The following is a 63042-nucleotide window of genomic DNA, read 5'->3' as shown; positions in this document are numbered from 1 at the left end:
ATTTGAGGAAAAATTGCAGAATTTTGGAAAAATTTAGAGTTCTGTCAACAACAATTTGCAACTGAAGTAGTTTTTTTTATAAAAAAATGAATTTTCACTTTGTCCTGTGGACCTAATTGGATGCTTTGAAGGGCCAGATTTGGCCCCCGGGCCTTGAGTTTGACACGTGATGTAAAATCTACTGTAATAAGGGTGAAATATTCATCAGGGTCAAGTTATGGATGTTGTAAATGGTGAATAATGTAAAGGTATCAGTAGCTAGCTTAATGTTCCACGTTAGCTGTGCTGTATGATTAGCATTAGCAGCTAATGCTGTCATTAACATGAGGTTGAATGATGAAGGTGTTGTCGTGGTAACGGAGTGGAGTGGACACACCATCACACACTGAGCTACTACTCAATGCTTCCTGTTCTAATACCTCATGTCCTTCATTGGCTTTTTAAACATTCACATCAAAGTGTTGTTCTGGGGTTTCCATGGATACGGTTGATGCTAACGGAGCGGAAAGGAAAAGTGATGAAAATCATTAATAGAACCTGTGTTACAGTAAAACTAGAAAGCTATGATGTTTCTGCTTCATTAATAAACACACTTAATATTTCTGTGTGATGATGATTAAATAATGACTAATGTTTATTGACACACGTCACTTTGACATGTGATCTATAATCTGATACGTAGCTGATATTCTTCTTTGCATGAATTATATATTAATTTCATCACCTAAAGGGTTACAGCACCTCTTTAAAATGTTCAAAAACAAGGAAAATGTGACAGTGCTCGAATATAGATCAGATATCAATAGATCAGATATCAATAGATCAGATATCAATAGATCAGATATCAATAGATCAGATATCAATAGATCAGATATCAATAGATCAGATATCAATAGATCAGATACTTTTCAGCAGCATCGTGATGAACAGGCACTGACTTGTCCACTTTACATAATCTCTAAACCTTTAGCTTCACACTTGGAGACCAATTTACATTTAACATTTAGATTTTATATATATTTACATTTAACATTTAGATTTAATATATATATACATTTAACATTTATATTTAATATATATTTACATTTAACATTTAGATTTAAATTGAACATGTAGATTTAAGTAAGTAAGTAAGTAGTTTATTTATAAAGTACTTTTTGCAGATTAAATCACAAAGTGCTGTACAGAGTTGTGGTGAAAATAAAAGTGCAACATCATAATAGAATAATAAAACATGGGTGCATAAACATCATAATAGCAGCAACATAAAAGGATAATAAATATTTAAAATCCAGTAACTAAAAGCTTTTCTGAAAAGTTAAGTCTTTTTAAAAGTGACCACACAGTTGAGCTCCCTGAGAGACTGGTGCAGGTTATTCCAGAGTCTGGAACACCAGGTCTCCTCTGGTCTTACATTTAGTTTATGGGGTCTTTAGGAGACCCTGGTCTGAAGACCGAAGGCATCGCCCTGATGAGTAGGGGTACAACAAGTCTGAGATATATTGAGGGGTCTGACCATGTAACGCTCAGAACGTCAGAACTAATATTTATAGTTTATTCTAAACTTCACTAGAACCAGTGCAGAGTAGAAAGAATTAAAACAAATTAAAAAAATCATTTGATGACAGTTTTTGATACAGGATATACAATCTAAGAACTCAGATAAAGATTGAAACGCTGAGTCATTAAAGGAACAGTACAACTGGATATCATCAGCATAAAAATGATGAGACACATTTTTAAAACCATGGATCAACCGACCAAGAGGCATCAGATACAATAAAAACTAAACAGGAACCATAACAGAGCCCTGGGCTACTCCACATGACAGGTTGGACATATTAGACATTACATCATTAATAGTAACATTAAAAGTTTTTCCATTTATATAACAAGTAATAGAATATTAATATTCAGATTTACATTTAACATTTAGATTTAAATTGAACATGTAGATTTAATATTTAGATTTACATTTGACATTTAGATCTACATTTAACATTTAGATTTACATTTCATATTGAACATTTAGATTTACATTTAATATTTAGATTTCCCATTTGCATTTATTTTTCATGCGTACACATTTTTAACCGTGATATAGAACATGCTGTTTTACATGAATTTGTCTCAAATGAAAGAAGTTTTTACATTTTTCTCCCCGTAATTTTCTACGTAGCATTTTCTCCACCAACACCTCAATGACCCGTACTGAGGCTTTAATACCATGCTTTTTCAACCTTTTTCAACCTATTACAAACATTTCAACCTTTTTCAAAATTTTCAAACTTTTTCAAACTTTTTCAACCTCTTCAACCTTTTCAACCTTTTTCAACCTTTTGAACCTTTTTCAAACTTTTCAACCTTTTTCAACCTATTTCAAAATGTTCAAACTTTTTCAAAATGTTCAAACTTTTTCAAAATGTTCAAACTTTTTCAACTTTTTCAACCTTTTCAAACTTTTGAACCTTTTTCAACCTTTTCAAACTTTTTGAATGCTAAAACAAGGCTATTGCTAACGCTATGCTAATGCCAACACTATGCCATTGCTAACACGATGCTAATGCTAATGCAATTTTAATGCTAGCGCAATGCTAATGCTAGCACAATGCTAATGCTAACGCAATGCTAATGCCAACACAATGCTAATGCTAGTGCAATGCTAAAGCTAGCTCAAAGCTAATGCTAGCACAATTCAAATGTTAGGGCAATACTAGCGCAATACTAATGGTTGTGCAATACTAATGCTAGCGCAATGCTAATGCTAGCACAATGCTAATGCTAGCACAATGCTAATCTTAGTGCAATACTAACGCAATGTTAATGCTAGCACAATGCTAATGCTAGTGCAATGCTATTGCTAGCACAATGCTAATGCTAGCAAAATGCTAATGTTAGCGCAATGCTAATACAATATATTAATGCTAACACAATGCTAATGCTAGTGCAATGTTAATGCTAGCGCAATGCTAGCACGATGCTAATGCTAGCACAATGCTAATGTGAACGCAATGCTAATATTACCGCAATGCTAATGTGAACGCAATGCTAATATTACCGCAATGCTAATGTTAGCACAATGCAATCGCAATGCTAATGGTAGTGCAATGTTAATATTAGCGCAATGCTAATATTAGCGCAATGCCAATGCAATGCTAGCACATTGCTAATGCTAGCACAATGCTAATCTTAGTGCAATACTAACGCAATGTTAATGCTAGCACAATGTTAATGCTAGTGCAATGCTATTGCTAGCACAATGCTAATGCTAGCAAAATGCTAATGTTAGCGCAATGCTAATACAATATATTAATGCTAACACAATGCTAATGCTAGTGCAATGTTAATGCTAGCGCAATGCTAGCACGATACTAATGCTAGCACAATGCTAATGTGAACGCAATGTTAATATTAACGCAATGCTAATGTTAGCACAATGCAATCGCAATGCTAATGGTAGTGCAATGCTAATATTAGCGCAATGCTAATATTAACGCAATGCCAATGCAATGCTAGCACATTGCTAATGCTAGCGCAATGCTAATGCTAGTGAAATGCTAATGCCAGTGAAATGCTAATTCTAGTGCAATGCCAATGCTAGCGCAATGTTAATGTTAGCACAATGCTAACACAATGCGAATGCTAGCACAATGCTAATGCTAACGTAATGCTAATGCTAGCGCAATGCTAATGTTAGAGCAATGCTAATGCTAGCACAATGCTAATGTTAGCACAATGCAATCGCAATGCTAGCGCAATGCTAATGCTAGCGCAATGTTAATGCTAGCTCAATGCTAATGCTAGTGCAATACCAACACAATGCTAATGCTAGCGCATTAAGGCTAAATGTAAATGACAATGCTATGGTCATCAAACTTTTCAACCTTTTCAAAATATTCCAAATTTTTCAACCTTTTCAACCATTTTCAACTTTTTCAACATTTTTCAAACTTTTTTTAAACTTTTCAACTAATGCTTCAGCTGTTTGTTCACTTTCAGCTCATACTGGGAATTTACTTATACTAGTATATAAACTGGTTTGAGCGATTGTTATTACAACGTTAAGGCTATTGCTAGGTTAATGCTATGCTAATATAGTGCGACGGGGGCCAGCACATGCATCCTCACTTGCATTTTCTTCAGGAAATGCAAAAATTCAAGTAATAAAAATATTATTTGCCCCTGGTCATTTTAGTTGGAGGGGCTGGGGGTAGTTTATAAAGTTGAAATATAAAAATATACAAAAAAATATATAAATACATAATAGTAATAAATAAAATTTTAAAAAATACAAAAATGAAACAAATATAAATAATAAAATGGTCTTTAAAGACAGACACTGTAGTAGAATACATATAATCTTTATTAAAATGGACCAATGTGAGCACAGAAATGAACAGTTTTAACATCTTAATCAACAATTAGCAGCAGCTTATTAATAAATTAGTTAATTTAATCTAAACAAACACATTAAGCCTTAAAAAGGTCACGATGGAGTGTGAAAACCAACACAGACACCTAATGCTAATAGTGCTAATGCTAACACAACACAGCTGCATGCTGTAACAAAAACTAATTATTCCAAATCAAATAAAAATATTTTTATTTTGTTGTTTTTTCTTCATCAGCAGGAGTCAATCAGTGAGATTTAACGCACACGCACACACATCAGCTTCAGTCACATGACACATGAAGATCGTTCCAAGTCTCCTCTGAGAACTTTTCTTCAGGACTTTCTCGTTAAAAAGTCGCCTCACGGTGCAGGGGGGGTGTGGGTGTTGTGGAGTTAGCCCCGCCCACTCCTCAAACAGCGGTGCTGTTCCCTCCACAGTCCACGTACTGGTACATCTCCTGGGACACCTGCTCAGCGTGACCAAAGTATGTAGTGGTGACGGTGACTCTGCAGGAGGGAGGAGCCACACGTTAACACACACACACACATATGCCAACACACACCCCCCCACCCCCACCCACCCACACACACACACCCACCCACACCCACACCCCCACACACCCACACACACACACACACACACACACACACACACACACACACACACACACACACACACGCGTATTAACACGCACACACACGTAATAACGCACGCACACACGCGTATTAACGCACGCACACGCGTATTAACGCACGCACACGCGTATTAACACACACGCGTATTGACACACACGTTAACACGCGTATCGACGCACACATGCGTATTAGCGCACGCACACACGCGTATTAGCGCACGCACACACGCGTATTAGCGCACGCACACACGCGTATTAGCGCACGCACACGCGTATTAACACGCACGCGTATTAACACGCACATGTATTAACACGTACACGTATTAACACGCAAGCGCATTGATGCGCATTGACGCACGCACGCGCATTGACGCACGCGCACGTATTAGCACACACGCGTACGTATTAGCACACACGCGCGTACGTATTAGCACACACGCGCGTACGTATTAGCACACACGCGCGTATTAACACACACACACACGTATTAACACACACACACGTATTAGCACACACACACACACACGTATTAGCACACACACACACACACACACACACACACACGTATTAGCACACACACACACACACACACACGTACTAGCACACACACACACACGTACTAGCACACACACACACACGTACTAGCACACACACACACGGATTAGCACACACACACACACACACACACGTACTAGCACACACACACACACGTACTAGCACACACACACACGGATTAGCACACACACACACGGATTAGCACACACACACACGGATTAGCACACACACACACGTATTAGCACACACACGTATTAACACACACACACACACACGTATTAACACACACACAAGTATTAGCGCACACACACGCGTATTAACACAAACACACACGTATTAACACAAACACACGTATTAGCACACACACACACACACACGTATTAGCGCACACACACGTTTTAGCGCACACACACGTTTTAGCGCACACACACGTTTTAGCACACACACACGTATTAGCACACACACACACGTATTAACACACACGCACACACACGTATTAACACACACACACACACACACACGTTAACACACACACACACGTATTAACACACACACACGTATTAACACACACACACGTATTAACACACACACACGTATTAACACACACACGTATTAACACACACACACACACACACACATATTAACACACACACACATATTAACACACACACTAGAGACGTTCCACTCACTGCATCATCACCACAATGTTGTGAACTTTGATGGTCTGCAGAGTGCAGTAGTCACTGAGGAAGAGGAGGAGAAACAACATTAGAGAGATATCAGGATATACTGATCCAGGATATACTGATCCAGGATAGACTGATCCAGGATATACTGATCAATAAGAGAACAATAAGGGTGCAATTAAAAGTGAAAATAAAATTTCAGTGCAAGGAAAAGTCTACTTTCCCATTTGTAACAAAAATCTTAAAACCAAAGAACACAATGTGTAAACAACACAATGGAATGATATAAAATAGAACAATAATTAATATAAAATAAATAAATATGGGTAGAAGATCAGCAGGTATAGTTACAGATTTTTTATATTAATATCTAATTAAGAGGAAACATGTACAGTGATTGTAAAGGGTTTATGATACCTTTTTAAATCATTATTAATTTATTTTAATTTAGGGGGGGGGGGGGGTGCAGATTGGCCAAAATATAGGATGTAAAAAATATATATATAATTTAGAAAACATCAAATAAGACAAAAATAAATGTTGGTAGTTAAAATAATGAAAAGATAATACAAGCAATAACAATAATCATAAAATAATTAAATATTAGTAAAAAAAATAATGTGATTATAGTAATAGTACAGTAACAGTAATATGATAATAAAAAAACTGAATAAAATATCTAATGATTATCAACAGTAAAATGTTGATAAAACACCTGAATAAATACATGGGTTTTAAGTTAAAAATATGGATTCTTTTTTTCAGCTCCTCTATTACACTTTCCACTGTGATGACCCGCCCTACTGTACCTCTGATTGGTTCTGACCGGTTATTAAGTGATGTTTAAAGTGACCAATCAGAAAGGAGGGGCCGTCTATGTAATGCCCGCCCCCAAAGTGCCAAAACTCAACATCACCGTGCACGGAGAGATCACAGAAGTAACAGTGAGCACACAGACTGAGACAGTGAGCGTACAGTAAATATTCTAACTGTACATGATGACAGTTTTTATGTTTGAGTTTTTGGAACTAAACTGACGTCATACGACCAGCACCGCATAGCAGCCTGTACTTAAAGCCAAAAGCTTTATAAATACATACATACATATATAAATCAATTATCTACATCATATGACTTTTTAGCGATATCAATAAGCTATAAAAAAGGCATAAATGGTGTTTTTGAAATGTATACATTTCAAAAACTAGAGCTTCCAAGTGTACATCCTTGTTTACTCCATGACTGGGGAAGGAAAGGGAAAAGTTTGGGGAATGATGTTTGTGGGAGCCATAATGTAGGATATTTGTGTATGTGTGACACCATGTTTGGTTGCTGTGGTAACACACAGGAGGCAGTGTCACATGACAGGTGGTAGAGGGCGGTTATTTCAAAAGGTGTGTATTTCCAGCTGCCAGAAGGAGAAAGGAGAGCTGGGTAACTGTATTTCAACGCTTGGCCTTCACCTTGGTTGGTATGGATCACATGTTGTTACATGTAAAGTGTACACGAACCCATCCAGTGTGTGTGAAAACTGACGTTAAATTAAGCACAAAAGTGTGCTTCATCACCACAGCAGCAGCAGCGCGTCTGACAGGTACAGAATTCATTCCTTTCGCAACAACGTTTCTGCTTCAGAGAGTGAGTGTGTGTGTGTGTGTGTGTGTGTGTGTGTGTGTGTACTCACTACATGTAGCTCATCTCCTCTGCGATGATGGTGGGAACCATATAATCGATCTGAGAGCAGAGAGCAGAGCATGAGCGGCTAATGCTAACACTTTAGCGGCTAATGCTAACATGCTAGCGACTGATGCTAGCGTACCTGCTTCATGTCCAGCGGGCTGATGGCCGTCATGTTGCTGATGCGACTTTTCCCAATGAGCGTCTTAGCGAACTGGACCTGAGCCGTGATGTTGGCCACCTCTACAGAGTAGTAGTTGTTGTTGGTGATGTTCAGAGAGTTCTACAGACACACAGGACACACACAAAGGTCCTTTAAAGAGTAACTAAACCAAACACACTTTTTTTCTGCTGAATACATATGTATTTGGGTAAAATCAGAACCAGAGAGGATTTTATTAGCCAAGTAAGAAAAACACACACACCAACACATCCGAGGCGCCACCTGCGGCGGCATCTTATTTAGATGAAAGTGGGAAAACAACAGGAGGGGAAAAGGCAGGTTTTAAACTGGGATCCCTATTGAGGAGGACAGTATAACACTAAGAAAAAAACTGTGAATAGAGAGGAAAAAAAGAAAGGATCGCCAGCCACTGAGGGGCGTGTGCGTGCAGCCTCTTGTGGGCTTCACCCGCCTCCTTATGGCTTGTGGGGAGGGAGGGAGGGCGGAAGGAGTGCCAATGGAAATATAATCCCACAAGACAAGACAAAATAAGCAGCAAGGGCAGATAAGAGAGGGAGCAGAGGAAAATGAGACCGCCTTCACCGAGAGCAGAACATTTTTAAAAATGTAGTGCTGTTTATCAATCCTTGTCCAACTTTTAACATTTTAGTTAAAGTATTTTCATTTTCCTTATTCAGTTGTAAAATGTCAGAGTTACTGGCCTCTAAAGGTGCGTTCACACCGACCTGTGATGAGTCGGCTGAACACATAGTGGTGCTTTTTGGTCACTTCATCTTCTATCTTTATTAATAATCTCTCTCAAGTATGTAAACCTTGTGAAGTTCATTTACGTATATGCAGATGATAGTGCTCTCTGTTTCTCAGACTCCAACTTGTCTCAACTTCAAATCAAATTACAGACACATTTCAACTCAATCCTAAACTGACGTAGGATTTATTTCCTAAAGCTCAATGAGAAAAAAACATTTTCTTTGCTTTTTGACACTCACTGTTTACTCCAAGCAGGAGACTTACTGTATATATTGATTTTGACAATGGCTCCTCAATGACTAAGGAGACCTCTGGCAAGTATCTGGGAATGTGGCTGGACCCTGAACTAAACTTCAAACCACATATTGATTATATATTACAACACATATTCTTGTTTAATGCCTCTCTATCGGTCCTCAAATAGTTTCACACTACAAGAAAGAAAATTATTTCTTAGCTTATTCTACCTATAATTGACAATGCAGAGGTAATTTATCAAAAAACATATGACACCCATCTAAATTCATGTAACGTTTTGTTTAACTCTTTGTGTAGATTTATTTTAAAAGTCTATACAGAACTCATCACTGTGAACTCATCACTGTGATCAACTTAACTGGTTACAGCCCAATAAAAAGGGCAATATCACTGGTTTCTATTTATTTTTAATCACCATATTTCAAATGTTATTTGGTTCAATTTTCCTCAACTTAGCAATAGAGACGTTCTCAGTATTTAACCTTCACTGTTCCTCACATCTGTAAAGAGGTTGGTGGGAGGTCCTTCAGCTTTAAAGCGACCTCAGACTGGAACCATCTGCCTCCATCACTGAGGTCACTGACCACCTGAGGTTCCTTTAGAACAGACTTAAAAACAGATGTTTTCAGGTCCTATGCTACGTAGCTAGATCATTATATCCTGGATTAATCTCCGTTAGCGAGATTCAACTAACCAAACATTCCCTGTCAGAGAGAAGATGTCCTACGACAGTCGATAACAACACGCTAATTATAGCCAAGTGTTTTCAGCCTCGGTACGTGCGCATTCATATGAGGAACAGTTTATGATCTTAAATAAATATAATAAATGTAAATCCACGATGACAGTGAAGAGCAACAGTGTTAGTGCAGCGCACAGCAGGAGGCGGAGCTTTTATACTCACTCAGATCTGATCCACACAGTGACGTGTTCACACATCACATTTTATTGGACAGCTCACTTTCTAAGAAATATGATTGGTCAGGAGGCGGGACTTTAGCACTTGCTAAGATTCTAGCCAGAGAAAAACCTGCTCTTGACCAGGCTAGCCGTTCAGCCTAAGTTACCATGGTGATTTAGCTCCGTAAGATGTTAGCAAGCTTTGTAGTCCAGCACACACTGATTGAATCCTGAAGTCAGCACGATAAGAGGAAATCTAGATTAGTAACATAGGCCCAAAATTATTACTTTTTTGTCATTTTGTTTTCTCAACACAGTCAATAGAATGAAGTAGAAAGAAACAACCATCGATGTGTTTATTTAGCTATGTATATGTAAATAAGTTACATACTGTATGTGTGTAAAGCTATGCTGATGTATGTGTATGTCTGCTGTATTTGATTGTATGATGTATGTTGATCTATATACTGTAACATTTACATGTAGATCTGTGTATATATTTACCCTGAGATGTGGGTGGTGGGAGATTGTGGGTTGTGAGCAAAACTGTATTTTTGTCAGTATTAGTTGCTGTATGTTTCGTTATTTGCTGTTTGTGAAATGTTATAAGTTCTTAGTCTCCCTCAAAAATGAGATGTCACATCTTAAGGGGCTTCCCACAAATACATTTCAAATTAAATACATTTCCAAACCAAATACATCTCTAAACTAAATATATGGCCCAGGTCCTCTAAAGGCAACTAGATTTCATTCTAAATCAATGTGAATGACGCAACGTTAACGATTCAGAGTTTGTTTGTTTATCCTGTTGTATTTGTTTGTTTATCCTGTTGTATTTGTTTGTTTATCCTGTTGTATTTGTTTGTTTATCCTGTTGTATTTGTTCCAATGATAACACAGCTGTCCTTTCCTTTCCTCTGCAGTCTCACTCCTCTGCATTGCTGGACGACTGTGGTAATATCACACTGGTGTGTGTGTGCGTGCGTGCGTGCGTGCGTGCGTGCGTGCTCACTGTGATGTTCAGGTACACACTCCTCTTCTCCTGGTCAAAGCTGACAAACACAGACTTCACCCCCACCAGGGACACGTCTATGGAGCGTGGGAACAAGAAGAAGACGGCCAGGCTGGACAGGAACAGACACAGCACCACTGATGCACTAACGTACAGCTTCCTGTTAAAAAACAACACAGTCATTCACTTCTCACATTATTTATCAAATTTGAAGTTTAACTATTGAAAAGGGACAGTGCAAAAATAATATCTATATATATATATATATATTTTTTAAGTAATGCATACAAAGATTGTAGCCTGATCTCATGTTCTTCTTCAGTCTCTTTACCAGCCACATAAAGAAATAAAATATATACACATTTTTAAAGCCCAGGGGCCTCATGTATAACAGGTACGTACGTTCAAAATCCTGATATTCAGAAACTGGAGTGAGGTGGAAATGTGCGGTGTTTCACGTCTAGTCCTGAAGTGGCGTACGTACAGTACGTTTCTACATCGTTGATAAATTCTTAAGATTTATTTGACACACAACCAGATTAATACAATGCATTCACACATGAACCTGTGAGCTGCTGTTGACCTGTAGGATTTACACATTTATTGTGAGTTACAGTATATTTTAATATTTAAGTCGTCCATATGTTGTTCACTACCTGTTGAAGCTCTGTGCGCTGGGATCTACTACAGCTGGTCAGCTGACCTCTGAGTCACACACACACACACACACACACACACACACACACACACACACACACACACACACACACACCACACACACACACACACACACACACACACACACACACACACACACACACACACACACACACAACACACACACACACACACACACACACACACACTGCGATGGACCAGTGTGTGTGTGTGTGAGGGGGTCGGGAGGCGGTGGGGTTGGTGATTGACGTATCGGTGAAAGGACCTCAATAATAAAGCGTTTTCTGCTGAGTCACATTTAGCTGTTCCACATAAACAGCGTGTTTGATGATCAGATGGAGACAGAGACACACATTAATCCTGATGGATGTGATCAGAACGTTATTATTACCGTTGCTCAGCGGTAGAGTGGGGTGTACAGTTACCGAAGGTTTGGGGTTGTATCCCGCTCTATTCAAGTCATTGTCATTGTGTCATTGGGCAAGGCACCTTACCCACATTGACTAGTATGAATGGGTATGAATTAAGCCTGTGAATCTCCATCACTGACAACGATTCCATACGCACCTTCATACACTTCCAGCAATACCATACATTAATACATTGAATCCCCTGGCCATACGATGCCATACAATTCGATATTGATTTGATAGCGATTCAATTCTACACAATGCGATTCAACATGATTTTAAATATAAATAAGTAGCTGTGATTCAGTGAAACTAGAGGCAGAGGGTTTATTGAATTGATTTTGAATGATTGAAGAGGGCTGTACACAGACGTCCTCACTATCTGTCACATTTAGAGCAGTTTAGTAAAGAAGAGTGGGTAAATATGACCTCATCAAGATGTTCCACACTGATAGACTCTGATCCAAAAACACTGAGTGCTGGAATAAAAACCAAAGATGCTGCAACAAAGTATTAGTTTAAGGGTGTGTTTATGTAACCAGTAGGGATGTAACGATTCACTCAACTCCCGATACGATTCGATTCACGATACTGGGTTCACGATACGATTCTCTCACGATTTATTTTACAAAATGGGACTGTAGACAAATTTTTTTTTTGGGAAAAAAACGAGAAAATATTGTACTATTTTCCTTTTATTTTTCATTGTCAAAAGAATTCCTTGATAAACTATTCAAAACAATGCAATTTAACTAAAAATAAATCTTGAATGAAATAAATAAAGGAATAATACAAATGAAAATGAAGCCTATTAATTTAAATTCTGGTTCTATAATAAACAATGCAAAACTGCATAATAGTTATTTTTCTTTTTAAAAGTGCAACTGAAAATGTATTTTGTGCCTTAACAATTGGACTTTAAAAAAAAAAAAAACCGTCATTGCACTGATTTACGTCATATTTGTTTGGACCAGCAGAGGGCGCTGGTAACAATGGTCGGTTGGCATGCAGATATCTTGCAGTGAAGAAGAGAAGCTATGCTAGCAGACAGAGCTAATAGAAAAACGTGACTTTTACAGATATTCACGTAATATTACAGATATTCTTTCGGTGCTAAAGGGATAATGAATCATTTATTAACATATTTAAGAGTAGAAGGCAGCCAGAAAGAAAGTATCCGCCCGCCGCCTACACTTGTGGATAGCGCCCTCTGCTGGTTAAAAAAAGTACTGCGATTCAATTTTCAGAAAATCGATATCAACCGTGATACCTATGAATCGATTTTTAACTGCCTTACGATTAATTGTTACATCCCTAGTAACCAGGTTATCTTAAGTTTTTATTTTTATTTTTGCCCTTTAAAGGTTTCAGTGTCATTGTCATTGTACAGGTGTCATTGTACAGGTTATAGGTCACATTAAAGGTGGAAAAAGTTGTGAAGTTATTTATCTTGGTGTAAGGATGTGTGATCTGATGATATGTTGATCATAAAATTACTGTTCAGATTAAACACTAGTATCAGCAGAAAAAACTATTTCACAGTGTGTACATCACTAACTCACTGATGAGTGCAGTGATAAACATGCTTTCAGACCTAAAACCTATTATTAATTAAGATCTGAAATAAAGGGTGGTAAACCAGGTGTGTCCCTAAATCCTTTGGTGGAGCTGTGTCTTTACCTGCTGTGGGTGAATTCACTAAGATTGTGCCACTAAGAGGTGTTAGTATAGACGTGGTTGAGACCGTCCTATTCAAATGAACATTTTGGTCGTTTCACGTAGAGAGGTGCACAGAAGCACTAAATTACATTTGAAGAAGGCTGGTGGACTTCTCTGTCTGCTGCACAAACATTTAATAATGTAGAAAAACTAAATAAACAGAGAAAAATGCTGTTTAATAAACTTTAAAACCTAATGTTATTTTCCCCCATAATCTAATGTGTCTGCTCAGAGGGGGAAGAGCAAAAGGAAGCGACAGTGATACTGCTTTCTCCTATCAACAGTGGTTACCCCTGGTGCAGGAAAACACCAAACTTCTACGGCCTCCAGCGGGCGCAATTCAGCCTCTAGCCAAAAATAAACCACTTATTCGGACTCGGGGGAATAAAATGCATCTGATGGTGCCACTTTTTTTTTTGCAAAATAAGCATTTTTTTTGCACAGCAATTGGGTGTTTTGCCTCTAGCAGGCGCAGTTCTAACTCTGCCCAGGAGGGGATGCACATATTTAGACTCAAGCGTACCAGACCTTTCCGCTGACACTTCGTTTGGCCCAATCCGAGTATTTTTTGGTTTTATAATAACCACTGAATAGCAAAGGCGCAGCCATCTTGAAAAATGGCCGCCATATTGAAATTTTGAGTGGTCAACTCTTTTTTCCAAAATAGTGGCCCTTAAAGAGTATCTGTGCCAAATGTCATGCTTTTATATCAAAGTGAACAATTCTTTTGAAACATGAAATGAATCTGCTGCACTAGTGCAACAACACGCACACAGTCCCAGATTTGATGAATCGTATTGCCCCCACGGCAGTCATTTATTTGCATTTCCTCTTCCAATTTTTTTGCACCCCTTATGAGATCAGCCTACTTTACATATTCATCAGAGAGAAACACGCTAAATGGATTGTGGGCGCATTAAGACGTGCAGAAGACACGCAGTCCTGATTCCCTGGGGTTTGTACCCCTTAAAAGCGCGTGGAGTGACGTTTGCACACGTTTTAATACCCCTAAACCTTTAGTGAATCCACCCCTCAGTGTTTTCCTCTCTCCTTCATTCTTCACTCTTCTCTGTTGACTTGAACAAAGTTGTTGGTGCAACACTGCCTCTAGCGGTCATTGTAAGGCACTGCAGCAGAAAGAAAAAAGCAGGGAGCGGCCGTGGGCTGGATTTTATCACTAGTTTAACACCAAATCTGCGTTAACAACTTCATGAAGTCGACATAATCAATTATGTCGATGAATCATTGCAGCTTTAGAGAGCAGTTTCTACTGTTCAGTAATGTTTAGGACGTGTAGCAGCTGTGGTGTATTGTGTTCTGCGCTATAAAAACTTCTCTTAAAAACAACTAATTAACCCACTAATCTACCTACGAAACAAGAAAGGTCTGCGTATGTGTGTGAATGTGTGTTTGTGGAGTGAATATCTCCCCGACGTGGTGTCTGTTCAATCTGAAACTTTGTCAACGGCTTCCAAATACCACAAGTGTGTGCATGTGTCATTTTGGAGTAATTTGGTGTTGCAAAACGTTCATTTTAATTGTAAGATTACGGCTCCCTCTCGGTATTGAGCGCGCTACTTCCGGTTAAAGGTCACCAGGTCATGACGTCACTGTGTCACAGTTTGTTTGGGTTTAAAAAAGTTATTATTTCATGGTTATTTAAAATGATTCCCGTGATCCCAAACTTCCTTTAAATCGCGGGTCACGGACTCCACTTCCTCCTCCGTCTCCATGACTGTGGGCGGCGGCTGTGCTGACGGCCAATAGCCGACCATATCACAAACTACCTGCTTCTTCAGACAGAGGAATGTAACTTTTTTGTGAGCGGATGGGTCAGTCATTTGACCTAATTTTTGGGAACGTGGTGTGTGCTATTCAGCGCAGAGATGTTCCGTGGGCTCGGCCGGAGTTCTTCCGAAATTGTTATAGAACTAATTAGATTTACACATTTCTAAGAGTAATGGAAACACAGCTAATGATAACAGCATGTGATTCCTCTGAGCAGGTACATTTAGTTTGTACTCACGTCCTTCTGGGGCGCAGCCGCTGGTCGCTGTATGGAATCAGAGCCACCAGCTGGTTTTCCTGTCCTACACAGGGAAACACAGGGATCAGTGTTGATGATGGTACACTCCTTGTTCTATCAATAACCGTTACCTCTGGGGATTCTCCCCGTGCCCTGACATGTGGGACACGTCACGCTGTCCCGTCCTGTGAACTCCACGTAAGGAAACTGGGACACGTCTCCAGTCTTGTCGTTGTCAGTGTTGGTGTCTTCCAGAGGAGATGTCAGACCATCATCACCTCCGTAATGACCAGTCTTCTTCACTAGGTTGGAGAAGGACTTTCCCATCGTGACTCACACCTGAACACACACACACACAACAAATACACACATATTCACTAAAAAAACCTTTATTAAAATAAACAGCTGCTGTTGTTCATTTCAATAAAGAGATGTTTGTTCTAATGTGTGGAATCAAGTGTGACTGACAACCAGGACTTTAAACACACCCTCCAACCTGCCAATTGCAGGTAAAGATTCACAAGTCATTGTTGCCAGATTGGGATGTTTTTCCACCAAGAAATTTGAGGGTCGTTGTGTGTGTTTAGACTTTAAAACATAATGTGTATCTGGCAACACTGCTGGTTGTACTAATCCTACATTTCCCATGAACACTATGTTGTGACGTGTCAAACAACAATTGGCTAGGTGCTAACGTTAGCGTGATTGTTATGGTTTGGTATCAGAGAAGATAAACAGAACGATGCAAAACAACCAATAGGAGCTGAAATTAAGTTGTAAAATGAAAATATTCATCAGGAGTTGAAAAACCTAAACTGCTAAAAATGGAGGCTGCTGCTGACTCAGGGAAAATGTAGATGAAAGAGGATCTGAAAAGAGTTTTATTACTAAATGGATGTTGGGTCGTGAGTGGCTGGTATTCTACCATTTGTTCACCTTTAAAATGCGCACTATACAGTTTGTTTACATTTGAAGAGCATGCATGTTAATAAAACATGTTTTCTCTACAGTACAGCTGATTACTTCTATTCTTTCTAACTTCAGTGTTCCAGGGATTCAATTTTCATCTGAGTTAAGTTTGTTTATTAGGTTATGAGAATATACTATATAAAATGTTCACTTGTCCAACACACTCACAGTTCTATATTACACCTTTAAGACATTGTTACAACAATGTTTTTAAATTAAATGTTTATATTTTTACCATTTTAATGTAAACATACATTCAAAACAAACATAACGACAACAAAAACACGTAAAAAAGAACAGAAATACACAAACACACAAAGCCTTTGTTATTTCCTGTATTGATGCTCTGATTGGTCATTATTCTAAATCACAAGTATCAAACTTAAGGCCCGGGGGCCAAATACAGCCCTTTAGTGCATCCAACATGGCCCTCAGGAGAAAGAAAGGAAGACAAAAAACATAAAAAACCCACAAGTGGTTGTGTTAAATTAAATACCAACTCCATACACACAAATTCTATGAAACTCCACAATATTTTCAGGGTCACAGTTTTCCCACGTATATGTTGCATTTTTATCACTTTTCCTCAAGTTATTCCCCAAAAAAGTTTTTTAAGTCCAATTGTTAAGGCACAAAATACATTTTCAGTTGCACTTTTAAAAAGAAAAATAACTATTATGCAGTTTTGCATTGTTTACTATAGAACCAGAATCTCCCTAGGGAGAGCTGGTGATGGTCACAATTATGCAATGAAATAAATACATTTATTTAATTGCAATAACAAAATATGCATTGCTGTTAAAAGATTGCACTTCTTGTAGTGTTAACCTTCAACAGCATGTGCAGACAAAGGAAAAAAAATTAATAAAAAAAATAAAAAAATAAAAGAAATTAATAGGCTTTTCTTCATTTGTATTATACCTTTATTTATTTAATTCAAGATTTATTTTTAGTTAAATTGCATTGTTTTGAATAGTTTATCAAGGGATTCTTTTGATTTTTCTACAGTCCCATTTAGTAAAATAAAACGTGAGAAAATCGTATCGTGAACCCAGAATCGTGAATCGAATCGTATCGGGAGTTGAGTGAATCGTTACATCCCTAGTCCCTGGGTGTTTACTGGTGAGTGAGGCCATAAACACCAGAGATGCATCTGTGTGGCATTTTTCATCAGCAAATTTAACCCAGAATTATGTTTCTGCTCAGACTTTATTGAGTTTAAAATATTGACATTAATATCCTAATTCGTCATTTGGAGAAAGAATATTGAGATAAGAGTTTTGGTCCATATCGTCCATCCCTACCTTACATACTTTATCATTTATAAGTGGAAGTGTAAACTATGGCACTATAATGTTGAAATGAATGGTTTTCCCACCTATGGTCCATGGCCCAATTGAAATCAAACTGGTCCGTATTTGGCCCCTAAACCAAAATAAGTTGATCACGTGATCCTCAAATACAGTCACATGTGTGTGGCCCCACCTCCTGTGATAACAGCTCTGCTTTAGTTTTGGACAAACAACTGTCATTATGTTTGAGGAAGCTCCTAATATTGTTTTAATATAGGTTCTAATATAGGTTGTAATATTGTTCTAAATATAGGTTCTAATAATGTTCTAAATATAGGTTCTAATAATGTTCTAATGATGTTCTAATGTCAGTGAGTCAGTCACATGCTGCCCTCAGGCTGAGTTTATAATAGAAAACACACTTCATTCAATAAATAAACAAATGTATGTTTTTCCAGATCTTTTCTACATAAGTGTGATGTGCCAGGATGGCAAAGTGGTCTAAGCGCCTGACTCAAGAATTCTTCCATCCACTGCCGTGGGTTCGGATCCCGCTTTTGTGAAACTCGTACAGTGCCCATCAGAGGTAAGTATTCATATAGAGGGAGCTTAAGTAGAGTTGTTCATTATGACCAAATCAGTATGTGTTTGAACTGATGACATCATCAGTGTCCTAAAACAATGTAGAAGTTCCACAGTGTGGATGGGAAAAGGAATGGGTTATATATATATGTATTTTATTTTGGTAGCCAGAACATCACCAAAATGTAATCAGCTGTTCTTTGTCCCATTTATCAATTCTCCAAAAAAATCATCCAAATCTGTTCATAACTTTTCAAGTTATCTTGCTAACTGACAGACTGCGTCACTCTGCATTAGCATTAGAATTAGCATAGCATACAATTCTGACATTAACACTGTTGATGACATCATCAGTGTTCTAAAACTATTTATTAGCCAATCACTGCACACTGTAGCCACATACGCACCAGAGCCAATCACTGGGGAGCCCACCGCCACGCCCCACCATTATGGAACATTGGTTTACCTCTACCGTGATGTCATCAGTCCTACCTCTACAGTGATGATGTCATCCCTATGATCCAATGCTGTAATCCAATCAATGGGGAGCCCACCCCCACGCCCGCCCATTTTGAAACATTAGAACATTGGTCCAAACAAATCCAACTGAACCAAGCAGCAGAATTAAGGGTTATACAGGGGAGATAGTCGCCACACACACACACACACACACACACACACACACACACCACATTGCATTTATAGATAGATATATTTTTTTAATTTTAACATATTTAACATAAAAAATCAAACCTTTTAGGGTATTTTCTGGGTTAAGGTTGAAATAAAGTGTTAGCGGGGTAGCTAAAAATAAATATGAGCTAAAACAAAACTGACGGTACTTTAAGTCACGTGGTGAACTATCACGTCACCTAAACTGACCAATGAGGGGCGATCCGTATGAATATTCCGTATGAACTATTCGTACGTTTCCGTATGAATAGCTACGGCCATAATAAACTTACTGACGGTCAGTGTTTAGTCTATAACCGATACTGACTGTTACTGGTATTAAATAGACAAACTGTAACATTATAGAGCGGAATAGACCACAGACACCTACTGACCGTCTGTTAAGCACAGTCTGAATGTGCGTCAACAAACATGGCGTCATAGAAAGCTAAGAACTAACAGGCTAAAAGCTAACAGCTAACTACACAGTATCACTCACCGCTCAGCATCCACAGGTTACAGACATGGAGTTTTTACAGACCACAGACAGACCACAGACCGCTGACCTTCTTCCTCTTCTTTATTTCCAGCAGTGTAGAGACCACAGGGTGTTAGTGTTACTGCCCCTGCTGGACATCACTACACTTATTCTACAGCAGTGTCTGAAAACTGTAGCTAGCAGTTAGAAAACACTTCTTAAAGACTAAATGTTCACGGTTTTCACTTTATTTAGAAAGAGAAATAATAATAAAGGCTAGAAGTGACTTAGAAAAATAGGAAATGTTGAGCTTTCAACATAATAAACTTTATTTCTCCTCATTTTATCATCTTCCTATTTTACTAGCTACTAACAAACAACTTTTAGCTAATCATATAACATTTGTAGAATGCAACAATTCTGTTATATTTTATAAAAATCCACCTTGTGTTTTTTATATAATATATATCATATTATATAAAATAGTGGTTCTCAAACTGTGTTGGTTCTCGTCCCTCTTTTTCTTATTTCTGAATCTAACTACTGTAACCCATTTTGCTCAGAATATTATGAAAAACTACTATAGAACATAATGATGGAATGAATGAGTGATAACACATTTTAAAGGATCTCAAAACATGAATCATTGTGAAAATTATTTAAATTTTTTTGCTGCTTAAATCACATGATTTCAGTCATTTTTTAATGTTAAACCGTTGAAATATTACTCAAAACTCTTACACAATCCTTCAGTTTCCCGTAAATTGTAACATAATATTTCCCTTAATTAAATAGAAATTTGCCACAAAATCTAGTAAATGTAAAGTGTGGCTCCTGTTGGGACTGATATCTGTCACTTATTGATTGGATGAAATCAGTTTCTTACATATTAAGTATTTTATGTAACGTACAAGTGTAAACTAGAGCACAATGATGTTAGAATGAGAAATAAACCATATTTTTACTGATTTAACTAATACGGGCGACCGTGGCTCAGGTGGTAGAGGGTCGTCTTCTGATCGAGAGGTTGGGGATTCGATTCCAGTACCTGACTATGTGTCGAAGTGTCCTTGGGCAAGACACTGAACCCTAAGTTGCTCCCAGTGGTCGACTAGTGCCTTGTATGTCAGTCCTGTCCCACTGGTGAATGAGCTGATATGTAAAGAGCTTTGAGACTGTTTCAGTGGTGATAAAGCTCTATATAAATCATAGTCCATTTACCATTTACCATTCATTTCCTCTTTTCAAGTCAAGTACCCCCTGTAGTGCCATTGAGTACACCTAGGGGTACACGTACCCTCATTTGAGAAACACCTGCTTTCAAGCCCAAATGACAGTAATCAACTGTACAATGTGATTTTCAGAAACTAAACTTGAATTCATGTTGTTCTGTGTGTAAACCTCAAACCTGGCTCTCGACTAACTCGTCTCTTCAGAATCAGAATCAGAAATGTTTTTAATGGCCATGTACAGTTTTAAGGACAGTACAAGGAACTTGTCTTGGTAGTTGGTGCACAAAACAAACAAAAATTTTTTTTAAAAAAAAACAAAGAACAACCCATCAATAATAATAATAATAATAATAATAATAAATAAAGGATAGAGAATAAAGGATAAATATAAATATATATACAGTGCAGCAGATAATGTCATCATGGAGGTAGTGATCGGGGGGTGGGGGGGGGGGTTCAGTGGGTGACTTGGGGTGTGTTCATGTGGATGGTGGCAGAGGGAAAGAGGCTGTTTTTGTGTCTGGAGGTTCTGGTCCTGATGGACCTAAACCTCCTTCCAGAAGGAAGAGACTGAAACAGTTTATGACTCCAGGTAATCAAAGACACTGGGTCTCAAACTATTTTGGCTCAAGTACCCCATTTCTATTAACCTTATAATCCAAGTCTCCCCTTTGTCCCACAACATTTTTGCTCATAATTCTGTGAATAAACAACTATATACAGTATGTACAGAATGATGCTCATTTTGTAAATAAGTGGAATGAAAGTAATTATTGGCTCCAGAATAGATTTATTTCTAATGTTTTATTCATTTCCTGTCACTGATGTGAACCAACACTAACTCTTGTTTTATCAGTTCTTGTTCTAATCAAAATATTTGTCATTTAGTGAATTTTGTTGTTTTTCTGTTTTCTATTATTAAGTATATTTTCTCTTATTTTGTATGTTTTTTTTTTAATTATTCTCTGTGTTATTTTGGTTGTTTATGTTTGGTTGTTATTTTTGCATATTTAGTATTGATCTCTCTGTATTTTTCTCTCATTTAGTGTATCTTTGTTATTGTTGTGTGTGTTGCTGATATTAGTGTTTTTCTCTCGTAGTGTGTGTGTGTGTGTGTGTGTTTGGTGTCATATAATATTTAGTATGAATATAATTTTAACTAAAAGAACAACATTATAAAACCCCATATTTTAATGCATTCATTTTATAATGTTCCTCTCTCCAGTACCCCCTGTAGTGCCATGGCGTATCCCTAGGGGTCCACATACCCCCATTTGTTCCTCCACAAACATTCTCTTCATTCTGAAGGAAACAAAGATAATCTCAGGTATTACCCATGAGGCACTGATTCACACATTATTCATCCGATAGAAGCTTACAAGCATTTCTTTTTAATATAATTTTATATTGTAAATAGAGCAGTTATTCATTGTACTTTTACTTTTTTTTTGGCAATTGCAAGAACATTTTTCCTGCATATAATTACCTCCACCAAGCGCAGAGCTGAAGGTTATGTTTTACCCTGCGTTTATCTGTCAGTCAGCAAAATAACTTCATCAGTTATGAAGACATTTTGGGAAAATTGATTAAATCGGAAAAGGAAACAGGTGATCAACTTTTGGTGATGCTCTGGCAACCAAAAAAAAACGTATATATAAACATTAAATATATACACATTTCCATCCACACTGTGGAACTTGTGATGATGTCATGGTTCTCTCAGCGTCAACACAGCTCAATGTTGACAGGTAGTCATGGTAAAACAGCTCAATGTTGACAGGTAGTCATGATAAAACAGCTCAATGTTGACAGGTAGTCATGGTAATCCTGAGTTTACCGTAACCGGAGCGTGTTAGCTAAGCTGGAGCTGCTTGGCAGAGGTCTGCGCTCTCAGTGCTTTTCTAGTTTTGTATGTTTTTGTTTTATTGTAATTTACAAAAAAACATTCTGATTCTGTTTATATTTCAATTTTGGCCGTGTTCCATGGACCACAGTTGAAAACCAGTGAAATATACGTGTGTATGGCATGGATAGTTTTTATTGTCATGGAAACATCTTTAATAACACACATCTCACATTAGCACTGAGCAGGATTTATATTTATACAGATTTTTACTGTCATTGTAGATCTTTAGTTTTCCCTACATCAGCCAAACTAAAGGTTTCATGTGGTAAACTGATGAGCTGCTCAAACACATCCTCCATGTTTCTAAGACGACTACGTACATGTGTAGAGGGGATCAGCCCTAATATGACAACAAGATAAGGTCAAAGTTCATAAACACACACACACGATGTGGAGCAGAGACAGGTGTGGTTTCTATCCTCTACTGTAACCTGACAGCGTCCCTCTGCTTCTCCCCAGGCGTTAATCATCATCATCTCCATCTTTCATGGATCTCTGCCCTGGAAACTGACGTATGTTCTTCTGCACCCGGAGCTACACACAAAAACACACACACGTAATGTTTAATGTAAAGTAGCAGCATGGAAACATGTTTCTGGATTAGTGCATATGTACAGTTTCCCTCTCACGTTCACGGGAATAAGACGCTAAGTGCACGGCTATTGTCTTAAAGCTGCAGTATGTAGAATCGTGAGGCGCTCCCCCCCTCCCCTCCTGAACTGAAGTCACCAGTCTTCTTGTGAATGCTTGCGTGCGCACTAAGCATGTGTAGATGAATGGATACAGATCGGCATCTAGATACAAACGTGTGCGATGCAAGTGTATCGATCCATTCAATGTGCATCGGTACAATTTAAGGGTGAAATCGTGATGCCATCGGTCACTGCGTGTCTGCATCGGTAAAATCCATGGTTGCATTTATTTCTGACCTTGTCGCGGGGCAGTTTATTCATTCTATCCTGTGTTTCTGAGGCACATTGAATGCACCATCACTGCTGCAGAGTTTTGTTTTTGAAACTCGGACTGAAGCCGGGAAAACACGTTGGTACCTCTACAAAGTTATAAAAATATGGAGGTCAGCTAGAGTATCAGCTATAGATGAGATTTATAACACACACAAAAACTTCAAATCACTTGTAGAAAGATGGTAAAGTTGACCAGACACAGGTGGTTTGTAAAGAATACAGTGCTGCTAAACTGACACAGCACTTTCTCTTAGTTTTACAGGCTATTTATCCCGTCTGTTATCACTCACTCTCTCTGACTCGGGGCAGACTGCACACGGACTGAAAGTGGATCATTCGCAATCCGCCGCACACACAGTCAGAGGAACCTCCATGACTCTATTCCTCCTGAACATGTTTGTGCCTTTATTCTCTTGCTTCTTCACCTCGCTCTTCCTGTTTCCTCTTGCTTTGCCGTGTAACCGCTGTGCCTAAAGCCACGTTACAGACTTCAGCTGGAATATAAAGCCAGGACTGTCTTAATCTCAGATCGTTGAACGCGTGTCACGCTCCTGTATTTCTAAAGCTCATTTACAGAGAGTCACAGTCCACTCACAAACACTTTGGAATATAATATGCTTAAAGATTATTATGGATTTTTGACCGAATGATGCCGAAAAAAAACTTACATACTGCAGCTTTAATCTATCAGTTTGCATTAACACTAAGAACCCACAGTGAGCTAAATATGAGGATATATCCATTCATCAACTGTATCATGTTTCACCAACAAATATTAATAATAAATAGTAGGAAAATATGCTGAAAAAACCAATGAAGCAGCTTTGATTGATTATTCTTAAGAGTTAAAAACAAACATTTCAAACACAGAGAAACCAGTGGATCCTTTCATCTGCTTATATTTACTATTGGCTACAGTTGTAGAAGCTTCCAGCACATGGACCTAAATATGCTGTGATAACAAACCTCTGACTGATTCTAATCTTACCCGTGATCCTTCCAGCATGTGAAGCTCCTTCTGCAGAGCGTTGTTCAGTCCTTCCTCTGAACTGAATCCCACCCAGCAGTAGCCTCTGTGGAAGCCTGTTTCTTTGTCCTGTTACACACACAGATGTACACAGTTTGTCAAGTGCACTTTTAGTAGCACAGTATAGTGTACTGTATATTGGTGAGACCTATATGCTAATACGACCTATAAATCTGAAAGAACGGGCAGTGGTGAGCCCGCCTGTCCGAGCGGTACGTTTGCGGCTGGATATGCGCTCGACCCTTGGAATAAGTGGCGAGTTGTGTGTCTGTCGATTCTTTCCGTAAAAGACGTGGACGACATTTACGTTATTGCAATTATGGTAGCAGGCAGGCTGCTGATTGGAGCGGGCAGCTCACTGACCTATAGCTAAGTCTGTGTTACGTTGGCAGCTTTTTTAGGAAGGTTGCCAATCATTTCTGAAGGATAGAGCAGTGCTCTCAACACTCAGACACATGTGATGAACAAACTCAAAAGCAAGGAGGAAGCTGCTTTGGAACGTTACGCGATATTGAATCCAACTTGGATTACTGCTGTAGACCAGGACACTATCAAAATTGAGCTAGCCTGGATCTAAAACAAATCGCTTATCATCATTGGTTCCCACAGGCAGCCCTTCAAGGCCGTCTCATCAATCACCAGGATGTTGTGCAGAAAAATGCTCCCCCCCCCTCCCCTCCTGTTTGTTTCCCACTTTTCATCTCATCATGATGGCGCCGCTAATGGCCGCCTCAGTGTGTTGATGTATGTTCTTCACTACAACTACCAAGTTACATTTTTTGTGCTGTTTTTTAAACTGTACCTGGCGAATAAAATCCTTTCTGATTCTGACTTTATTTGTAGTTTAATCAAACAAACATGAATCCATTAAATATGTTGAACGTACACTACAGGAAACCTTTAGCATTAGCACGCTGAACAAAGCTAACATTTGTACACATCTACAAAGATTGTTTATGAATGCTAATGCTGTGAATACTTACAAATGGTATAAGACAATTCTTCACATGACCAAACTGTCCAAAATACTCCCTCATCTCCTCTGGAAAGAAAGAAAAAAGAACAAAATGCTGCACACATGAGTTTTAAGATCGTTCTAAATATGACCACAGTGAGGATTATCATTTATCTATTTTTAATTAGTTTATTTTTTAACAGGTCTGTAGTTCCTAAAGGTAACACCAACACTTCCTGTATGTTTCATGTCAGTGATGTATTTGCTCTCTTTAAATAATTGACACAGTAAACACATCATAATTCACTCTTTTTTTTTAAAATAATAATTACATTTAATTAGCTCAATTTAAACCTGACATGAGCAAACTGGTGGTCCGGGGGCCTCATGTGGCTCTCAGTCTAATTTGGTGCAGCCTTCAAAGGTAATTGCAAAAAAATAAAAAAAATCACAAAATCACAAAATATCAAAAGCACAAAATGACACACACACACACACGTTATTATTTTATCCATCCACATAGATAAATTGATCTGTACATAGGTTTTATTGTTGGGGGCGGGGCCTCAAACATGATCAATATTCATGTCAGCATTAGAATAATGATCAATCAGATCGTTAACACAGGAAACAAACCGATTGTGTTTCATATGTATTTTAGATTTATTTTGAGTGTTTTTGTCGTTTTGGATATTGTTGTGTTAAGATAAATAAGACGAAGCTAATCGATGCTGAATGAACTCCCTCTATATTATTGTTGTGTTAATGTCATAGATCATTATAGACTGCTGATCACTGATTGAATTTTAATTTATTGATTATTAAAAAAAGGGAAAATGCACATTAATAAACAGATGCTGTAAATGAGCCAGATTTATTCAAAATACGCTAGATTTCATCTGATGAGAAAACAGACACAGTGAAACATCGTGATAACGGATTAAAGTGATTCAATCATTTAAACGATTAAAGTGACAGACTCACGCTTCGCTAAGTCCACGGGACCCTGGACACGAACAGCTCGAACACTTTCTTAGAAGACCCCGCCATGTTTGCTCCACGCGCAGCCTCTCACCCTCACGCTGACCTCTGACGTCATCAGACGGCGACGTACAGGAACGCTCTTCTTCTTCTTCTTCTTCTTCTTCTTCTTGTGTGGTTTATTGGCGGGTGGCACTCAACTGAAAAAGGTGCATTTTCCGCCGCCTACTGTATCGGAGTGTACCTTAAACTTAGCCCCCTCCACACATTCCTAACCTCCTCCTAATGACAACTCCCTCAAATACGATCAAAAAACTAATATTGGAGTCATCAGAGACTTAGGAAAAAGGTTGGGTATTGTATTGTATTGGGTTTTTTTTTTCGTTTTTTTGCTTTATTAACTTTTTTCTAACATTTACAGGATTAAAAATGTTGTAAAAATGAATTGTGGAAGGCAATAAAATGAAGTTTTGTTTTTTAATATTAATATAAGTATTATAAAATATAAGTATAATAAAATTGTGAACAAGGAAGTCATGGTGTGAATTATTCATTATAAGACCAAAGATAATATCCTTTTCTGAAATTAATTTAGCTGATGGACTAATTATATATTTAAATACTTTTATTATTAATTATTATATTTTATTGTATTCTATTTTTTATTTGCATATATTTACACATTATGTCGTGTACTGTCTATATTATTGAATTAAGGAGTTATTGTTCATGCCAAACATTGTAATGTGTGATATTATTTGACTGGTTTGTTGTTTTCAATAAAGAAAGAAAGAAAAAAAACCCGCAATCGTCTGATGACGTCATGGCCAAGATGGCGGCCTCCATGATGGCGAGTGGAGAAGATGTGTTTAGAAAAATGTTTAAGTTTTATAAAAGAAGAGTTCCTGCATCAGAGCAGCGGGATGTGACGGACTTTTCCTCTGTTTCTCCTGGAGAGAATGTGAGGAAACATTTATTATTATTATTACCTTATTAACTCCGTTTATATGATTTATACCAGTCAGAATAACCAGTTAGAGATAACACTACGACACGGTTCATAATCAGCTGTTATATATATATATAGTGTTGTGTGTGTGTGTGTGTGTGTGTGTGTGTGTGTGTGTGTGTTGTGTGTGTGTGTGTGTGGTGTGTGTCTAACAGGTCAGTCCTCTTGTCCTGGACTGTGCTGCAGTGCCTGATGTCCAGGCTGCTACAGTGGGACTAAAACCAGTGAGAGAGTGGAGGGCCTTCACTCTGCAGAGCTGTCCAGGTCAGTGTGTGTAGTAGGGCTGGGCCATATGGACCAAAAATCATATTTCAATTAGTTTTGTTTGTCTCCTCTAAGGGACAGCACATGTGAGTGAGTTCTGTGTTAGAACACACTCAGAAATCATCTAACTCTGCTTTTAATGCTGTTTCTGAGAAGTAGGGAACACAACAAAGACTAAAACAAGTATTTTAATGCAAAAAGAGCTATAATATATATATATATATATATATAATATGTTTATATTTATTTATTCATATATATCGATATAGGCAATATTGTAATTTTTCTATATCTCCAACATAGAAAACTTGATATACCGTATCTTGAATCTTGATATGTTGCCCAGCACTAGTATATAGCAACTTTTCCCCTCGCAAATTAACTGTAACAAACAGAGTGATTACTATTGCCAGGAATCGGTTTTCATATACAGTATATTTATGTATGTCCAACTCGTATGGGAGCCCTGAAGCTCTTTATCTGTTCATTAAAAAAAATAAAATTTCATTTTATTGTTGTTTTTCTTCTTTGCTTTTGAAGAAGTTGGAAGTTGAGTTTATTATCCTTATTATCGAGAGTTTGTATTTTTGAAAATGTTCAATAAAATGTTGAAAAACAAGTTCTGATGAATTACAGCAAAGCCCACAGAACGTCTCTGCGCTAAATAGAACGTACCATGTTCTTGAGAATTCAGTCAAATGACTCGGTTCTACAGAGTAGAAAAAGGTCTCAGAGATGCTCTAGACATCTACTCATAGAATATTCATGTCAAACTACAGCCTGATTCAATGAGCGGTAACAGAGCAGTAGGAATTTTAACTAGTGTACACGAGAAGAAGAAGAAGAAGACACAAGTGGGTGATGTTCTGAGTCCGGTAGCCCCGCCCTAAAAGAAAATCAATGGTAACAATAAAAAAGACAAACGTATTAAATATTTTCTAGGTTTCTGCTGTTTAATACTGAACAATATATAACAACAAGCTCAGAAACATCAGTGTGTACTTGAACACAACACAGGTATCGCACAACAAACACACAATGTGTTTCAGTGTTTGAATAATTTATTAAACATTATTAATAAACATTATTGATAAACATTATTACTAAACATTATTAATAAACATTATTACTAAACATTATTAATAAACTTTATTAATAAACATTATTAATAATCTTTATTAATAAACATTATTAATAATCTTTATTAATAAACATTATTAATAATCTTTATTAAAAAAAATTATTAATAATCTTTATTAATAAACATTATTAATAAACTTTATTAATAAACATTATTAATAAACATTATTAATAAACTTTATTAATAAACATTATTAATAAACACCAATTACTAAACATTATTATTAAAAATTATTACTAACATTATTAATAAATATTAATAATCTTTATTAATAAACATTATTAATAAACATTATTAATAAACATTATTAATAAACTTTATTAATAAAGATTATTAATAAACATTATTAATAATCTTTATTAATAAACATTATTAATAATCTTTATTAATAAACAGTATTAATAATCTTTATTAATAAACATTATTAATAAACTTTATTAATAAACATTATTAATAGTGAGGATCCAGGAGCCATCTTCACTATTAATATCCATTTTTTCTTCTGTTGTCAGTAACTCCTCCTACACCGTTTGTCTGATTTAACAAATAATCTATAAAAAAATTCAGAAAGTTCCTGAGATTTATGCTAACCCTAACCTTTATGCATTAATGCTAATGCTGGGTTAATGCTAGGTTAGTACTAATGCTAGGTTAATGCTAATGCTAGATTAATGCTTAATGCAAGGCTAATGCCAGTGTCAGGTTAATGCTAATGTCAGGTTAATGCTTATGTCAGGTTATTAGTATTATTAGTATTAGTATTATTAGTATTAGCATTATTAGTATTATTATTATTATTATTATTATTATTATTATTATTATTATTATTACTATTATAGTGTTATTAGTATTATTGTTATTATTAGTATTATTATTAGTATTATTAGTATTAGCATTATTAATATTATTATTATTACTATTATTAGTGTTATTAGTATTATTGTTATTATTATTATTAGTATTAGTATTATTAGTATTAGTATTAGCATTATTATTATTATTATTATTATTACTATTATTAGTGTTATTAGTATTATTGTTATTATTATTATTAGTATTAGTATTATTAGTATTAGTATTAGCATTATTATTATTATTATTATTATTATTACTATTATTAGTGTTATTAGTATTGTTGTTATTATTAGGGTCCTAAGGCCATACTGATCGTAGGAAGCTATTGTTCTTCCACACTTGTTTACCGTGAGGGTAAACTTTGCCCATAGTTTCACTAAAATGTGCACCTCAGGCTGCTGAATAACTAGATCATTTGTCAAAATGAAACAAATCTCTAAAACAATGCGCGCATGGCGAGCATTATAAACATCAAAAATGTAATGGAACAGTTTGACCTTCAGGTTTGCCCGATTCATATGAAATTTCCCACATGTATTATTGACCCTAAGATGAGCAAAAAGACAGACAGTGGAACTGATAGATGTGGTAATTGTTCTTTAAGCTGAGAGTGTTTTATTTTCATTCTAAACCTTGATAAACCAGGATGAGGATGATGATGAGGAGGATGATGATGATGAGGAGGAGGAGCTCCTTGCATCCAGTCCTTCATCTCGTCCTCTCATTCTTCTTCTCAGGTTTTATCTTCATCTCCAACCCGTTCCTTCCTGGTTGCCAGGCGTTCTGGCTCACACAGTGTCTGAAGACCTACCCTCAGAAACCAAACATCTGTAACCTGGACATGCACATGGCTCCATCAGACACTCAGGACATCTGGGGCCAGAGCGCTACCAGCCTGCGGTGAGGTCACATGGTCACATGATCCCATGGTCACACTCCAACCAATCACAACTCTCTCTGTGCAGACGAGCTTCCTCTGGGAGGAGAGAAGCTAAGACTTTACTGGAGAGGCTACGCTGGGTCACTTTAGGATACCATTACAACTGGGATACTAAGGTAGGGGATTACATCACTACACCGTACTCCACAGCACCTCTCACTACTGCCTCATCAGCAATAATCAATGAGAGGAGGAGTGACTTATTTCATGGTTTTACTTGATTGACCGAACCGTTCAATACGCCCCATTCGGTTCAACGCACAATGCCAAACAACGGCATTTTTGGTGTGTTTCCCATCACAAAAGTTTTCAAAACTTTGTGCAGCCGTGCATGCTGTGTGAACCCCTCAGGAGCAGAGACATTAGAGCAGACTCAGTGCTATGCACTGCCCATGCCGCCCTCAGAGCCAATCAGAACATCCCTGAGTTTCCTAAGAGCCAAAGGAACTGGCTCCTGGGAAAGTTCCTCTGCTGTCAGAACATTGTGTGTGCTGCGTGGAAGAACCTGTTAACCTACATTCTGCTGCGCGTTCGTACGACTCATCACCAACCGTCCACGTTTCCCCGACATTCCTCCGCCTTTTGACTGGAGAGGTGCCGACGACACTCCGCAGCCAGCCCGGGAGCTGGCGTGGATCCTGCTGCATGTGTGTCAGGCTGGAGCTGCAGGAGCCTGTAGTCTATAGAGCTGCATGTAGAGCTGTGTGACGCACACGCTCCACAGCCAATCAGCGCTGGCTCACAGCTGTGATGCATTCATAAGCACGTAACATAGCAGATACCTATACTTTAGACAGTTCAAAAAATGACCCGAACCAAGATTAATTGATCATTTCTTCACCTGCAACACGTGTTACCCACTTGGAGCCCATTAATCGACAAAAGTCGATAGATTTGATCACCGACAAATTTATTTGTCGACAATTGTCGGTTACGTCATCATCGTCTTCTTCAAGCTGTGAATAGAATAGAACATTGTTTTTTTATGAGGAGTAGCTCATCTACCTTCTATATATCTGTGCTCAGAGCTGTATTCACGTTACAGACGTGATTAGCAGGAGATATATCGTTAAAAACATTCCCATTGGTTAGAATATGTTGCTCTAGCTTAGCGCTGTCAACGCGCTCACACACGTAGCTCTGTTCATCACAGTCTATCTGACGTTGATACATCACACACCACTACTTAGTTCAGACACACCCCCACCCAACAAAGTCAACCAGTCTATGTTTCTCCATCACATTCCTAAGAAGATTCCACATGAACAAACGTTTAGCGACAGTGGGACGAAAAAACTCTTTTTATAGGAAGAAATCTCCTCTAGAACCAGGTTTAGAGGTGGCAGCCATCTGCGTAGACTGGTTGGGGTTAGTGAACAGAAGGAAAAACAGAATAGGATAGAAGGATAGACCATCAGAATGTTCTAGACTATCCAGACCATTACAGCCCATTAGAGCTCTGTGTGTAGATCATGTTTGAATATTAATGTTGGTGTTCTACTATATAATCTTAGTTTCTATTTTTAGGTTTAGATCTTTGTTCCTAGTGGTTAGATTAATGTTATTATACGTATACGCTTTAGTAAATAAGTAGGTTTAGAGTTTATTTTTAAAGGTAGAGAGAGTAGCAACCTCCTGTAGTAAGACTGGGAGCTGGTTCTAAAGGGAGGAGCCTGGTAGCTGAATGCTCCGCCTCCTGTTCTAATTCTAGACACTTTAGGAACTTCCAGAAGACCATCAGAGTGATCTACCTGGATGATAGGACACTAACAGGTCTATAGATATACAGGAGCTAGATCATGTAGAGCTTTGTATGCTAACAGGAGGATTTTAAACTCTATTCTAGATTTTACAGGAAGTCAATGAAGAGAAGCCAATACTGTAGAAATATGTTCTCTCCTGTTAGTACCTGTTAGTATTCTAGCTGCAGCATTCTGAATTAACTGGAGACTTTTTAGTGACTTACTAGGACATCCTGACAGTATAGAGTTATAATAATCTAATCTAGATGTAACACATGCATGGATTAGTTTTTCAGCATCACTCTGGGTCAAGATATTCCTGATTTTATAGATATTACAGAGGTAATTTATTTTGTGTTTGTAAGGAACCAGTTGGGAATTGTTTTATTTAATTATTTTTTATGTTTATTTGTCGTAATTTACCCCAAGACAATTTTAAAAGGTTGTAGCAACATAGAGCTAATAAATGTAGGATTTGTCATGCGATTAGTCAATTAATCGTTTCAATAATTGATGACTTGTCATCTATTAAAATAGTCGTTAGTTACAGCCCTAATGTATATGTGTGTATGTTTGTTTATGCTTGTCTGTGTGTATGAATGTATGTGTTGTGTGTATGTGTGTGTGTATACTGTATATATATATACACACACACATATTAGGGCTGAACGATTTTGGAAAATCTAATTGCGATTTTTTTTTTCCTCAATATTGCGATTGCCGTAACTGTACCTTTACTGTGGCCCAAAACAGTGATGCATACCGAACCGTGGGAAAACTGTACCATTGCATCCCTAATGCGCACACACACAGATACACAAACACATGCATACACACACATGCACAAACCCCCACATGCACACATGCACAAACACACACATGCACAAACACACACACATGCACAAGCACAAGCACACACACACACACATGCATACACACACACACACACACGCACAAACACACACACACATGCACAAACACCCACACACATACACACGCATACAGACACGCATACACACACATGCACAAACACCCACACACACACATGCACAAGCACACACACACACACATGCATACACACACACACACACATGCATACACACTCATACACAAACACCCCCACACACACACACACACACACGTGCATACACACATGCACAAACACCCACACACACACACACACGCCTACAGACACGCATACACACACATGCACAAACACCCCCACACACACACACACATGCATACACACACACAAACACCCACACACGCATACAGACACGCATACACACACATGCACAAACACCCCCACACACACACACACATGCATACACACATGCACAAACACCCACACACGCATACAGACACGCATACACACACATGCACAAACACCCCCACACACACACACACGTGCATACACACACATGCACAAACACCCCCACACACACACGCACAAACACCAACACACACACACATGCATACACACATGCACAAACACCCCCACACACTATGGGGGGGTGGATCACTTCTAAATTCATGCGCACCAGTCTATCTAATGTATAAACTAACGCGTACCCTGCGCCTGCACGTCTACATGTCTGATCTACATTTCCCATAGACTTAGAATGGGTAGACGGGCACAATGCACAAGTCATGTGTGCTTGTAGATGTGTTAACGTGTTAACACGTCTACAGACACTTCAATGTACACACACATTAAAGTGTATACACACCTACACCACACCTGGACGTACACCTAACAACATATATATATCAGTCACACGTAGACACAGGTGTGGTGTGTGTGAAGCTATAGTGATCATGTGACCTTCACTATGTAGCACCGTCTGTGTGACATGTAAACACTTAGAAATAAATATTAGGTGTGCAGGCGTGTGTAAGTTTGTGTGTGAGTGTATAAAGACCACCATTTAGTCTGGTTACAGTCTGTGTCATTACACCCGTCCATAGAGTGGTAGTGACTGTAGTGTTACGCTCTGAGTCAGATCATTGCTGTGATTGGACAGAATACAACACTCACACACACACACTCTTACTGACGTACACACATGTGCACACCTGGACACCTAATATTTATTTCTAAGTGTTTAAATGTTACGTAGATGGTGCTACATAGTGAAGGTCACATGATCACTATAGCTTCACTCACACCACACTTGTCACTACACATAACTACTGACATTAGGTAAGTTTAGTGAAAGTTAGACACGTACACGTGTGTTAGACTGGTGTGTGTGAATTTAGAAGTGATCCAACCCCCATACACGCACACACACGCGCACACACACACACACACACACACAATGAACGGGAAATGAAGCTGAATCGCTGCTTATTTTATTCATCCATGTGGTGGAATTGATCTGTACATAGGTTTTATCACATCAAACATCATCAATATTCATGTCAGCATTAGAATAATGACCAATCAGATCATTAGGAAATAACAAGGAGTTTGTGTTTCAAATGTTTTTTAGAATAATTTGTTGTTTTTGTGTATTTTTGCAGTTTGCGTCTTTTTTTCATGACTTTGTATAATGTTGTATTTTAGTGTATTTTTGCTGGGGTTTTGTGTATTTTGTTGTGTAATTGTGTTGTAATTGTATCTTTTTGTTATGATTTTGTATATTGTGTTGTGTATTTTTGCAGTTGTTTTGTGTCTTTTTATGGGCCTCTACTTGTCCATGTCTGCTTTAAATGATGCTTTTCTTCCTAATAATGAATAATTCCAATGTGTGAAGCTCTGCATTGATGGTTTTGTCGTGTTGTGTATCAAACTGTTTTTGTTCTCAGACCTACTCTTCAGGGAGCTTCACTCCGTTCCCAGCTGACCTCCACCTGTTGTCCATGAACATCTCTGCTGCCTGTGGATTCCCACAGTTCTCCTCTGAAGCTGGGATCCTGAACTACTACAGGATGGATCTTCTCTGGGGATCCACGTGGATGAATCAGAGCTGGATCACTCTCCACCACTGCTCTCCTTCAGGTCAATAACTACAATATCTACATTTACTGAAGAACATTCAAGTGAGGATACAGTGGCTGGCCCATGTCATTATACACTGCATTAGCATTAGCCTAGTAATGACATTAGCCTAATATTAAACTAACATTTGCATTAGCCTAGCATTGACATTAGCCTAATATTAAATTAATATTAGCATTAGCCTAATATAAATTAATATTAGCATTAGCCTAGCATGAATATTAGCCTTAATATTTACTAGCATTAGAAATTAATAGCATTAGCATTAGCCTATCATTACACTAGCTAACATTAGCTGAGCATTTAACATTAATATTTACTAGCATTAACATTAGCGTTTATTGATCTTAGCATTAGTCTAGCATTAATACTAGTTAGCATTAATCTAGCATTAGCATTTGCCAACATTAGCCTAGCATTTGCTAACATTAGCCTAGTATAACCTAGCATTAGCATTTGCTAGCATTAACATTTTCTTAGCATTAGCATTAGCATTAACACTAGGATTAGCTAATATTTGCATTGGCCTAGCATTAACATTTGCTAGCATTAGCACTACCTAGCATTAGCTAATATTAACATTGTCCTAGCCTTAGCATTTACTTGGATTAGCATTAACCTAGCATTAGCCTAGCATTAACCTAGCAATAGGATTAACCCAACATTAGCACTCGCTAACATTAGCATTAGCCTAGCATTAATATTAATATTTGATAGCATTAGCATTTACTAATATTAACATTAGCCGAGCATTTGCACTTACTAGCATTAGCTAACATTAGCATTAGCCTAGGATTAATATTTGCTAGTATTAGCATTTGCTAGCATTAATGTTAGCTTAGCATTAACGTTAACCTTGCATTATCATAGACCTAGCATTAGCACTGGTTATCATTTGCTAGCATTAACATTAGCCCTGCATTAGCTAACATTAGCATTAACCTAGCATTAGCATTAGCCTAGCATTAACCATCAGACAGCTGAATATATTAAAAGTTGATTGGTTTAAATCCAATGGTTGAACAGCTAATGTTCAAACATGAAACTGTTACATTTTAAAATGTTGAAATTTCCAATTGTAAAGAAAGGGGACATTTTTGAATGAAATATATATAAACATTTTTTAAAAAATTACAAATCACAAACTTACAGCAGCCCTGGGCTGGAATTTGGACACTTTTTGATCTTAATTGTCTAAGTTGTTCAAACTGAAGGAGTTGAGGTTGTAGTAGCGCTGCGTTGAATGATTAACGAGGCTTTAATGAATTGTTGTTGTTACAGTTTTGGACAGTCGGCCATCTTCCTCCTGGGGGGCGTGTGCCGACAGGCCCCGCCGACTGCCATGTTCATGCACAGCGGGGGACGTGATGGTGATGTCGGGTCAGAGCCGCCTGTGTTTCCACGCCGTGCCCCGTATCCTGGCCCCTCCCCAGGGACGCACGGCCCTAGAGGAGGAGGGCCCTGCTCCTGTGGGGGCGGCCCTGCCAGGGTCTGCTGTGGTGGGGTCGGTGTGTGAGGAGGGACTGGCCGTGTGCTCCAGGTACATCCAGAGCTCCAGAGTCAATGTGACTGTCAGACAGGTGCTGGGCCCCGGCCAGAGGCTGCCTGACCTAAGCCCGCCCACAGAGGACGGACAGGGACGGACGGAGATGCACAGAGCTCAGAGACAGAGTGTGTGTAGTGACATATATATACTTTTAATGTAGCAAGTGATGTTCCTTGTGACCCTCCAAAATAAAGGTCTCAGAGAGCGGGGACCCTCCAAAATAAAGGTTCCAGAGAGTGGGGACCCTCCAAAATAAAGGTTCCATAGAGCAGGGAACCCCACTGTAGCTGAAGGTGGTTGAACACAGACATGAACATTGAAGAACAGTCATGTGGAGACAGGACCATCTATAAAGGGGAGAGATTTTTGGGGTTCATTCAAGGTAGTGAAATGTGATTTTTAAAAGCCACAGAAACTGGTTAAAAGTAATAGATTAGATTGGACAAAAACAGACAGAAAAGGTGATTAAAAAGGGTTCAAAGTGTCAATATTGGCATAAAAGTGGCAGAAATTATAATAAATTAGAATAGAAAGAGCAATTTGTTTAAACTGGCAAATAATGGCAATGACACATGGCAGAAAAAGTGATGAAAATAGGTTAAAATAAGGTGAGTTTGATGTAGTTGCAGAAAATGGGTAAAATAAGCAAAAATTAGTTCAAATTGTTCAAAAAATACTTTTAGTTTGTTAAGGCATCTGGTGACCCCCTACCAGTGTCTTGCGACTCCAAATAGGGTCCTGACCCCAAGGTTGAGAACACCTGGATTAAGGTACCAAAACATGGGGAAAATTGAGCAGATTAATCATGATTATTTGATTATTCTGTTGTGTTGTTTTATGGCCTACACATTAACACCTTCCACTGGTAGTTGATAATGTCAAATAATGATAATATTTAACTGTCTTTCTCTTGTCAGTGATAATAATCAAAAGCTATTCTGTAAATTAAGAGCTTTTTTGTGTTATGTCTGACCTTTGTTACCAATACCTGCAGGAATATTTGGTGACAATTGATTTATGATACCTTTATTATTGTCCTATGCTGTTGGGGTGTGGCCTTGTTACTGTACCAAGATGGCCGCCACGTAGGCATGTCACTCAGCCCATGTGGTTTCCTGTGGTGAAAGGGATTATGGGATATGTTGTTTTACCACACCATTATTTAATGTATAATATTGTGTAACAATCACAAGCTGAAATCTATAGTGTTTATTTTAATATACATTAAATAATATTATTCCTCTGTAACAAGTGTATTTTATTATTTTCCTGTATATTGGTCTGATTTTGTTCAATAAGAACATCCTGTGCTTGTCTGTATACAGATCAGTTTTTTCTCAAATGGGGGTTCGTGTACCTCTAGGTACGCGATGACCACTACAGGGGGAACTTGAAAGAGGAATAAATTGAATTTTATAATGAAATTTATAAAAAAATATGGAATTTTATAATGTTTATTTTTAATCTTAAATGATTATCACACGGAATATTACCAGCAACTCACAAAAACACACAAATGAGAATGAAATAATCTGGAGAATAACAAGAACAGACGACAAAATGAGACCAAAAACACACGCTATTACCAGCAACCCACAAAACAGCAACAAAGACGCACTAAATGAGAGAAAAAAATAACAAAAGAAACAACCCACACAACATTAATAACACACACACACACACACACTGAGAGATACTTTAAAAATTACCAACAACACACAAAAATGACAACAAAATAAGAGAAAAATATACTGAATAATAAAAAGAACATTCAAAATGATGATAAAATGGTCTTGATTAAAACATGTAGTTAAAAGACAAAAGTCAGGGTTAGTTCAACATCAGGAGGGAGATGAACAGGAAATGATTCAAAACTATTATTCAGGAGGCACTAAATACTGTTTCATTCACTTACTTAGAAAATTGGGTTTTTTAAATCGTGTTTTATCACTCAATCATTCATCATTATGATCTATAGATGTTGTTTTACACAGAATTGTGAGTAAAATGTTGTAGTCGGACCAAAGGAGGACTAGAGAACCACTGTAGTAGAATAGGCTCATTCCCCCTCCTTCCGGTAGGTGGCAGCACCTAGCCAATCATATGATCTAACGGACACAGATCAACAGTGACGTCAGGGCTTACGTCACAATCCCGGAAACACAGGACTCTCCTGACAGCGGTGTGAAAAGCTTCTAAAGCGTTACTTTTAACCTCCAAATAAGTTAGGCTGACTCAGCATTTCTGAGTAAAAGAAGATAAAGTTTAGGTAGAAATAAGAGAAGGTTATCAACAAGCGGAACGAACAGGTTAGTTAGTAAACACACACACAATAACAGTGTTACTGTTTGTGTGTGTTACAGTAACACACGCATACACAGTGTGTGTGTGTTACAGTAACACACGCATACACAGTGTGTGTGTGCGTGTGAGTGGAGTGAGTGAGTGAGAGAGAGAGAGAGAGAGAGAGTGTGGTGTGTTACAGTAACACACGCATACACAGTGTGTGTGTGTGTTACAGTAAACACGCATACACAGTGTGTGTGTGTTACAGTAACACACGCATACACAGTGTGTGTCTGTGTGTGTTACAGTAACACACGCATACACAGTATGTGTATGTAATGTCTGTGCTGTCTCTCACACACACATGTGACACCCCCCCCCCCCCCCCCCCCCCCCCCCCCCCCCCCCCCCCCTCCCCCCCCCCCCCCCCTGTGTCCACAGGCTCTCTGAGGTCTGTCCACCATGTCCTCCAGCGGGGCCTTGGGCTCCTTCAGCTCCCTCATTCAGACATGCAGCAGCAACATTCAGACCATCACAAGAACAGTAAGTCAATCTGTACCTATAAGAGGAACGTACAGGGTTCTCACCAGGAACTTTTCACAGGGATCACGTGGTTCCTGAGCAAGCTGAACTAGTGTGGAACATTTTGAGATTTATAAAAAATAATGCATCTTTGTTCTAGCCTTACTTTAAGGCTAAACATTATTAGATGAAGGTGATGATGAATGTAGTTATAGAGTTACTCATGTTTGATATATATGTGTGTGTGTGTAGGCTCCTCCACTAATAAATACTCCACAGACACTGTATAGACAAGAAATATATTTTATTCCAAGATGTGGTTTTCAAATATAAATGAAAACAGTGTTTATGTTAGACAGTGATTGTGTTACAAAGCTGAGGATGAACACAGTAGAACTTTAAATGGGTTAAAACAGAAGAACCACCCTAAAGCAAATGAAGCCAATGTCTCTCTAAGCTGAACACGTTTCAACCAGACGGTGTTCACATCAGTGCGTGGCGTACACATGTAGAATGATCTGTGAGTTATAAACATGTCGAGCAGCTTCATGTGTTGCTGTATGCTACGTTATATTGGATGATGCACACAGGCAGCATCAGGGGCAGCTAAAGGGCTGCAGGGGTCCTCAGGTAAAGACGGGAAACATTTCAGCAAATCTCCTGTATTAAATATACGGTTTAGCTGATGTATGTGTTTGTGAGTTATTCAGATTAAAAAGAGACTTTAAACTAGAGCTGGGTATCGCCAGGTATCTCATGATACAATACATCACGATAACATTGTCAATCAATTTCACATGAATGACAGGAGAGTAAAACAGTGTATACTACACACACACACACACACACACTCAAACCACAACTAGTCACATGTCCTTGTGTTATGTTTGAGCTCTTAAGGGAAAACTGAGACAAAATAATGCTTCACCAAAATTTTGTTCATGATGTTTGTGCAAATTAACTTTAAATCATTAAAAACAAAATGAATGCAGAAAATATTCATTTCAGTGCTAATATATCAACTTCTCTGTAAACATGCACACATATCACTGCTGCTTAACAAGGACAATGAATTTGTTTTATGAAAACTGGAAAATTTCACTGCATATGAAAATGAATATATTTCAGTCAGTGCGTTATAATATAAAAAAACTGGGTGATCTATGAATACATAACTTCTACTTACCATCATGTGTAAACTTAAAGCTGCACTGCAGACTGCACATACTTTCACTGCTAATACTAATATACATTTGTTCTTTGGAAACTTGAAAAACCTGAGAACATTTAACTTGTGTAAAAACTATAAAATAAATAAAATAATTGATATTTGGTGCCAGTGTATCGACAACGTACCGCAAGACAAAGTTTTGCAATATATCGTTGTATCGATATTTTGGCACACCCCTAGTTTAAACAACCTGTGTACGCCTGGAAGTCCCTTTTGTGTCCAAGTGTGACACAATTATTACAACGGTACCGATTAAAAAAAAAAGGGAAAACAACAGAAAATCCCTCCTACGTTGATGAAAACTGAGCGTAGGGGGCCGCCATCGCTCCGTAGGGTGCTACGCTCAACAGTGCTGGAGAGAACCCTAGTGTGTGTGTGTGTGTGTGTGTGTGTGTGTGTGTGTAAAGGACTAAATGGTAAATGGACATGATTTATATAGAGCTTTATCACCACTGAAACAGTCTCAAAGCTTTACATATCAGCTCATTCACCCAATCACTCTCACATTCACACACCAGTGGGACAGGACTGACATGCAATGCACTAGTCGACCACTGGGAGCAACTTAGGGTTCAGTGTCTTGCCCAAGGACACTTCGACACATAGTCAGGTACTGGGATCGAACCCCCAACCTCTCGATCAGAGACGACCCACTACCCCTGAGCCACAACGCCCACACGATGTGTGTGTGCGTGCGTGCGTGCGTGCGTGCGTGACATATTTTGTTGGGCAGAGCTTAGCCTGGAGGCAAACCACCATGGATATACAGTGGATATATAAGTCTACACACCTCTGTTCAAATGCCAGGTTTTGTGACATATAAAAAACACACCAAGATAATAATTTCACAACCTTTTCCACCTTTAATGTGACCCTACTAACCTGTACAATGATATTAAAAAACAAACTGAAACCTTTCAGGGAGGTGAATTCAAAATAAAAAACATAAAACTCATGTTAAATGAGTCAGCACACACCTGTCACCATTTAAAGTGTTTTGTGATTAACCACAAATAAAGTTCAGATGTTCTAGTAGCTTTTTTTAGCCACATCTTCTAGAACAATCCATGGTCCTCAGAGAACTTCCAAAGCATCAGAGGATCTCATGTTCACAGATATAAGTCAGGTGAAGGCCACCAAACTATTTCTAATGAATTAAATATAACGTGGAACACAGTGAAGACAGTCATCATCAAGTGGAGAAAATATGGCACAACAGTGACTTTACAAAGAACAGGACGTTTGTCATGAATTGATGACAAGACGAGAAGAAAAGTGGTCATGGAGGCTGCCAAGAGGCCGACAGCAACATTGAAGGAGCTGCAGGAGTACTGTCTGTGTAGAACCTGTGACAACAATCTCCCGTCTTTCTTCATATGTCTGGTCTATGGGGTAAGGTGGCAAAACGGAACCTTATCTTACAAGAAAACATCCAAGCCAAGCTTCATTTTGTAAAACACATTTGAAGTCTCCCAAACCACGTGTGAAAATGTGTTATGTCTGATGAAACCAAGGTTGAACTTTTTGACCCTAATTCCAAAAGATATTTTTTGGTGCAAAAGCAACACTGCACATCACCAAAAGAACACCATACCTACAGTGAAGCATGGTTGGTGGCAGCATCATGCTTTGGGGCTGTTTTTCTTCAGCTGGAACTGGGGCCTTAGTCAGGGTGGAAGGAATTATGAACAGTTCTAAATACCAGGTAGTGTTGGTACAAAACCTTCAGACTTCTGTTAGAAAGCTGAAGATGAAGAGGAACTTTATCTTTTAACACCACAATGACCCTAAGCACAGCATCAGCATCAGATGGAGGTTTAGGAAGTGCATTAAAGGGGAGGTATGATGAAAAAAATCACTTTCTAATGGTGTTGCTACAGTGATGAACATCTTTAGCCTCATTCAGAGGGACAAAGTGTAAAAGTTCAGTTTCCTCCCTCCCTTGTTATTACACATTTTATAAAATATGTGAGCTCCTTATTTTTTTATTTGTTCCCTTTAAAGTTTCAGTTTGTTTTTCAATATCATTGTACAGGTTATAGGTCACATTAAAGGTGGAAAAAGTTGTGAAATGATTTATCTTGGTGTCATTTTTTTACATCACAAAAACCTGGCATTTGAACAGAGGTGTGTAGACTTGTTATATCCACTGTATATAAACACTAGATGACTATCTGCGCTGTTAGACAATGGGGAGCGACCATAGCAACGTGGCGGCCATCTTACCTCAGACAGCTGATCCCGCTCATTACATCATCATTGGTGCATTGTACTATTTAAATAACCCTAACTTGCTCAATTTTCAAATAAATTTTCAAACGGCAAATGGCCAATTTCAACATGTACAAGAGTCCCTATGTCATACTACGTATAATAAGGTTTGTTATTAAGGCCAAAACGTTTGTAAATCTGTCAATATTTCATTGCGTTAAGGATATTTTTGTTTAAGCTGATCACTCACCTGTACAGCGCGTCAGAACGTCAGTTGTCTGAGGTAAGATGGCCGCCGTTGAGCTGCGCTGACAAATCCCGCTCGCGTCATCTAGTGTTTATATACAGTATATCAATACTTTAGCCAGCGGCGTTTTCTATTTTTGCCACCAGCCACGTCACTCGTGACGTGGGCCAGGTCTGTAGGGTTAGGGGAATACTACAATCACACACACACAATCCCTACGTGAAGCTGCATCCACGCACACACAACACTACTGGCAAACAGCCCCTGAATGCCACCTCACACACACACAGGGAGATGCACACACGCGACAAGAACTACATGCACGTCCAAGCACACACAGAGACAGACAGGAATACACACTGTCTATACATACACACACAGCTTGATGAACCCTCTGATGAGTGCACTATCTGCTCTTTATAGAAGCACAGAGTCATAAACATCACCACAGCAGAGCATTGTTGAGCTGTGATTGGAGGAAACACTTCTATCTCCTCTTAGCTTTTATAGGAGGGGCGGGGCCAACAGTGAAAGTTGACGCGTGATGTTTACAATAATCCGTTTCAGCCAATAGAAACATTCAATTGTATTAGCAGCGTTCAACCCTTAGAGGGCAGTAACTCTGACATTTACAACTAAATACACACAATTAAAATACTTTTACTACAATGTTAAAAGTTGGACTAGGGTTAATTAACAGCACTACTTAATACCCAAATACATAGTATTTAGCAGAAAAAAGTGGGTTTGGGGTTTAGTTACTCTTTACATATGACTTGAACGCACCAGCGAGGGGAATCCTGCATGTGTCATAGAACCACACACTGTACAGTAGATCAGAGGTGCCCACATTCTTTTCATTGAAGGGCCAAAGAGTCATTGCAGCAGAGGGCCGTGGGCCAAAATACAACATCCATAAATATGCCAATAACAATAAAAATTATAATATTAATACATTGGATTTTATATAGCGCTTTATCATAGGCACTAAAAGTGCTTTCCAGAATGAAGACATTCTTTCATTCCACACTTAGTGGTGGTAAGCTACTGTTGTAGCCACAGCTGCCCTGGGGCAGACTGATGGAAGCAAGGCTGGCTTAGTGAACCATAGGCCCCTCCCACCAACACTCACTCACACACTACATTCATACTAGACAATGTGGGTGAAGTGCCTTGCCCAAGGACACAATGACATATACCACTGCAGCGACTGTCACCCACTAATAATATAACTGTACAGAAATAACAGGGTGACCGCGGGGTCTTTATTAAAAATTGATGAATCAATTGTGGGAAAATTAAGGCCATTAAAAAATCTTAATCGCGATTTTATGAGGTATTCAATTTTATTGGTATTCAAGCTTTGAGTCGGTTGCGTACTCGGAGCTAGATTGCCTCTGGACGTACGAGTGCAACGTTATGGGACAGCGAATGTTCTGGCGCTAAAACAGACGAGAAGAAAACAAAAATGGGAGGAAAGCTGCTGTTGGCCACAGACAACAGTAGCTGTTGATAGCTTCTTTCTGTGGTCCACCAGCAACACGACCACCTGGTAACGTGACAGCTGAGCTAGCCAACACAGCTACGACCGCCACCTCTGCTTCATTGTCTGCTGACATGGCCATGGGCGGCACGCCAGCGCTGCATGCAGAGGTTATCTGTGTCTCAACACAGCGGTGGATCACCACTCCAACTCAAATGAAGGCATTTCTGGAATTTTTTAGTCGATGTTTCCGTTCCGAATTCGGGCATTGCTGACGTTCACCTGTGGCAAAGACAAAACTGGATATGGCATGAGATACTTTAAGCAGGAAACACCAGCAGCGCAGGATGAAGGCTCCGTTAGCGGGAAAGACGGAAGACCTCCAGCCCCTGGGACACGGGACGTGTGAGGGAGAAAGTGTGCGTTGGTTTTAAAATGTAACGAACATTTATGGTGCAATTTTATGTTTGTAATGTGCTACATAGATATATTTGAATTGAATGTCTGTGTATTTCAAGAACAAACAAAGTAAAATCAAGGCATAATGTCATAAATGAACAGACTGACATCAGTTCACAGGAGTGTGTTGATAAACTGAATGTTTGTCTTTGTCACTATGGATGGTCTCTATGTTCATTTGCTGGATTGTCAAAGAGCTGATGGAAAAAACAAATCACACAATCTCAGGCACAGTCCTACATTTAGATCATGTTGTAATAAGTTCTTGTTTTCTGCCAGTTGGCCTTGAATACCTGTTGTTACTTGTTGTGACCTGAGGGGAATGTCTATAAACCGTCCTTTAGTTTCATTTATTCTTTCAACTTTTATTCCTTCTCAGCTTACATCATTTCTGTTAAATTGCAAACTACAACTTTTAAAGGTCCATGTTACGCTAAATGAACTTTTCTGTGCTTTAAACATGATAAAGTTCTATTATGGCTTCATAAACAGTGTTTATAAAGTGTTTTATCATTGATTCCATCAATCATTAGTCAGAGGATGATTTACTACTTTCTTACTACAGAGTGAACACAAACACATATCTACAATTTGATGATGCGTTCCCACTTTAATGACAAATTTGACGCAGCACTGAGCTGGAGAAGCCACGCCTCCAGGAAGCTCTCTGCCGTGATTGACATGTAAACAGACACGCCCACAAAGGTGAGCATTTCAGCGTCCTTCACACAGTGCTATGTATTTATTTTCTACAGTTTATGTATGTACCGCTGAAGGCCCCGCCCCCACGCTCTGTCTGTGTTTATAAAGCAGCATGAGCTTAGCTACGGAGTGGGTGGGAGGAGGGTGGGCCGTCCTCTGGCCCTACGCCACCGTACAGGGAGGAGGAAGTCAGTGTCCCATCTATAGACACGCCCACTCATGAATATGCATTAGTAGGACATAAATCAGCCTGTTTGTGTAGAGTTGGTCAGAAACAGGTGAGTTTGTGAAAATAACCTTAAATATGATGTTTTTAGAGTTCTTAGAACAAATGGAGATGATGGTGAAACATAGCATGACATGGAACGTTAAAGATGTGTTGCTAACAACAACTTAAAGTGGCGACGAGGTCTTAAATTATTTTTGGAAGGTTTTTTAAAAAGTTTTAAAAAGGTATTCCTCAGGATTCCTGCATATAACCTGAATAAACACTGAAAGTAGTTTTGACATTGAAGAAAACTTTTCTTTATTGTGTTTGTTGGCATAAAAATATGAAACATGTAAATGTCTTCAAAGACGTTTAGTGCAATACAAATTCAGCAAAATGAGACACAACATGCCCCGCCCACACGATTAAAACTCTACATTTTCCCTTAAGAACTCAAGAAAAATAATGTCATTGGACCTCAGCTTTAACAACAATAATAATGAATTGGTTTTATATATATCCCTCTTCAAAGAAAATTAAAAAAACGCTTTACAGGAATCTTTAGATTTTTTCCTTATAAATCACTTTACTGTATTATTTAACTTTTATATTTAAAAAAAATATCGAAACATTTCAAATATGGACGGCAGTCAAAAACGAATGTGCCAACTTTGGCCCTCGGGCCCCAAATTGGATGGTCATGTTGTAGAAAGTATACGTTCATCACTCCTTATGCAGAGCAGAATTTTGCTGAGTCATTCTGATGGACTCAGGCTGCTTTGAACCTGACAGAATACCCGAGTCATGGTTCTGAGCTCAAGGGAAGTTTATTGAACTTATCTGATTTGTTCTGATTTATCAGGGTTCAGAGTACAATCGAACGCAGCATAACTCTGTAAGACACACACACACACACACACACACACTCTCTCCTCTATGCTGTGTGTTGGTTTTCTTCTATAGAACTCTTTTGTCTCATTCAAACTAAACGTTTTCCATCCGTCTCTACTGTTTTATTTTCAGATTGATGATATTTTGTATTTACCTGTGATTTTATTTCCAGGTGTTTTAAAGGTTTTGTATTATTCACTGTGGGATGAACAAAGTTCTATCCAACCTCTCATTGTTGTTGTCCTACCATGACTCAGCAGGTCTGAACTTCCTCCTGTGCCTATAGAACTAAGCTAACCACGTACTGTGTCATTCTTTTTTTATATTTCTAATGTTATGCTGCCATCAATAATGAGCTCATGTTGGTTTCAGACCAACAGGAAGATGATGACATGCTCAGGTGCAGCTTAACGTATAATTGTTCAATTTATGACACAAACACTGGTCACTTCTTTGATTTCTCTCTTCCTGTCTGCACTAACACTATCTGATCCTCCTTCATACGTGGAGATGTTTATTAATGATTTCACTCTTGTTTTAACAATGGGTACAGTCTAAAGTTTTTGGTGTGTGCGTGTGCGTGTGCGTGTGACAGCCGGACTCATTCAGTCCATGGTGAACCAGCTGGGAACCAGACAGGACACCAGTAACCTGCAGGACCGCCTGTATGTACCTGTAACACACACACACACACACACACAGATCTATCCCTGTAGTAGTTGACCTCTGACCTCTGACCTCTGCGTCCCAGGCAGCAGATGCAGCACCGAACCAACATTGTGGCCAAAGAAACCAACAAACTTCTGAAGGAGCTGCGCTGCTGCTCTCTGTCGTCCTCTCCCTCAGAGCAGGTACTGCCTCTACTTCCTGTTTCCTGTTTGTTCTCGTCCAATGAGGACAAACTACTTCAGACTAATGTAGCTCTTCAAATCAGCTTACATTTCTTAATCAAACCATACGATTAATAATTGTAGTATTGATGATATTTCTTCATCGTGCTGAGCTTCAGTTCGGTGGTTAGTTGTGGACAGTCTCATGTGTATCAATACATCTGATTGATTCTAATGATTATTGGTGTGTGCTATGTTTCCAGAGACAGCAGAAGATCCAGAGGGATCGACTGACCAATGATTTCTCAGCAGCTCTGAATAACTTCCAGGAAGTTCAGCGACGTGCAGCAGAGAAAGAGAAGGAGTCAGTAGCTAGAGCCAGGACAGGCTCTCGCCTCTCTGTAAGCTGCTGGTGCTTCGTCTTCGTCTCTTCTCTTATGCTTCTTCCTGCTTCTTCATTCTTCCTCTTCTTCTTCTTCTTCTTCTTCTTCTTCTTCTTCTTCTTCTTCTTCTTCTCTTCTTCTTCTTTTCTTCTTCTTCTTCTTCTTCTTCTTCTTCGTCTCTGCTTCTTCTTCTTCTTCTTCTTCTTCTTCCTCTTTTTCCTCTTTGTCTTTTCTTCTTTCTTCTCTTCTTCTTCTTTCTTCTTTCTTCTTCTCTCTTCTCTCTTCTTCTTCTTTCTTCTTTCTCTTGCCTCTTCTTCTTCTTCTTTCTCTTCTCTTCTTCTTCTTCTTTTCTTCTCTTCTTCTTCTTCTTTCTCTTCTTCTTTCTCTTTCTCTTCTTCTTTTCTCTTTCTTCTTCTTCTTCTTCTTCTTCTTCTTCTTCTTCTTCTTCTTCTTCTTCTTCTTCTTCTTCTTCTTCTTCTTCTTCTTCTTCTTCTTCTTCTTCCTCTTCCTCTTCCTCTTCCTCTTCCTCTTCCTCTTCCTCTTCCACCTCTTCCTCCTCCAGCAGGGGGCGTATTGTGTCATTCACTGTGAATATTAGATCTTTGTTCATCCCACAGTGAGGAAAGTTAAACACATGTATAAAAAGATCTGCTGTAGAGTCCAAAGTCTTCTGTCATCCATCAGACCTGATGATATATTTATTATTATATATAATAACGACCTGTGCATTAAACTCATTTAGTGTGTGTTAGTCAGCATGGAGATAAAACATGACTATTAATATAATCTTAAACATTTACATGTTAATGATGTTTAGTTTTTTTAATGTGAGGGACCAACATGTTCATAATGTCACTGTTATTTCACCTTCATTTCCAGGCTGATGATGGTTTCCAGGATGAAAAGCTGGTGTCTTTTGATAGGTAAGATTTGTCTCATTTTGTCCCGTTCCTTCACACTTTGTTCTTTTTTTTCAAATTTTTTCTCAATTTGTCAGTTTTTTTTTTGACATTTTCACTCATTTTTTCACATTTTGTCTCATTTCCTCCCATTTTTTTTCTGTTATTCTTGTTCATTATATCTGTAGTTAAATGAATAATTGTGCGTGTGCAGCCAGGAGGACTGGGGTCAGATGACCACCCAAACAGAGGAGGTGTCCATCACAGAGGAAGATCTGGAGCTGATCAGGGAGAGAGAGACCAACATCAGACAGCTGGAGGTGAGCCTTCATCATCATCATCATCATCATCATCATCATCATCATCATCATCATCATCATGGGCTCTAATGCTCTCATGTGTGTCTCTTTCAGTCTGACATCATGGATGTGAACCAGATATTTAAGGACCTGGCAGTGATGATTCATGATCAGGGAGATATGATTGGTGAGGAGCTCTGACATCATCATACTCACCTTTTCTAATTCTCACCTCTAACATAATTTTAGGAAATGCTCCACTACGTGTGCACAGGTGTAAGATGTAGATCTCTAATGTTCTCTGATCATGGAAAACAAATGCATTTAACGTTCTGAATCAGATTATTTTCTTTTACCAATATGACAGAAATGCCTCATGAGCATGTTTAGGAACAATATCACACATTTACACACTGTTTATTTTTGGAAAATTATAGGTTTTTAACATAACCTGGTTCTATGATGTAATAGGAGTGAGATGTCTAACTATGGGATATATGCCCCCTGCGTCATATCCAGAAGACCTCTCCCGCTGATAAAAGATGTATTCATCCACCATGCTAGTCCCACCTACTATAAGTAGGGGAAGCAGAGGATACATTGGCATTCTGTAAGCACCTCTTCTCGCTCTGCCAGCAAGAAGGGTTGTCTTTGTGAGACATCTCACTCAAATCACATCATAGAACTGGGATTATGTAAATAACCTATAGTTCATAACAATGTCTCACTATGGGATGTGGTAGCTCCTGTAATTGCAGACAAGCTTAACGCATGCCACACCCTGCACCGGTCAGGACAGCAGAAGCGCACGTGCCACACACGAAGCTGAAACATCCAGCTGGTAAAACCAGACAAAAGTGAGGGGCAGGGACCAACTCGCCGCCGCACAAAGATCCTGAACAGACACTTCCTCGAACAAGGCCCAGGAAGTGGCTAAACCCTGAGTCCAATGAGCCCGCAGGCCCACAGGCGGCTGCAAACCCTGACTTGAATACAGTAAGCCAAAGGAATGGGTTCCACCACCCAGTGTGATAGGCATTGCTTAATAACAGGCTTCCCTCTATGGGGCGGGGCCCAGGAGACGAAGAGTTGATCGTTCCTCCTAAAGCTCCCTGTCAAATCCACATACGCGTGCACAGCGCGTACATGACACAGCAGATGAGGCCTCTGCTCACCCTGTGAGGCAGAGAAAGCTCCCAGAAAGTGAAGAGAGAAAAACAGCGCACACTGCGCGTTTTCGACCCTGCTGAACAGATCCACCTTGGCCCGTGCGTAACGGGACCATATCTGGTCCACGACCTCCGGGTGAAGCCTCCCTGGACAGGTCCGCGCCGAATTCAAGACCCCCTAGATATGCGTCTCCCTGAAAGACAGGAGACGATCGCAACTCCACAGGATAAGTCTGCGCGCCAGCAGGTGCAGCTGACGGGGGCGCAAGCCATCTTGGCAGTTGACATACGCCATCGTGGTCATATTGTCTGTCCTCACCAGGACGTGACGGGCCCTGAGGATCGGAAGAAAATGCCGAAGTGTGAGGAACACCACTAAGCGCTCCAAGTAATTGATGTGGGAACGATGCAGACTCGTATCCCAGCGCCCTCTTACCGACTGCCCCTCGTATACCGCGCCCCAGCCAGGCTGGTGTCCATAGTGACCACCCTGCCCAAAGGCACCCCTTGCATCAAGAAAAATGGGGTGTGCCAGTGGCGCAAAGTCCCAGCGCACTCCTGCGTAACCAACAGCCTCCGCGCGCCATGACATGCCAGATCCAGACCCCATGCTGCCATCCACAGCTGGAATTCCCGCATGTGGAGACGGCCGAGGTAGGTCAATAGGATGGCTGAAGCCATAAACCCTAGCAGACAAAGAGGCATGATGTGAATGTCTCTACTCATGCCTCCAAAAGACGCGCTATGAACGGTAACAAAAGCAGGGATAGGCCAAAAAAGACTCCTGTACCGGAACCAGCATGTTCTTTTTCCTGTTTATGATAAAACCAGATCGACCCAGTGACACAACAGGATGCGCCTGTGCGCTCTGGCCTCCGCCTCTGACTGTGCCAAAAGCAGCCAGATGTCCAGTTACGTGGCCAAACAGATGCCCTGCTGCCACAACAGGGCCACCATCACTTCTGTGCACCAAACAAACACCCTGAGAGACAGGCCGAAGGAGAGGACCCGGAACTCACACCCCTTGGAAAGCGAACTGTAGGAACATTCTGTGGGGAGGACAGATCACATCCTTCAGGTCGACTGACATGAGCCAATCGTTCTGACACACCATGCGTAACAGAGAGGCATGCGTAAGCATCTTGAACCTGTATTTCCTGAAATATCCATTGAGAGCACAGGGCGATGGGCGAATCCTGGACCCCCACCCCCTCCCCGTTTGGGGACCAGAAAATACCTGGAGTATAACCCGCTCTGACACAGTTCGGGAGAAACGACAGAAATTGCTCCCCTATCCAGCAATGAAAGGATCTCCTCCTGCAGGACACGGGCTCCCTGAGCCTGTGACATGGGCATGGGTGCATCAGCGGGGCATTTTTTTTATTTTTAATAAACAATGTGCATGTGGGTGCATGCTTTTTGCAACTGTTTTCACATCTCGGGTGACAACAGCTGGATCCTCCGCGGAAAACAGTTTCTCCCTCCTGGCAGCAATCGGGACGGGCTGTGGTGGCGGGGGTGCAGGGAACCCCGGGGAGCACACACTGGAACAAAACAGGCGTGGCTGGTGAACGGGAAACGACCAGCCACATCACCGGAGGAGAGAGGGACCCCGTCAGGTCGCCCTCTTCTTTTTCTTGGCCTGGGTGGATTGCAAGGACGGAGCCGATGCAGCAGCAGTCAGGGCTGTGGGCCTCCTGGGCCAGCCGTAGGACCCGTGTCCTGAGGGTTGAGCGGGCTTGGGGGCCAGAGACTTGGGGCCCTTAAACTGCGCACCCTGAGGAGCCGGGAAAGTTTTGCATCGATTGGGGCCTTCTGTAGGAGGCAAAGGCGGAGAGCTTTGTCATCTTTTTTCTTTGACTCGCAGCGCCTCAGCTTAGAGGCCAGAGTTGAGCCGCAAATCCTCTCTGGGATGACGGGCATGTCGAGGATGTCCCCTTTCTCTGCCTCTGACAGGTTCGCCAGGTCGAGCCAGTGGGCCTGCTCCTAGTGGACCGTGGTTCCCATTGCTGTCCCGGTGGCCTGAACCGCACAGTGCTGGACCCGGAGGCACAGGTTGCTGACCACCGACATTTCTTGGGATGCCCCAAAGTCCTCACAGAGCATGGGAAAGCCCGCCTGCAGACATCCGCCTTGTCGGAGCCAGGAAGAGGAGAGGCCGGGTTGCCCTATGTGGAGGCGGCAGAGGATGTGGGCTTTTCAACTTGCACTGGGGTTATGAAGATGTCATCGTCTTCCTAATCTGAGATGAGTTACTCTGAAGTGACATCATCGTTATCCCCACAGTCTTGGTCAAGAATTTTCTCTCCGGGCGGAGGGACAATAGCGATGTTCGACTGCAAGCCCCAGATGAGACCATTGTCTCCATGGCTTCGGCTGCGGCAGGTTCTGCGCTGACCGGGGGAGGGATGGGGGCCTCCTCTGACAGGCTCACCTGGCGCGACAGCTGTGTGCGGAGGCTCTCCATTGTGAAGCCAATGCAGTGTTTTCAGGCTACGAGAGCGTCCTGCCTGAGACACCTGGAGCAAACCTGGCGCGTGTCCTGCTCGTAAATGAGCTTCATGCAGAGCTGAGCTTCTGAGCTCCTCGCCCCTCCATCCTTCTCCATCTGTGCCGAGGTGCAGCAGACAGGAAACTAGCTTAGCGCTACCACGTGGGGGCTAGCCGCTAAGCTAGCGAAGGGCGACAGCCAACACCTGTCAACCGTGTGGGGTGACGAGGGTGGTGTCGACTCCAAGCCGACAACAGAGGTTTTGGGGAAGGCGTCTTCCTCGACAACTGTGGGGGGCGACGAGCAGTGATGAAAGCGTGACAAACTAACAAATATGTCAAATTCTGCCCTTAATCCCAAATCTCTCACTACGTGTAACGGATTAAGCAGTGATCATATTATCCCGTGACTGTAAATCAATGCAAAATGAACACATCTGAAGTGTGTTTTTAATGAAAAGGCTCTGGTACTAAGACAGGTTTAGCTGACGGTGTATTAGCTGAAGTGGTGATCAGTTTACCTTGTGACACATCACAACTGAACCATCCAATCATATGCGTGGGCGGAGCTTTCATCTGAAACATGAGAATGATTCTCTCATTAATAATGTTAGCGATCATGTCACACATTTTTATGGGATTCTTACTGTTAATGAGATGCTGAGGGTTAGCATGTGACTAACGTAGCTCTAGTGACGTAATCTCACCTGATTTTAACAGAAGTTTAAAAGCCAAATTCTGAAGCAGAATTTAGTTAAATCTGAGACACTGAAGAAGTTTAGTCACATACTCTGAAGTTATTAAATCTACTTTTTTGTAAAGTGACCAATGGTCACACCCTAACCCAGCTAGCATGGTAACAGGAAGTACCAATAGAGTTGCTTCCTTCTTTCATTTATACAAGTGGTTCTCAACCTGTTCAGGCTTTTAGCAACCCCCATAATAAAGGTCCCAGAGAGTGGGGACCCCCACTGTAGCTGAAGGTGGTTGAACACAGACATGAACATTGAAGAACAGTCATGTGGAGACAGGACCATCTATAAGGGGGAATAAAGGAGAGATTTTTGGGGTCCATCCATAAAGTCAGTAAAATGATGGTCCATTGTTCTATGAATCTGTGATAACCACATTTATTTATTCATCTGAATAATATCCACTGTTATCCAGGAACGTTTATTATTATTATTATAGTCATCTTAAAGATGGAAATCATGGTTTTAATCACTAATAAAATGGTTCAAAGTGACCAAAAATGGTGGAAAAGGTGGTGAAATGGGATTTTAAAAACCACAGAAATTGGTTAAAAGTTGTAAATTAGAGTGGATAAAAACAGACAGAAAAAGTGGTAAAAATTGTTCAAAATGTTAATATTGGCTTAAAAGTGGCAGAAATTGAGTGTCAATATTGGATCAATTACTTTTAACTGGCAAAAAAATTGGTATGAGTAATCTTGAATGAGGTTACATTGTAAAAAAAAAAAACTAAAAATCAGTAAATCTGGTGAAAAGAGGTTAATAGTGACAATAATGGATCAACATATGTGACATTAGGTGTAAAAGTGGTAGAAATGGTTTATAAGTAATGAACATGTCTGGAAAGTGGAAAAAATGTGTAGAAAAGTCATTAAAATGTGATGTAGAAGTGTCAGAAATGGGCGAAATGTAGCAAAAATACATTAAAAGGAGCAAAAATATGTCAAGAAAAATTGATGAAAATAGGTTAAAATATGGTGAGTTTGGTTTAGTTGCAGTAAAATGGTAAAAATAAGAAAAAATGAGCTGAAATTGTTCCGAAAATATTCTTAATTTCTTGAAAGCATCTGGTGACCCCAAGGTTGAGAACCCCTGGTTTAAAGAAGTGAACACTGTGTGTTATCATAGATAGCATCGAGGCTAACGTGGAGAACGCTGAGGTTCATGTGGAGCGAGGAGCGGAGCAGCTCCAGAAAGCTGCCATTTATCAGGTTAGGCTCCGCCTCTTTTTTCTGTGCAATGATTGTCGTGTGTGTGCGCGTGTGTGCGTGTAATCCCTGTTTATCTGCCCTACAGCAAAGGTCCCGTAAGAAGATGTGTATCCTGGCTGCGGTTTGTTCCATCGCTGTGGGGATCCTGGCCCTGATCATCTGGGGGGCCTCCAAATGAGCCTGTCCTCTTCATCTCATCTACTCAGTTCACTAACTCAATGTTAACTCATGACACACACACACACACACTGTTGGGGTCACTTGTTTGATTTTTCTCTTCCTTTCTGCACTAACGCTATATCTGATACGTGTAAATGTTTATTAAGGATTTCACTCTTGTTTAAACAATTTGTACATTCTAAAGTGTGTGTATCTTTTTATTGTGGTTCTACAGTTCAGAATCAGATCAAAGAATGTAAATGTGCTGAAGTTTGTCTCCAAAATAAAAAAAATACAGTTTTCAAATGAATTGTTTAAAATGATTGACTGTGTATTCATTTAGGGTTCTATTCTCTCGTCTGGACTTCAGCACTTTTTTAGTTTAGTTTCAGCAGTTACACACTTCTCTCCTATGTGTATTCTCTGGTCCAGGCTGCTGACACGCCCACCACTCATAAGATAGAGCAAAAGTGTGTATGTGTGAAAGAAGGCGGGCTGAAGGAAAGGAGGCGGTGATGTCATTTTTTTGGGCTGTCTAGAAATCACGGAAATGTCATTGAAATCTGTGAAAATGATAAAGTTCACTTTTAATTTGAAACGCCTTCAATGATAAACAATGTAACAGGTTGATTTGATCAGATTATTGATCAGATTATTGCAGTGTGACTGAGGATCGGCGGCATTATTTTGTCCCAGTCACAGTTAAAATCTCTCTCCTCCATCATCATCATCATCATCATCATCATCATCACTGTAAAGCGTGACAGAGTTAGATGATGTAGATATGATGTAATAACGCGTCCACATATCATTTAATACAGAGGGATGTTTACAGTGAAACACAACTATTAACTTCTATAATACACAGTTTTAAATATAAATAGTTTAAAGTGAGCTGAGCCTCATTAAAATATGTGTGGGAACAGTTTGTATTCCATCCTCATCTGCATATGACAGCATGTTTCACTCTGTAGTGGATCAAACTGTGACTTTACGTTGGACATAAAATAGTTGAATCACTTTGACCAACGTGGACAGAAGTCTGTGTCTGTCACAGTTATAATTAATCACACAGCAGCAGCTGAGTGATCACAGCTGCTGCTGCACGACACACGAGTCTGTGTGGCTTCAAATGTAACTACGTCCATATTTCTAGTGTAATATAATGTTTCACCTTATGGGGGCGCTGCACTTATTCTAGGGTTAGAAGAACATAAGAGGAAAAGGACTTTCACACACCGGAGAATGCGCGTAAAGCTAGATTTGAATGGGAACGCCCACATTTCAGGGAGGCTCCACCCACAGTGTGTAACTGTGATGAAGGCGTGCAGTGACTGACTTAAGTACAGGAGGAGAATAGCATACAGCCAGAAACAGCACCACTGTGTGGTTTTTAGACTTAAGCACATGGGAGAATAGAGTCCTTAGTGTTTAACATTTATTCCAACTTTCCAGGTTAAAGAGTCATAACTAGTGTTATTTCAACAAATGTCTCACTCACTTCGGACTAAAAACATTCTGAATTCTTTAACAGTTGTTCTGTGAATATTAATTATTCTCATTGCAAATGTTAAGTTTGATCTGATGAATACATTTTGAGATATGGACAATGTAGTGGTGGGGGGGGGGGGGGGGGGTATGCGTCCTTATTTATCTTCCATGTTCATCTTCCAATATGTCTGCAACTCCATCACATAGAAAGGTAAATATGGTATAGTAATAAGCTCCACCTACAGAAATAGATCTGCTATACATCCTATCTGGTGGACATGTCAGCTCCTCTAAATAGTCACTAAGTCAGTGTGTGTTTGGGTCTGGAACATGTTTGGGTCTTCACTAAACTGTTTTTGATAATAAATGTTTTCTGATGCAATGGTTTTCATATTTTTTATGTTACTAGTGAAAACAGTTTCCTGCGTTGTAGTTCCTGAGATTTTGGAAACTCAAAGAACTGGAAGAAAAATAAGGACACACCCCCTCACTAAATTGTCCATATCTCAAAAAGTATTGATCCAATCAAAATAAATACAGTATAGTGTGAATATTGAATTAATCACAGAACAGTTGGTAAAAAAGAATCAGAATTTTTTCAGACCTAAGTGTGTGAGACATTTATTTAAATGACATGGAATGACCCGCTTGTCTTTGATATAAAAGAGTTTTCTGACAAATGGTGAGCGTTGGATAACTGTAACGATCTACGTTCACTTTGTTCCACAGATTGTGTGGAGAGCACCTGCTACTCAGGGGGAGGGTCTGCTGTGGACGGCCCCTTTGTGTGATGGTGGGGGGAGGACAGAGCGTTATGCTGCTCACTATAACAGGCTTAGACGCAGTGATTAAAGAAAGGATTCATGAGAGCTGCTTTAGCTTTAACAATACTACACGTCTGTGGTGGAGCGGTTAGCACGTTAGCACGTACCCTTACACCACCTTTATGTGGAGTTTGACCTGCATCCTGTCCATGAGCTTCTCTACCAATTAGAAAACATAAAAAGGCCTTCATTAGGATGTTAAATGAGATGTGAAAATAAGAAATCATAAAAGTTTGAAGATCAAAGTGAAGTGATGTTTAGCACAAACCTTACAGCAGATATGAGTCACTGTGGATCCCAGGTTTCATTTTGTGCGGCTCCCAAAGTAAACTTGCAAAATGACCCAAAAAATACACAAAAGGATAGAAAAATAATAGGGCTGAGACTTTATTGTGTTAATTGCGATAAATTCTTTACAGAAAAATAAGTTGCTAACATGTAGCAGCTCGCACTTCAATGCTAAACATGTAGCAGCTAGCATCTCAATGCTAAACATGTAGCAGCTAGCATCTCAATGCTAAACATGTAGCAGCTGGCACGTCAATACTAAACATGTAACAGCTAGCACCTCAATACTAAACATGTAACAGCTAGCACCTCAATGCTAATTGTAGCAGGTAACACCTCAATGCTAACATGTAGCAGCTAGCACCTCAATGCTAAATGTAGCAGCCAGCACCTCAATGCTAACATGTAGCAGCCAGCACCTCAATGCTAACTGTAGCAGCTAGCATATATTTCTCTGGAATGTTCTGGACTAAGTTATGTTTTTATTTTAATACAAAAACACATTTGTTTTAGAAAGTTTACTAAAAATCCAGAAAAGCATGAATATATCTTAGTTAAATATAAGTTAGTGTTTTATGAACAATACAATCATAATATTATTTATTAATATTACACATTATGTTAGCAATCAGTGATGGAAATAATAAACATTATTTAGTTGTTTAACATCATTTAATGTTTTCATTGATTCAGTCATAAACTAACATACATTTAAAATGGAAAAATATTGCTTATCATGTCAAATATTGTTATGATATTAATTTAATACAAAGTCTATAAATAATTAAATTACTTTTTTAATCAAGTCCCGCCTCCACAAACTACACAAAACGATAGAAAAAGACACAACTTTTTTGTACAAAAAACACACAAACTCTTGTTGATCATGTGACCCTCACATGTTTGTGATAAACTCATCTATATCTACAAAGACCTGAGACCTTCTGGAGGAGTTTGCATGTTCTCCCTCACCAGCTCCAGTTTTTCCAAACATGTCTTCATGTTATATGTTAAATGTTACCAAATAATATTGGTTTAAATCCCATAACAGTGTTTTTCTTCCAGATGTTTAAATAAATAAATAAAATAAATGCACTCAAAACTTTTTTTAAAGGAACTTTTGACTTGTAAAAGAATACATTCATAATAATACATTATTCAGTGAAAGTTCAAGAAAGCGTTCTGATGATTATCATCTTGTTCTTTGTTTAAAAAACAATAAAAGGGTTTGTTTAGTTTGTTCATTATATTGTTAGTTTATTTCTGTGTGTGACTGACTGTTCTTCATCATCATCATCATCATCATCATCATCATCATCATCATCATCATCACAGCAGCTGGGACCTCAGGGTCTTGTTGGGACCAGGATGGGTTGCCAGATCTAATTGACAATTTCCAGCCCAAACTCTCCACAAAACCTATTTCACCTCCTCAATGAAACACTGAGCCTCTACACACACACACACACACACACACACACACACACACACACATTGATTTGTAATGAAAAAAGGTCACAAAAATTACATAATTTTTTTTCTTCCTATTGAATGAAAAATGCGAGAATGACTTTTGAGCTTCTTAATTTAGTTTGTATTGCACGTGTTACTATGGCAACTGTTGTGATTGACAGCTCACAGTCCACAGAGGTCACGTTTTAAAGCTAAATGTCTTTCATTTATTAATACGCCGTATTCAGATGTGAACATGTTTACTTACTTACTTGATTTTTTTTCTAAAAACCCGCCAAATGTCGTTCAAAGCAAAGCAGCCCAAACATTATAAACCCGCCAAACCTTTTTTTTTTTTTCAGCCCGACATGTTCAAAATGCAGCGGAATCCCGCCCAACCTGGCAACAACCAGGGGTGGCTTGTTGACAAGCGCCACAGACGAGCCCTTGGTTACTGGGGCGGGGCCTCAGTTACCAGGCTGTGATTGGAGCACCCTCCTCTTTGAACAGCTCTGATTGGCTGTCGGCCATAATTCTCTCCCCTTTTTGCATACAAGCCACGCCCCCAAAAGAGATGAGAAAAAGGAGCCGTCGCTTGAACAACAACGGTTTCGCCCTGCGCGTTGTCTTACAGGCTGAATCCTGCTGACGTAACGGCTCTGCTCTCACTATCAACTAAAGATCTGGATCTTTTCCTCCATTAAAGCCTCCACAGTGTTTATTTCCACCCCACGGGCGGTGTGAGGGCTTCATGTTGCTTTATTGTTCTGAGAGTTGGTGAAGTGTGGAGATTAAACACCTGTCAGTCCTCACTGAGGGATCACTACCAGGTGATGCTGGCTTCAGGGACCTAAACATAGAGTCCGCATCCCTCCACGAGCATCGGTCAGAGGCGTCCATCTTCAGCCTGGTTGGATGATCTGAACCACGGTGAGTGTTGTGTCCATCCATCCATCCATCCGTCCATCCATCCGTCCATCCATCCGTTCCTTTGTCCGTCCATCCGTCTGTTGTCTGCCTCTCAGCGCCATCTACACACAGGTGCGTCCATCAGCCCATTGTGTCTGTGAACATCACATCTGTCATCAAATACAGATGTTATTATTATTGATTATTATGATGTTATAGATTTTACTATTCATTAGAATAAAACAGAGCATGGACGGTTTAACACTGGGCCTGTGTGTGTGTGTGTGTGCGTGTGTGTGTGCGTGTGTGTGTGTGTGTGTGTGCGTGTGTGTGTGTGTGTGTGTGTGTGCGTGTGTGCGTGTGCGTGTGTGTGTGTGTGTGTGTGTGTGCGTGTGTGTGTGAGAGAGTGTGTGTGTGAGAGAGTGTGTGTGTGTGTGTGTGTGTGTGTGCGTGTGTGTGTGTGTGTGTGAGAGAGAGTGGTGTGTGTGTGTCAATAAATCTGATCAGATTCAGTAAACCATATAAATATTTAGAATAATTCAAATCACTACAATTTATATCTACCTTTTAATTGTTTTTTACTCATTTTAAATTACATTTTTATTTTTGACTTACATTTTTATTTATTATGTTTTTCTTTTTTATTGCATGGTATTTATTGTGTTTCCTCACAGTACAACTTATATCTTCCTTTTAAATGTATCTTACTTTATTTTTGACCTACGTTTTTGTTTAATTATGGGTTTTTATTTATTAGTATTTTGTTTCCTCACATTGGTTAAAAACTGATATTTTCTTAAAAAAATTGATTAATATTTCTAAAAAACAGAAATTTAAAAAAATGACGTGGAAAACAGAATTTGCATAGAAAGTAAAACGCATATGCATTTTAATGTATAAAATATTTTAAAAAGTAGTAAATCGAATCAAAATCCCAATATTTGTCAGAAAAATCGCAATTAGGTTTTTGTCAAAATCGTGCGCTCACTCTCAGTCGCGCGTGCACACACACGGACACTCGGACTTATACACACACACACGGACGTTGCAAATGGAACAGTCTTCATCGGGACATTACTAACGATGTTCGAATCATTATAAAAAGTTTTTAGTGTTTTTTGTCAACCAATCCACGGACCATGTGTGTGCTGAACCATGGAGAGAGATCCGTGCGGATCACGGGTCAATGGTGATTTGTTGCACCACTACTAACGGTGCACTTGCATTAACAGTGCAGTAGCATCGCTAACGTAGGAGTAGCACAGTTAATGGTTTCAGTAGCATTGCTAAAGGTGCAGTAGCATTGCTAACATGGCAGTAGCATTGCTAATGGTGCATCACTAATGGTGTAATAGCATCGCTAATGTAGCAGTATCATTGTTAATGTAGCAGTAGCATCGCTAACATAACTGTATCATTGCTAATGTAGCAGTAGCATCGCTAACGGTGCATCACTAATGGTGCACTAGCATCGCTAACGTAGCAGTATCATTGCTAACGTAGCAGTAGCATCACTAACCCTCCATCCCTAGTTGAGGCGGTATAGTATGTTGTCAGTAGCTGCTGAATTAAACTAAAAAAGTAACTTTTTAAAACTGATAAACGTTGGTCAAAGAGACAGAAATTGTAATTTTCTACGGAATCTATGGTAATATGACATGATATGACAAACATCAGCTTCTATATAAATGGACTAAATGATAAATGGACATGATTTATATAGAGTTTTATCACCACTGAAACAGTCTCAAAGCTTTACATATCAGCTCATTCACACAATCACTCTCACATTCTCAAGGCACTAGTCGACCACTGGGAGCAACTTAGGGTTCAGTGTCTTGCCCAAGGACACTTCGACACATAGTCAGGTACTGGGATCGAACCCTCAACCTCTCGATCAGAAGACGACGCACTACCACCTGAGCCACGGTCGCCCTAAATATCTCTATGGCACGAACTATATCCTCACCCATATATTTTTGGACAATATCACACATTTACGCCATATTTTTACTGTAAAATAGGTGGGCTAATGTTAGCTTTAGCATGTGTAGCTAACGGTGGACGATAAATCGCTTTTTCTTTGCTTTCCTTTGCACTTCCTGTCGTGTTTTTGGACGTAACAGCAGCTTTGTTCTTAAATGTTATATAATAAGTCCTCATGAAGGTTTCTGGTGTTTCTTCTGCTGTGTTTAACGGTGAG

The 63042-nt window shown here is 39.3% G+C and overlaps 5 protein-coding genes across 6 annotated transcripts in view; 3 read left to right on the top strand and 2 right to left on the bottom strand.

The window, feature by feature from the left end:
* Positions 1 to 4586: 4586 nt before the first annotated feature.
* tmem106bb (transmembrane protein 106Bb) lies at positions 4587 to 20044 on the bottom strand. Its single transcript, XM_028460647.1, has 8 exons — positions 19898 to 20044; positions 16015 to 16222; positions 15884 to 15947; positions 11051 to 11210; positions 8089 to 8229; positions 7954 to 8003; positions 6273 to 6326; positions 4587 to 4900 (listed from the first exon to the last, which is right to left on the bottom strand). The coding sequence occupies exons 2-8, from the start codon at positions 16208 to 16210 to the stop codon at positions 4804 to 4806; spliced, it is 762 nt and encodes a 253-aa protein (XP_028316448.1). The 5' UTR covers positions 16211 to 16222; positions 19898 to 20044; the 3' UTR covers positions 4587 to 4803.
* A 2408-nt stretch (positions 20045 to 22452) lies between these two features.
* slirp (SRA stem-loop interacting RNA binding protein) lies at positions 22453 to 27011 on the bottom strand. The gene is given in 4 exon segments (XM_028460654.1): positions 22453 to 23548; positions 24968 to 25075; positions 25990 to 26048; positions 26942 to 27011. Coding segments are annotated over 4 exon segments (309 nt in total). The 3' UTR covers positions 22453 to 23476.
* A 753-nt stretch (positions 27012 to 27764) lies between these two features.
* Positions 27765 to 37746, top strand: alkbh1 (alkB homolog 1, histone H2A dioxygenase). Its single transcript, XM_028460646.1, is given in 8 exon segments — positions 27765 to 27903; positions 28107 to 28215; positions 30949 to 31111; positions 31177 to 31267; positions 35705 to 35831; positions 35834 to 35897; positions 37179 to 37254; positions 37256 to 37746. Coding segments are annotated over 8 exon segments (1116 nt in total). The 5' UTR covers position 27765; the 3' UTR covers positions 37604 to 37746.
* Positions 37747 to 39563: 1817 nt separating this feature from the next.
* LOC114471766 (syntaxin-12-like) lies at positions 39564 to 56195 on the top strand. The gene is made up of 10 exons (XM_028460650.1): positions 39564 to 39752; positions 40171 to 40272; positions 48279 to 48348; positions 48435 to 48534; positions 48777 to 48914; positions 49776 to 49819; positions 50010 to 50115; positions 50209 to 50281; positions 55634 to 55716; positions 55802 to 56195. Exons 2-10 carry the CDS (start codon positions 40239 to 40241, stop codon positions 55892 to 55894), a joined length of 741 nt encoding a protein of 246 aa, XP_028316451.1. The 5' UTR covers positions 39564 to 39752; positions 40171 to 40238; the 3' UTR covers positions 55895 to 56195.
* Positions 56196 to 60583: 4388 nt separating this feature from the next.
* epb41a (erythrocyte membrane protein band 4.1a) overlaps positions 60584 to 63042 on the top strand; it is a 61777-nt gene continuing 59318 nt past the window's right edge. For both annotated transcript variants that reach the window (XM_028460628.1, XM_028460627.1), the window contains exon 1: positions 60584 to 60860. The gene's annotated coding sequence lies outside the window, so the exon portion shown is untranslated. The remainder of the gene's footprint in view (positions 60861 to 63042) is intronic.

Source organism: Gouania willdenowi, chromosome 11 (assembly GCF_900634775.1).
Source record: "Gouania willdenowi chromosome 11, fGouWil2.1, whole genome shotgun sequence".
In the NCBI taxonomy this organism is placed as follows: Eukaryota; Metazoa; Chordata; class Actinopteri; order Blenniiformes; family Gobiesocidae; genus Gouania; species Gouania willdenowi.
This window is presented reverse-complemented; position numbering and strand designations above follow the sequence as displayed.

Coding starts and splice junctions, on each gene's coding strand:
- tmem106bb (XM_028460647.1), bottom strand. CDS start 16,210: ATGGGAAAGTCCTTCTCCAACCTAGTGAAGAAGACTGGTCATTACGGA. Junction 11,211..15,883: donor CGGCTGCGCCCCAGAAGGAC/GTGAGTACAAAC, acceptor GTTTTTTAACAG/GAAGCTGTACGTTAGTGCAT. Junction 8,004..8,088: donor GCCCGCTGGACATGAAGCAG/GTACGCTAGCAT, acceptor CTCTGCTCTCAG/ATCGATTATATGGTTCCCAC.
- LOC114471766 (XM_028460650.1), top strand. CDS start 40,239: ATGCAGCAGCAACATTCAGACCATCACAAGAACA. Junction 48,535..48,776: donor CGTCCTCTCCCTCAGAGCAG/GTACTGCCTCTA, acceptor CTATGTTTCCAG/AGACAGCAGAAGATCCAGAG. Junction 49,820..50,009: donor AAGCTGGTGTCTTTTGATAG/GTAAGATTTGTC, acceptor GTGCGTGTGCAG/CCAGGAGGACTGGGGTCAGA.